Consider the following 72,089-nt stretch of genomic DNA (forward strand, 5'->3'; position numbering starts at 1 on the left):
AAAGAACAGGGTTGGAAAGATGTGCTTAGCCACTGGCATGAAATGGCCAGATGTTTTACCTTTAGTACTGATGACTATTAGATCTACTCCAGATAGAAATACTGGTTTGAGTCCGCACGAGATAATCATGGGACGTGCAATGCGCCATGCATTCGTGCCTGTCAATAAGTTGGTGACAATAACTGATGACATGATTTTGGATTACTGTAAAGGCCTGGCTGACGCAGTTCATTCTGTGTTTCACCAGGTTGGAGAAGAAGCTACCACACTTGAGAAGAAGCAAGCCCATGATCTGAGTCCAGGAGACTGGGTGAGGATAAAAGTTCACAGAAGAAGAAATTGCTTGGTTCCAAGGTGGGGAAGGCCAAGACAAGTTATTCTGACTACGACGACTGCAGTAAAGTGTGCTGGAGTGAGACACTGGGTACATGCAAGTCATACTCTGAGAGTTCCAAACCCAAAAGAAGGGACTGGTAAAGAGTATTTTGAAGAGTCAGATTCCAGTGATGATGAAGATACAGAATCAGTGGGGAATGAAGTAGGAAAAGCTTCGAATGAACCACTGCGAGTATCAGAGAAGAGATCAAATTCTGTAAGAGAGCCTGAAGTTTCAAAAAGCAGTGAAGGAAAAAGAAAAGAAAAGAGAAATTTCACAGAGACTACTCCTGAATCAGAAGAGGAGGAGATTGAAGAACCACTTGAGATTATACTTGAAGAAGTAGGGTCAGAAGAAGATAGAGAGGGACAGATTGCGGAAGACCCCCGAGGAGGTGTAGGGAACATTCTTGATGAGCCAGGTGAAGGGACAAGTAGACAGCAAGAAGATTGCGTGTCGGAGACTCGAGGAGGGACAAAAGTAGGGAGATCTCAAACCTTGGTGAAAAAATCTGTGGAAAAGAAGAAAGCTGCTGGAAAACGGAAACAAGAGGCACTTGAAACAGATGATGAGAATGAACAAACCGAAGGTCGAGTTCTGAGAAAGAGAACTTGGATTGGAGAAAGAAGTAATAAAGAAATAAAGCCGAAAAAGGTGTTAAGAGGAGATCGTTGGCCTAACAACAGAGTTAAGAGGCTGAGATACAAAATAATAAGAGCAAGTACATCGAAAGCTGAACAAGTGAATGAAGTTTCGAGTCAAAGTTCAAAAGCTGAAGGAGAAGAATCAAAGGAGTCAAAAGAACCAGTGGAAATAAAAAGAGTAAGAAGACCCAACCAAAAGTACAGATCACCGGAATGGTCTTATGTGGCACTGTCTGAAGGAGGAAAAGAAGAAACAGTGACTCGAGATAATCCGGAAGAGATCTTGAGAGAAGTGGTTGAGGAAGATACTGGTGAAATTCTGAAAGTACTCTTGACTGACATTGGAGAAGAGTCGAGTACTGAGGATTTTGATGTCGGAGATCTAATACAATTTGATGTTGAAGAAATTGAAGTGAAGAATGACAAGTATCCAAACTGAATAAAGGAGGATTCACTTGGATTAAGTGAACGAAAAGATCATTTGGAAAAACTGAAAGCTGAAGAATTGCTGAAGAATTGAAGAGTTCCAACAGTAGTGGAGTAGTAGAGGCTAAACTAAAGTAGTAAAATGGCTAACATAGAGGATCATAGAAATAGATGTGCCTTCTTTAAAAGGTGGTGTAGAGTGTGCTGCTGCTGTACTGGATTATTAATGCTTCTATGGGGTGTTTTAGTTTTATTAGTTACTTTTAAAGTAGAGTTTGAGATGCATACAGAGAATGTGACAAATGTAGAGAAGAATTTGCAAAAAGTAGTTCCAATTAGAATTAGTAATTCTTACATACACAGATAGGTCAATTAATAACTTTTCTAGTAATGTTTTTTCAAAATTGTTATATGAATATGTGAAAACAATGGAAGTAAGGGATTGCTACGTCTGTATGCAATTACCTGCATCTGTTTCAGAGGGTGTTACTTATCATCATTTACCAGCTACATATGGTATTTCCTGTAGTATTTTAAGTAGTGTTTTTTATTTGTTAGGGAAAGTAGATTATAAGATGTCTAACAGAGATAGTATTTTTGGGCACTTGCCAATGAACAAAGAGCTGAATCCAGCTAAAGAAGCTAACACTTTTGGTGAAATTTTTATTGAAGAAAAAGGATTAACATTAGATTACATTTTTAAGAATAATTTAACTTCCAGTTTGAAAGGAGAGGAGAAAGCTTTCCTGGATATGGTAGAAGAAAGGAGATTGAACATGCAGGAAAAAGCAGGAAAATATAAAGTGAGTGAGACAATTTGGGACATTGAGATGGGAAAAGAGTTGAAGAATGGGGCTAGTCCAACTTTAGCTTTAGATGCACCACAGAAAGGTAAACTTTGCATTACAAGAAGGAAATCCCAATATGATACATATTTTGTTGGGACTAGTGAGTGCCATGATACATACTTCATTGCAACAGGTTGGGGTTTCAGAGGTGGAGAAGATACAATTTTTCCAGGAGTATATTATGTTTGTGGGAACAAGGCTTATTACAAGTTGCCTGACCATTGGTTTGGCACGTGTTATGTGGGCCTGGTTTTTCCAAAGATTTTTCATATAGATAAAATAACAGATGTAGAACATATTAATTTACTAATGCGTTTTAAGAGAGAAACTTGGTCTGAAATAGTGGGTGAAATTTTTTGGGTTTTGATTCCAGCAGTGGGAATTTCTTTGAATGCTTATGGAATTCGGAAACTGTCCACAGTGGTTGATCGCTTATCGACAAATACCGCTGGAGGGTTTCTTTTGGTGAATACGGAATTAAGTGCCGTACGTGCCATGTCTATGCAAAATCGACTTGCCCTTGATATTCTATTGGCCAAGGAGGGTGGAGTCTGTGGAATGCTGAAAGTTCAACATTGTTGCACTTACATTCCAGACGGAAGCAAAGACCTGAAGGTCTATATCAAAAATATTACAGATTTGCATGAAGAATTAGTACCACTTGAAGCAGAAAATTTATGGACTAAAATAGCTAATAAAATGATAGCTGTTAAGGATTTTATTGCAAAAATAGGTAGTACTATTATAGGTAGAATATTGTTTCCTTTAACTTGTATAATTGTTGCTTTATTGATAATAAGATTGGTGTGTGTGTGTTGTAAAAACAGGGGAGGGAGGAAGAAATTGAATAAAGAAAAGAAAAACAAGAGGTTGAAAAGAGAACCTCAAGAAATTGAATTAGAAGAATTGAGGGAGAGTGTTTACTTAGAGACAAAAAGGGATGATGAAAGAGTGACTGGTGTGTAATGTTGTGTAAGGGGAAAAAGACATTTCCGATTTCTCCTAAAATGGGACTAAATTTTCACTATTTTTTTTTTTTGGGTTTATTTGGTGATAAAATCACCAAAGGGGGGATTGCTGGAGCAGAGTTTTCTGTTTGAAAATTCGCTGGTTTTTGAAGCTCTGGCATGTCTATTTGTCATATTAATTTTATTAATTACTAGCAATTAATTATTTGTCTTGTGCAAGTGCGTTTATATTAATCAATCCGTTTGTCCTAACAAGAGAGAGTTACACGTGGGTGCGCATAAATGTGCTGTTTAAAAATAACGTGCGTGTTTTCATGTTTAAACGTTGCTATGTGCTGTTTATTTTTTGAGCACAAAACGCTTTCCGAATTAATGCTTTTCTATGTTGCAAGTGCTAGATAGATGCATACACATAAGGGTATTAGTGGGGTTAACACTGTTTAATCACTATGCTGTGGTAACGTTGTTTTTGTTTCTTTTAATTAAGATGGTCTATTGTGGCCTATGGCGGCCTAGTTAAAGATGGCCGATTTTGTAAGCCTGGCCTCGAGTTGAGAATAGAAAACTGTGATGGAAGAGAGCCCTGCTGAATATGGTCCTGAAGTCAGCTGACCACAGTCCTTGCTTGCCTTATAAAATTTTCCGTGAGGACATCAGCAGCCGGGGTAATCTTCGAGTGAAATGGAACGTCCTTGGCAGCCTTGGGAAAACAAAGGAGCCTTAGAGAAAGACTCTGAGCATTGGTCTCATTGCCGAGGAGAAGTAGAACTAACAGATACATTTGAGATTCTTGGTTCCTGTTCCGTAGTCTTTATTTTGTGATTTTTCCTGAGCGGAGATTTTCGAATGTAGCAATGTTACATCCTTTCCTTCTCGCTCTGCTCAGCGGTCCAGCGGACATTACAACTTTTCTTTGTATCTTTCTTTTGTTTGATTCAGTATAAGAATTATTAGCCTAGAGAGGGCTTTGCCACTTGTCATTTGCCTTTGCCGCGTATCGAATCTGCGTTGCTGAGGATTGATGCTGAAGGGACTTCGTCTTGAGAGACTTTACCAAGAGACTTGTCCTGACCCGTTCTGACATTTAGCTAGAATAGGTAACTATGAGAAAAATGATTTATGCTGCTTGATTTTCATTTGACTAATTTTAGATAAAGCAATATAACTTGAACATGGTGTTGGATATTATTTCTTGTCAATTATTGTGTATTATAGTTTGATTATTCGTATAGGTTGTATAGATTATGTTTATGGACAGTCACAATAACCAGATCTTGTCGACCTGATATAGATGCAGGGTGACTAGGAGTTTTCTTTCCACAGGTTTATTGCTGCTGGTAGAGTATTTGAGCGTATGTTAGTGAAATGGGCCCTAGTGTATGATGAATGTATGTGCGTGTAACTGTGGGATTACTCTATCTGTGGTAGTGGGAATATTATACACACCCTGATCTCTATCATTTGCGCTGACAATCTGCAGCGCCCGGTCGCTGCGAGCTGTAACACAGTTGTGCTGTTAGTACCTCCAGGATTCATCAGGACTCCTCACATTCCCCTTAAGGTTCTGTAATCAATTGTTTCCCCATCTCTACCTTCTCTGCATCATCAGTGTTTGATTGCAGAAGGAGATACACTTTTAAGGGGTCCCAAATGTCTCTTGGGCGAAGCGATGGTGGTAACAGTTCAGCGTATGTATGCAGTTGTTCTTGACAAAATATCAGGCCTTTTAACCAATCTTTAAATTTGGGTGCTCTCCCCCATCTACACGCCACTGCGCGTTTGGCCAGTATAAGCGCCAGTGATATGAACCGTCTGAATCGGGCATCAAGATCCTTAGTGTAACCCAGCAGCGCAATGAGTGGAGAGTCAGGTATGTGAATTCCAGTCATCTGGTTGAGCGCCTCTAGTACCTCTCCCCAGTATCGTTGGACTGGGAGCAAGTCCCAGGCTAAGTGGCAAAAGCCAGCACCCTCCCTACCGCATCTGTCACAACAGTCAGTATCTCTTAAGTGGAAGCGCTTAAGTTTTGCAGGTGTATAGTATACCCGGTGCAAATATTTGTAGTGGATCAGTCGCAGTCTGCTGCTAGCCGACACTTTGTCCGTCTGGTGACAGCAATAAGTCCATTGTTTGTCAGTTAAAGGTAGGTGCAGTTCCTCCTCCCAGTGCATTCGCGCAGGCGGGGTTGTGCATGGACTGTCTATTTGGGTGGTGACGGTATAACATGGATACAACATGTGTGTGAGTATCGAACGAGGTTGTGCAAGGGACCCATGGTGGGGGGTTCATGTGGGTAGTGGATTTGACGTCCTGACGCAGCCTGACATACAGAAAAATTTCAAGAGCGGATATATTTTAATATCCCCCCACTCTTGGCAATGCAGACCCCACGGATGGTGACCTTGAATGCCTCCCATACCTTGGCGTACTGCGGCACTGACTTTATGTTGCGGGGAAATAAGTCCTCTATATCTTCTTCTAATTCTGATTTGAAAACGGGATCCAACAATGCATGTGTGGGAAGGCGCCAGGATTTGTATGGCGAGTCTATATTGGGGGGTGTGAGAGTCAGCAGGATGGGGGAGTGGTCTGAGTGGGTGCGCGACAGGTGTGTGACACAAGTTATCCAGGATTTCAGACCTCTGGATAAAAGCTACCCATCAGTGCGTGACCAGGAGGAGTGCACAGTAGAGTAACAAGTGCCTTCCTTGCTGTTCAGGTGGAGATGTCACCAGGCGTCAATCATCCCGTGGTCTGTAACGATGTTGCGGTGGCGATGGGCGTTAGAATAGTGGTGCGGTATTGGGTGCGAGCAATCCATTGTTGGATCAAGTGTAAGGTTTAAGTCACCTCCCCAGACCACGTGCGTTGAGCCAATGTCTAGGATCTTCCCCCACAGAATATAAAAGAATTCAGAGTCATCTGGGTTGGAGCCATAACAGCTGATAAATGTGATGGATTGGGAAGCTAGTCGTCCCCAAAGGATGCAGTATCGTCCTGTTGGGTCAGAGTAGGAGCCCATGACGGTGTATGGGAGAGTACATTTAACCAGTAAGGTGGTACCTCTTGTGTATGTGGGGAAAGAGGAAAAGCTGCGGTGAGCTGCACATTGGGCCTTGAATGAGGGTACGACTTTTGGACTGAGGTGTGTTTCTTTCAGCATGGCACATTGTATGTTGTGTCTGTCTAGGTATGCCAAAATGTGCCTGGGCTTCCGGGGGTTACCCAGACTGCGCACATTCCATGTCAGGAGATTGTAACTAGGAAGGCGAGGCTGAGTCGTGCCGGCGGTGTAGTCAGTTCAGGACATTGAGTGTCATGGTTATGTCATGTAGTCGGTTTATGTAAATGTGGTTTGTCTTTACAGCGTTGTCGAGCGGTGTTCCTTGAGTAAAATCCCCCCTCCTCCCCTCCCACATCAGCAGCCCAAAGCTGCTGTGGTGTTTGGCCCTCCCACCCTTCCCTGCGTCACCTTAACAGTGCTCCCAACAGGGGAACAAACAATAACATTAGTAACGTCCAAATACCAAATCAGTTTAGGGGTTTCCTATTGGGTGTAGGCTAGAGGGCGACACAGAGCCTCCTTGATGGTATGAGGGTTCTCAGGGACAAATAAAATGTCTCATATAGCTGAGTGTTCCATTTCGTTGGCGTGGAGATGTGTAGCATGACCGCTGGGTTCGCTACAGCAGGACGATGCATTCTGTTTGTTGCTGCGTGGGTGTATAATGCACGGGGCCAGGGCCCTCCGCCACCAAGCGATCTCTACTGTCTATTGTTAAACTTGCTTTGGTTGATCAGTCATTCTATGTCTGAGAGGTCCGCAGCAATGTGAGTTGTTTGGAGACGCTTGGCCGGAGGATGCCTTAGGCAGGGACGTTAAAAAGTCATTGACATGTTGAGGAGTGGTAAAAAAATGCTGCTTATTATGGAAGGTGACTTTTAAACGCACTGGAAACAGCATGGCATATGCTATTTTCGCTTGCTGATGCTTCTTCTTGGCAGGGAGACATGTTCTGCGAGCTTCCTGGACGGCCATCGTGAAGTCTGGGTATATTGATATTGATGTGCCCTCGAAAGATAGTGTCTGCTTCTCCCTTGCCAGTCATAGGGCGGTGTCGCGGTCTCGATAGTTAAGTATCCACTCTATAATTGGTCTTGGGGGGGCTCCTGGCGGAGGTGTGGTGGATAATGACCTGTGGGCTCGCTCTACTATCAGCATCACGGAAAACGCTTCTTTCCGAAACAGCGTGGTGAGGAGGCAGTCAACATATTCCTCCATTTTGCCGGTGATTGTGGACTCCCGCACGACAAGAATGCGCAAGTTGTTTGTGCGTGATCTAGATTCTAAGTCCTCATGACCTTCAGGACTTTTTCCATATTCAGGAGTTTCTCTTTGCTGATGTTGGAAGTGTCCTCTAGGTCCAAGATGCGCTGCTCAGCTTCTTTTATACGCTCCTTGTGCTGGTCAGTCTTGTGCGTGACGTTGTTGAGGCGCGTGCACATGGAGCCCATCTTGGCCTCTATGGAGGTAAGGCTCGATTTCATGGTGAGGTGGTGATCCTTCAGTTCATCTGTTGATGTGGGTGCTCCTGTGGGGGGGGTCCTCCGTAGTGTTTTCCTCAGTCTCGCCTTGTGTTCTGGATGATTTGTGAGCTTCAAACTGAATTTTCGTTCGCTTCCCGTTGTTTTCCCCATGATGGTCCCTGTGCGTCAGGTATGTTCCCTTGGTATGGTGAGGTGAGTAGGAAAGAGAGTGAACGGAAAGGGTGTAGGAGCGTGGCTTCACTTACTCAAGGCTGTAGCTGTAAGCAGGCTGTGGGTAATAATTTGTGGTTCCAGAGGCGGCGATCAGGAGGGAGGTCCCAGATCACCTAGTCTTGGCGAGCGCTGCAGTTGGTGCATCTGTGACTGTGATTGTCGATGACGGCGCCGTGGGGCGTGCTGTGGCTCCAGGCACAGCGGGTCGCAAGAGTGATCTTTAAAAGAGTGGCAATGGCAAAGCTGCAGTCCCCCATGGACAGAAGCGCCTCAGGCAAACTGCGGGGTGGGATGGCTGTTTGGTACTGGTGACGTCGAGTGTCCTGTTGATATTGCAAGTGCTATTTTTTCCCTCACTGGCCAGGCAGGCCCGCAGGCCCCAGGCGCCCGCACAGCAAGTCTAGTGGGAGCGATGGTCGGCAGGGTCCCTCAGGACGTTTTGGTCTGCACTGCGCCCCACAGCTGGTAAGCCCTGGGTCTGCGTAGGAGGTTGAAGCAGGGGGGGGGGGGCCCAGACAGCACCTCTCGCAGTTTGCAGCAGCCGAGCTGGTCTCAGCCCTCCAAGTAGCGTCGACTGGCCCAGAGCAGGTCACCTTCAGCTGAGGTCCAGCGATTCAGGCACAGGATTTGGAGGCGGGAGGGCGGGGGGGCAGGTGAGCACAGCCATCCCCACCGGCGGCTCGCTTCTTTGAGTTGGCTCCCACTCACCGGGTGTGTTCCGCTCCGTCGCCGGTGTCTCTCAGTCAGCCGGCAGCTGAGGGCGATGGCAGACTGCGTCAGCAGAAAGGGGCGCAGACACTTCGCTGGGCCTCAAGGGCGGGAGGGCAGCATCCGTATATGTCAGCAGTCGCGTGCCGCAGGAATCGGTGGGCCACGTCACCCAGCTGGGGGAGGGGTGTGTCACTCAACGCACTGCCTTGGGTCCTCTGCTCCATATCAGTGCCGTACCCGTGAGCCAGCTACAGAGGCATCGGCTCCCTCCGGATCAATGCGGGTAGCTAGCTGGTTTGTGTGGCCGCCATTGTGGGGTCATGGCGCAGAGAACTCGGCAACGAAGCTACCTCCAGAGACGCCACTGCCCGCAAAGCATGGCGGCGAGTTTCCGATCCACTTTCCAGAGCTTTGTGGGTCGATTGCTCGGCTTATGAGGAGGATTATGATGAAATGCATCCCCGAGCAGCAAGAGCCTCACGTAAGTGCGGTTGCTGGAGCGGGTTATGCAAAAATTTTGTACACCCACCCCACTTTGCATGTTTATTAATTAGATGAATTAATTAATTAATCATAATCGAATTAATGGATTGAAGTGGAAATAACTATTCAACCTTATTAATGACTGAAATACACGTGGGATTGCTTTGCATGACTTTATTAAATCGTAAACTAAATTATGTACGCATACTAATGATAGACAAGTAGAATATTGCATGATATATGTCGCTTTTGTGAGGTATTTGTATTTGTGCTTTATTTTGTAAGTATAAACCCGCTTGTGTGTTGCTTAATGCTAGATAAATGCACACACATATGGGTATTAGTGAGGGAATAACATTTATTTAGTTATTTCCATGTATTAATTACATTTTGTGATTCTTTTGCTTAAGTTGACAATTTGGGCCTGTCGTATAATGGCTGCCTTTGGTGCCTAACCCGACTGCCGACGCTGAACAAGGCTTGGGTGAAGTGCGCCTGCGCTGACGCCAGCTACTGTGGCCTCGTCATGACCCTAACCAGACTGTACCCTTCAAGGTTACCCTGGGACACAAGCCAGCTTTTCTGAAAGAACAATAATGTGCTTCTAAAAACCGGAACAATCAAGAATAATGACCTCAGAGACTTTATTTTGGTGGGAATCCTGTCAGACGATTTCAATTGACCAATCAGAACATTTGAAGACCCGTTTTCGATACAATTTGTCAATGATTTTTACTATAAATTATGGTAGAATAGAGAGGTTGGTGCGGGTTCGTTTCTGGCCTTTCTCGATTTCCTGACGTTATGCTGACGGACAGGACGGTGACACTGCAGGACAGCTGTTTGCCTGAATCTTTGACGGACTGAATTAATGCCCAAACTCCTGATCAACTGAATTTACTCAACTTAATGGGCATAGATTTGCGAGACTGCCAGATTTGACATAGAGGACGACACTTAGCCAGAATAGGTAAATATGAATGGCAATTGATTAAATGAACAATTTAATTTGCATTATTTAGATAAAGAATGAAATTGAATAACCACAGAAATTAGTTGGATTGTTTATTTATTGAAATGTGTTAACGAAAAGATTAATTAGAGAATTAGAAATTAAGCTAAACCTGCAACTAACTGATCCATCCCAATTTATAAAAGGAATACTAAAGGTGAAGTTCAGGGCCTAATGAGTATCGGAAGGTTGTGTAGATTTGTCACTCATTAGGGTAAAGTGGTATTTCCTTTCATGCCAGCGTTTGGAAGATAATCGCCTCCCAAGAAACACAGATTAATGGTGAGTGAATGTTGGTGTTATGGGCCCCACCAGTGAACGTATGGATAATGTGTGTATGTGAGATCTTTGGTCTGTGACGGAGGGAGGGATTTTGCACTCCACGCTGGAGCACGGCCATCTTGCTTGTGCGCCCTATAGCGCCCCCGGTGTCATGGTTTTTATTTAAAAATAATTACCTTTGCCCAGTTCACTTCTTTTGAGACAGCTCTGTGGGCCTGTCCCTTAACTCCCAGAATTATAGGGGGATATTCTCAAGAACGTGTGATAACCATCGCAAAAGTTGCTTAACGCAATCTTCAACATCGCAGTCCATCACAGGAAATTTACGGCGTGTTAACCAAGTATTTACAACACGGCGGTACCATGCGATAGTCTCCAGATAATGCGTCAATTGACCGCATTAAAATCAACGCCCCACCGCAAAAATGCAAAACACTAACGCAAAAAAAGCTACGATGAGGCCATGCGCGATACAAAAATCAGCAAAAACCAACTACAGGCCCGCAATTCACACGCGTCAGGCGGGAACAATCACCAGAAAAGTAGAAAAAAAATAGCCAAACAACAGCGAAGCACAATGGACGTTGCCGGAGCAAGTACGGAGGAGAACCAGAAACCCACACGCCCCCAGAGGACCAGCCTGGGACCTCAGGGTCAGGGAAGGGCAAGGAGAAGAAGAGTAAGAAGAAAGGGTTCAGTCCGCAGGAAAACAGGATCCAGATAACGTAGGTGGTAGAACACCATCAACAACTGTTCGTCACCTCCACTGTGTCATTGGCAACAAAAAATGGACTATGGCAGTCCATTGTGGACAAGGTGAATACAGTCAGAGGTGCCGATCACGATCCGGTAAAAACCGGGTACGAACCGTCGGACGGAGCATATTCTCCGTCCGACGCGTACCCGGTCGTCAATTTCTACAAACAAGGAATTACGAATCGCACGGGTACACCATGACCGTACGATTCGTAAAAAAGTCCGACCGAACAAAAAAACACCTACCAATGCGATCCGGGAAAGTGCCGACCTGACGTCGGGACGCTCGCAGCCAGCCATTCACGACCCAGGAATCACGATTCGCACCGACGTCACCCCGCACGGTGAATATTTTGCGGCAGCCAAAAACTGCCGGGAAATCAGGACGACGCGAACAAGGACCACCAGTACGCGACGGACAGACGACGACGCGAACAAGGAGGACCAGTACGTGACGGACACACAGGACGACGCCACCAAGGAGGACCCGTACGCGACAGGACGACGCGATTGGAGTACCAGTAGGCGACGGACAGACATGGACCCGAACCTACGAGTCATCCCTGCCCTCATAGCAGTCCACCTGCTCTACAGGCACCGACGCAGACGCCGCAGAAGGTCAGAATAACTAAGGGAGGGGGGAAAGTGGGGTGGGGTGGGGGTGGCACGACCAGGGCAGACCACAAAACAACCACATAAGTCACACATGGCCTGGACATACCTGACTCCCATGCCCTGGTCACCACGAGGGGGTGGGGGTGTGTCCTGATAAGCCAGCGACCGCCACAACGGAAGTCCGTCACCACGCGAACCGGCAACACAACCAGACAGGTACGTCCCGTACCCACGCCTCAAGAGCGTGGGTACGAGTCGTACCACGCCCACACACACGTCACCCCAACAATGGCGGGACGGATCTTACCCACGTGGCAAAGGCCTCGGTACGGCCCGCACAAGCATCACATAGCGTGGGGACGGATATGTACGGACCCTACCCCCACCCGCGTATGCATGGAGCGTACCCCCACCCCAACAGTGTAAGTACGACTCGAACCCTCACCCGCGGATGTACGGACCGTACCCCCCATGCCAACAGTGGAAGTACGACCCGTACCCCCACCCGCGTATGCATGGAGCGTACCCCCCATGCCAACAGTGTAAGTACGACCCGTACCCCCACCCGCGTATGCATGGAGCGTACCCCCCATGCCAACAGTGTAAGTACGACCCGTACCCCCACCCGCGTATGCATGGAGCGTACCCCCCACCCCAACAGTGTAAGTACGACTCGAACCCTCACCCGCGGATGTACGGACCGTACCCCCACCCCCACCAGTGTAAGTACGACCCGTACCCCCACCCGCGTATGCATGGAGCGTACCCCCCATGCCAACAGTGTAAGTACGACCCGTACCCTCACCCGCGTATGCATGGAGCGTAACCCCCATGCCAACAGTGTAAGTACGACCCGTACCCCCACCCGCGTATGCATGGAGCGTGCCCCCCACCCCAACAGTGTAAGTACGACTCGAACCCTCACCCGCGGACGTACGGACCATACCCCCACCCCCACCAGTGTAAGTACGACCCGTACCCCCACCCGCGTATGCATGGAGCGTACCCCCCATGCCAACAGTGTAAGTACGACCCGTACCCTCACCCGCGTATGCATGGAGCGTAACCCCCATGCCAACAGTGTAAGTACGACCCGTACCCCCACCCGCGTATGCATGGAGCGTGCCCCCCACCCCAACAGTGTAAGTACGACTCGAACCCTCACCCGCGGACGTACGGACCGTACCCCCACCCCCACCAGTGTAAGTACGACCCGTACCCCCACCCGCGTATGCATGGAGCGTACCCCCCATGCCAACAGTGTAAGTACGACACGAACCCTCACCCGCGTATGCATGGAGCGTACCCCCCACCCCAACAGTGTAAGTACGACCCGTACCCTCACCTCGAATGCATGGAGCGCACCCACACCGTGTATGTCCCAAGCGTACATATCCAGAAATTGGAGGTGTGTGTGCAGAGTCCTCCCAGCAGTGCCCAGAGACAGGAGGGTGTGTGCAGAGTCCTCCCAGCAGTGCCCTGAGACAGGAGGGGTGGGTGCAGAGTCCTCCCAGCAGTGTCCAGACCCAGGAGGGGTGTGTGCAGAGTCCCCCCAGCAGTGTCCAGACCCAGGAGGGGTGTGTGCAGAGTCCTCCCAGCAGTGCCCAGAGACAGGAGGGGTGGGTGTGGAGTCCTCCCAGCAGTGCCCTGAGACAGGAGGGGTGGGTGCAGAGTCCTCCCAGCAGTGCCCTGAGACAGGAGGGGTGGGTGTGGAGTCCTCCCAGCAGTGTCCAGACCCAGGAGGGGTGTGTGCAGAGTCCTCCCAGCAGTGCCCTGAGACAGGAGGGGTGGGTGCAGAGTCCTCCCAGCAGTGTCCAGACCCAGGAGGGGTGTGTGCAGAGTCCCCCCAGCAGTGTCCAGACCCAGGAGGGGTGTGTGCAGAGTCCTCCCAGCAGTGCCCAGAGACAGGAGGTGTGTGTGCAGAGCCCTCCCAGCAGTGCCCTGAGACAGGAGGGGTGGGTGTGGAGTCCTCCCAGCAGTGCCCTGAGACAGGAGGGGTGGGTGTGGAGTCCTCCCAGCAGTGCCCTGAGACAGGAGGGGTGGGTGTGGAGTCCTCCCAGCAGTGTCCTGAGACAGGAGGGGTGGGTGTGGAGTCCTCCCAGCAGTGCCCTGAGACAGGAGGGGTGGGTGCCCATCACTCCCAGCAGTGCCCTGATACAGGAGGGGTGTAACACATGTGTGTGAGGCCAGAATTATCCACATGCATACTGGCTACAAGGGAACATGTCCCCATGAACTCATGTCAACAGACTCCACACACAAGTACAGTGATCACCAAGGATGCCACGATTGTCGCAGGTGGAGACATGGCCCTGCATGCATGGCCAAAGTAGAAGGGCTCCGTCACACACACAGCTCATGTAGACACAGCTCTGCGCTAAACATTGGGAACACCCTGCAGGGAAGAAAGCTGGGTACACAGAGGAAGGAATACACCCTGGGACAAGTGCACCATGCAGTAACTGCTTACATGAACAAAGAAAGTTAGCCAACACCTTGTGATGGCACACAGATCACAGGGTCCCACCAATGAGCAGTACACTACTACACATCCCACACACCCAAACCCTTACACACCACCCAAAACCATGTAGCAGCCCCACCAACACCAATACCAGCATAGCAGTAGTGTGATAATGAAAACAAAATTAAGCTTTATTCAGCATGAGCACAATGTCCGTGGATCGCAGGCAGTTCAATCTTCACAAAGCCCATAGGGCAGTCAATGATTCTCAGCTGGATGGGGGACACAGTGGGATGCGTGTCCCCTACATTGCCTGCACAGTCAAATGGCATCGTCTTCCACACTGGTGAGGGCATCAGGGGGGGGAGAAGCAACAGGCACCGCAGGGACATCAGGGCAAAGGGGCGGCGTTGTGGGTGCAGGGATGGAGGACTCCACCACAGGGGGTGGGTCAGTGCCAAAGGCGGAGGCCAGGATGGCACTACACACCTTTGCAAGGTCCTCCAGGGAGTCCCCTGCACCCGAAGGGACCTCAGGCCCCAAGGAGGGGGGGGGGGTCAGAGGGATGGGTCGCAGCGCCACCGGGGGAGGGTGGAGACAGGGGGGGAGACTCAACCACCCTGACCGGGGACCTCCTTGACCGCTTGCGTGGTGGTGTAACTGTGGGGCTCAGGGACAGAGCGGCCATGAAGGTGTCCTTGGGGGAGATGTGGCCAGGAGAGCTGAGGGGAGGGGATTTGGAGGGAGTGGACTGGGTGGAATGCGGACTCCCACTATGGCTGCGTGTCACACGTTTGCCCCCCGACCCAGTGGGTGTGCCTACCTCACCCTGTGTGTGCATGTCAGGAGGAGTGCGGTGGACCTTCCCTGCTGGTGTGGTGCCCGTGTCCGTTGATGTGGGTGCATGCCGACGTCTGGGTGTACGTGTGACAGGCATGGGAGCGGGAAGTGTGGATGGGGCAGGGGTAGGTGGGGGGAGGTCGCGCTGCAGGAGACCCACTGCTGCAGTCAGTGTGGAGTCGATGGACCTCAGCAAGTTGCGTTGGTCAGCCTGCGATGAATGAATGCCCTCCAAGAAAGCCTCGATGTTGGTGAGGGTTTTGCCGTGGGCATGGAGGACATTAAGGATCGCAGCCTGACCAACCTGCAGTTGCCGCTGGATGTCCACAGACTCTGCATTGGCGGCAGCAGTGGAGACAGGGGCAGGGGGTGCGGTGCCTGGCAGGAAGGAAACATGCTGTGACCGGGCACGCTGGGAAGGGACACGAGCAAGTGGGAGGCGGCTGGTGGAAACTGAGGGGGCGGTGCGAGGTGTTGTTCCGCTGTCAGCTGCTGGTGCAGCCTCCGCCCACTCGGAGACATCGTCCCCGGACCTGTCAGCTTCGTAGTCTGATGTGCCAGTCGACAGGTCCTCGGCCACACTCTCCTCCGCCTCTGTACCACTCGATGTGCCAGACCCGATGTCACGGCTGGCACTGGTGCTCGGTCCCTCCGCCTGGTCTGTGTCCATGTCTCCCTCTGTGTCCCCCGACGATGCTGTGGGCAGGGTGGAGAGACAGAAATAATCAGACATCTGTACACATCTGTCACATGAGTCCAATCCACATAGGTAACATTGCATGGCCTGAAAAGGAAGATCCCTAACATCTACTGAACAGGGTACCGATGTAGGGCATGAAACACACAGTTGGTTGAGCCACCATGCCACTGAAATACCATGGAGAGCATGAGACAATAGCTAAACACAGGAAAAGGAGTCTGACATAGCACCCAGGCCCTGGGGACAATCCAGCACTGCATCTGCACCACACAGCGTTGGCGAAAATACCGATGACCAGGGACCATATCCATGAACTTGAGACACATGCTGCATAGGTAATGCTGAAAACATGCACAACATGACTCTGTCACTGCACATTGCGTGTGTGTCCAGACACATCACACACTGCCCAGACCCAGCAAGTGGTAATCAGGATTTAACACATAGGCATTGCCCGCCCCAACAAGACCCTACACGAGGCAAATTGTTGAGACACAGGTGGCACCAACATCTCATAGTCTGGGTGATACACACAGGGGCAGGCAAAAAGCGAGATTGAACGCCAAACAGCCAAGGTGCGCCTGTACAAATAATGTGGTACCAGTGCCCATCCTCAGATGAGTATAGCAAGACACACAGGCACTGGCAACTGTGAGTATGAAGAAGGACAATCAGGTCAGGCTGCACAGTGGACACCTGTACAAAATAGCACGTCTATATACATGGTGACAGGGGACAATGGCAGAGAGCACAACTTACGCTGTAGACACTGACAGTGGCCACGTTTATGATGACACATACACCACTGAGGAAAAGGTGCCCCAGGGGACAGTAGTGGGCACGCAACTACATGCTACTGAATGGTAATGACTGCAACACACGTCACCATCCCTGCACTATGTGTATCGCACACTCATGCACATCATGTCACAGGCCACTACATGGGACATGCGCGCTGTAAGGCATGACACATGAGAGACCAACTCCCATGTCTGGAGTCAGCATCAGTGCCAACTGATATGGAACCCACATGCAGTGAACTTGACAGTGCACAGGCAATGTCCCACAACCTGTTACACACCACCCCCACACATGATGCTACAGACATTGTTCCCGTGGACAAAGCGCCAGCCTACATTACCCTGTGGAGGAGTGACTACACACAGACCAGGGAACACATTGCAAGGAGGGGAAGGGTGGCAGGGGCACAGCGCTATACTGGGGCAAACAGGATCTGCACAGCACCTTTAAACCCTGCCAGTGAATTCATGCTACTGTGCCCTTACAAATGCCGGTGACACACAACAAACACACATGTACCTACCCCCTTCCGGCTGCTGCATCGCCTGTAAGCGCCTCTCCAGGTCTGGAAAGACCACCGGCAGCACACGCCTGTGGAGGTGGCTCAGACGGCGGCGGCCGCGGTTCTTGTGGCTCTCAGGTGAGTCCCCCAGCAGGAGCCGTGCAATCCTCCGCGTCCAGCACCGGATATCCTGCCAGCGTTTCCTCACCTGGGGAAGGCTCCGCCTCCGACCATCCACACGCCTCACGGCACTGACGGCGGTCAGCCAGATCTGCTCCTTGGCAGTGGCGCCTACCTGTGAGGTAGAACAAGTGACACCACATCAATACACCAGCCACATGTCACAGAGAGACATATGGGTACAAATTAGCTGGTTACAACAAGGCATGTCATGCAGCCAACGCATTGCACCTTTGTCATAGGGACATCATCCCCTGTTGAGGGGAAAAAGCACTACGTGCCACAGTGGGTACACAGGTGGAATGATGGCAATGTCACAATCAATGATCAAGGCTCACACTGTGCATCACACCCACCCCTCCTGTCTCAGGGCACTGCTGTTAGTGACAGGCACACACCCCTCCTGTCTCAGGGCACTGCTGGGAGCACACTGTACCCACCCCTCCTGTCTCAGGGCACTGCTGGGAGCACTCTGTACCCACCCCTCCTGTCTCAGGGCACTGCTGGGAGCACTCTGTACCCACCCCTCCTGTCTCAGGGCACTGCTGTTAGTGACAGGCACACACCCCTCCTGTCTCAGGGCACTGCTGGGAGCACACTGTACCCACCCCTCCTGTCTCAGGGCACTGCTGGGAGCACTCTGTACCCACCCCTCCTGTCTCAGGGCACTGCTGGGAGCACTCTGTACCCACCCCTCCTGTCTCAGGGCACTGCTGTTAGTGATAGGCACACACCCCTCCTGTCTCAGGGCACTGCTGGGAGCACACTGTACCCACCCCTCCTGTCTCAGGGCACTGCTGGGAGCACTCTGGACCCACCCCTCCTGTCTCAGGGCACTGCTGTGAGTGATAGGCCCCCACCCCTCCTGTCTCAGGGCACTGCTGGGAGACATCAGGCACCCCCCCCCCTGGGACCCCCCCGACAGTACATGGCATGTGTGTTACACCTGGACGCAATGGCAGAAGTCACAGTCACAACATAGGGACAGTCTGTGGCAGTGGCCTATGCACTCACCTGATACCCTGGTCGCCCATACAGCATGGGGTACTGTGGGAGGATCACATCCAGCAGAGCCATGTTCTCCTCCAGGGTGAATGGCTGTGTCCTCTCCACAGCCCTTGACATGGTTCCAGGGAATCAGTAGCAGCAGCTGGGTCGACGAATGCAAAGATGTGCAGGCAAGTGCTCCCTCATGGGACCTGGCTGCCTTATATGTGCCCTTCTGCCCAGTCTCATGCACAGGAGTACAGAGAGATTGGTCACTCACATTTGCATCCTATGTTTCCACCAATCCCTACAAACCTAGCAGTCTGTGTGTTCTCTATCGGTTTCATTCTCCTGCATGATGTCAGCCCCACAAACACATTGCAACAAAGTAGACAAATTCCAACTGACTTCTGCTGTGCACCTTCCAGAACAATTTCGAATTTTGAACTTGGTCTCCATGACAACCAGCATGCATGTAGGCCTTAATACTTGTCCCCTATGTAATTTGGAGCATCACACACAGGTACGGTGCGTGTGGGGGCCCTAGGGCACCCCAAATGCATGGCAACGGCCCGTACATGCATGCCTACCCTCTCCATCACTATGGGTCTGCACGCGTATGCGTACCCGTAGTGGTACGGACCGTACACTCGCATCTACGCTCACTATCACTATGGGTCTGCACGCATATGCGTACCCGTAGTGGTACGGACCGTACACTCGCATCTACGCTCACTATCACTATGGGTCTGCACGCGTATGCGTACCCGTAGTGGTACGGACCGTACACTCGCATCTACGCTCTCCATCACTATGGGTCTGCACGCGTATGCGTACTCGTAGTGATAGTGAGCGTAGATGCGAGTGTACGGTCCGTACCACTACGGGTACGCATACGCGTGCAGACCCATAGTGATAGTGAGCGTAGATGCGAGTGTACGGTCCGTACCACTACGGGTACGCATACGCGTGCAGACCCATAGTGATAGTGAGCGTAGATGCGAGTGTACGGTCCGTACCACTACGGGTACGCATACGCGTGCAGACCCATAGTGATAGTGAGCGTAGATGCGAGTGTACGGTCCGTACCACTACGGGTACGCATACGCGTGCAGACCCATAGTGATAGTGAGCGTAGATGCGAGTGTACGGTCCGTACCACTACGGGTACGCATACGCGTGCAGACCCATAGTGATAGTGAGCGTAGATGCGAGTGTACGGTCCGTACCACTACGGGTACGCATACGCGTGCAGACCCATAGTGATAGTGAGCGTAGATGCGAGTGTACGGTCCGTACCACTACGGGTACGCATACGCGTGCAGACCCATAGTGATAGTGAGCGTAGATGCGAGTGTACGGTCCGTAACACTACGGGTACGCATACGCGTGCAGACCCATAGTGATAGGGCCGTACACTCGCATCTACGCTCTCCATCACTATGGGTCTGCACGCGTATGCGTACCCGTAGTGACACGGACCGTACACTCGCATCTACGCTCGCCATCACGATGGGTACACATACGGCAGCAATCCCACAGTGATTTGGGAACATGCACAGGCCCTCTCAGCAGCAGTACGGCGGATTTTACACATCACTGTGGTGATAGGCGACACACATGTAGGAATAGGGCGGACATACTTGTCCATGGATGGACATACTTGTCCAGGAATGGACATCAAGGCATCGTCTGTGCATTACCACATGTGTGGGGCACAGGTGTCACAGGCTGTGATGTGGAACATGCCTCCTGAGTGGAGAAGGCACCAGATGTATGATGAGATGTGTACATGTGTACTGTGTGAGGGTGCAATGTGTGCCAGGCATGCCCTTGACTCCTTTGACATGTGTGCATGTGGGACTGCGCACTTGGGGTGAGCGTCACTGGCATGGCACCGGCACCAACACACGGAAGTGTCCCATGATGCCAGGTACAGGGTTCATGACACATGACTTATCACTACCCACAGTGCACAATGTGACTATGCCATATATGTGTCCGGGATTTACATCAGGTTGATGTTGTAGCACCCTCAAAAGCTGCAGCCGTTGCAGCAACCAACATGTGGCTGTGTGTAGATTGTCATTGCACACTGTTCCCAACACCATGCCACATGTGTTCTCGGATGTGAGGTGCACATGTATGCAAGGGACACGGAGTAGCGTGACAAGGCCATGTCAGCAAACTCACAAGGAATGTGTGGTGAGTCATGACATGTGCACCTTCATGGCAAGGTGTGTGGGCTGGACTAGTGTAATGTCATGTGACCTGTGGCTCAAGTGTTCCGCTGCCAGTCTCTGCAATCGGCATCACACTTCTGCTGATGTGTGGGTGTATGTCACTCCTGTCTTGCGTCGGGCAGTGCACTTGCACTGGGACACAGCTATTTCCATGGCGTGGCATGGGGAGGTTCTCAATCACCGTGTGTAGCTGGGTCTTGGAAGGAGTGTCACCTTGCATCCATACGTGTCCTGGGCATGTAGCACATTCCTGACTCCCTATGTGGCATGTGTGTATTGCCAGATTTACATGTGCTCAGTAGACATGAGTTGTTCTCGTAGTGCACTCACTCTTCCTTGTCACTTCCAAATTACTGCAGAGCGCCTCCTGTTGCCCGAAGAATTCCAGACTTGGCCACCATGCAGGAGAATGACAGGATCCGGCTCTACCGCTTCACCCAACCGTTGATTCTGGAGCTGACGGCGAGACTGGCACCACACCTGCAACCGCAGCACAGGTATCCTACGGCACTGACACCCCAGCTGAAGGTAATGGCTGCCCTACATTTCCTTGCCACGGGTACCTTCCAAAATACCATAGCTCATGTTGGTGGCATGTCCCAGAGCATGTTCAGCGGTGTGCTGCATGATTTCTTGGAGGCCATGTTGATTCACCTGGATGACTTCATCAAGTTCCCAACCCCTGAACAGATGACTGAGGTCAAGCGTGGTTTCTATGCCCTGGGAGGGATGCCCCATGTCATTGGGTCCATAGATGGGACACATGTAGGTTTGGTACCACCACACGCACGGGAGGTGGCGTACCGCAATCGGAAGCACTACCACTCCATCAATGCCCTTGTGGTGTGCCTGTCCAACATGGTGATTTCACATGTCTGTGCTCGTTTCCCAGGATCAGCACACGATGCCTACATCATGAGGCGTAGCGGGATGCCTGATATGATGATGCAGCTGCGCAACGAACGAGCATGTGTTGTTGGTGGGTACAGTCTGTCTGTCCTGTATTCTGTTTGGCCGAGCAGCACTACCGCTTCGCCAGTTCTAACGATGTCCATGTGCTTCCCATGTAGGGGATGCTGGCTATCCCAACATGCCTTGGCTGCTGACACCTCTCCGCAACCCCATCACGCCGGCCCAGCTCCGCTACAACACCGCCCATGGCCGGACAAGGCGAGTGATAGAGAGGACGTTTGGCATGCTGAAGAGCCGATTCCGGTGCCTCCACAAGACCGGCGGCGCACTCCCATATGCCCCGGCAAAGGTTTGCAAGATCTTCATGGTCTGCTGCATGCTGCACAACATGGCAGTTGAAAGAGCTGTGCCACTCATCCTGAATCAACATGACGAGGACCATCCACCCGTGGAGGACGAAGGGCTTGGCAATGGGGCTAGTGATGTGGAGGATGTGGAGCCGCAAGAGGACATCCGGACTCGGCTCATACGCGACTTCTTTGCTTAGTGGTGAGTACCAGTGTCTGAGTGTGCACGCCTTGGTCCCCGTGTGGCATGTGTTGTGATGTGTGTGTCCACCTGCATGTATGGCACGTGAGTCAGAGGTGTGTGTGGGTGTGTCACTGGAGTGATGGTGGCAGTGATGGTAGTATTTCCCCAGTCATAATTGTGACCTAGCATGTTGTCATCCATACATGTGTCGAGTCAATGCACATGCAAGTGGCTGTGCTTTTTGTGGCTGACTTCTTGTGTGTCTCTCTTCCCCAGGTACCTGCGCATGCCATCTGCTGGTTGCATTGTTGTGGCACTGCTATTCCTCATGGACATGGCATCGTGGGCTGACTCAGCGTTACAGGCACGGACACGTTTGGAAGTCTCCATGGGGTAAGGGATGCATCTGGGGTGTATTGGGTGTGGCAGTTGTTCACGATGTGTGCACACTGCCCAGGTCGGGGTTTGGTTCCTCTGCAGTCATGTTGCATCCCCATGGGACACGACATGCAGCTGGGTACACCAGAATAGATGGGCTGCCTGGTTGTCAGTCATCAGTGATGGGATGGTGGATTGTGATGATGGCATCAATGTGTGTGACACTGCCCTCGGACACATACGGTTGACATTGGCTTGACATGGCGTGGGACTTCCACATCAGCGGATCTATGGTGTTTTGCAGGCTCTCCGTGTGCAGCTGTGGGTATTTAGCTGTTAGCCGACGCTTGTGTGCCAGTACCATGGCTATCACGCATTTGTGCTGCAGAAGGGGGGTGCCAGTGTTTGAGCCACATGTTACTCCACATGATGTGTTCATGTGTACTTCAAGTTGCCTCTGCAATCCCAAAAACATGACTATTAAAGGTGTCCCTATGCCTCCAAGGTGCCTCTGCTCAGTCAATGCTGGTGTGTTGGCACGGTGCATCCTGCATGTCTGGCATGGTATTCCCAGATTGTGGCTATGTGTCAATGTGTCGAGTGGCAAGATGCAAGCTGTGTGTGTGTGCTGAGACTGTGTATTGGGCATGATGTCCATGACTGTGTGGGTAGTGTGACATGTGCCATCCCCATGCATCCAACGTTGTCCAGGCCCCCATTCTCTGCATCCACCGGACTCAAGCTTGCAGGACATGGTTCTGCCACCTGTCTACACGTACCTGGGTGCCCCCCAGGACACGGGCCAGGTTCCCTGACCTCTGCGCATGACTGTTGCTGTACTCAATGTGTCTGTCAGCACGGTTGTTCGGCCACCCCCTCAGCTGGTTCTGCACATCACGGGTGTGTATGGTGCTCCATGTCTGTCTTGCCTAATAAACTGTGACCCATGTGTCCTGTGCCAGACTCAGGCCCCAGGGTGTGGATGGTTGAAGTGAACAGATGACTCAGGCATGTTTAGACTGTACAAGACACATGTTAGGTAATAATGCTACCAGCAGGCATCTACTCTTAATAGTGTGATTTATTAGGGGGGGGGGACAAAGTGGGGGGCTTTCCGGGATTAGGGAATCCAAAGTTCAGTAGGGGAGTTGGTGTCCTTGCCATTGGAAATCCTCATAGTCCATGCCACAGTCTTTGTCAACATTGGTCAGCCAGTGACCAGCAGGGCCATGTGGCAGAGAATGTCTCTTGATGCTGTGATGCTGTTGCTCCAGTGGGCCAGGTGCCAGGCCAGGTGTCCTGGGAGATGGTGATGTAGCAGCCACCCTCACGGTCCTTTCCGTGGACGACCCGGCTTCCTGCGGGGAACCTCAGCAGCAGGCCGTGACGACGTCTGGGATGCTCCGTCGGATGTTTCCTCCTCCTCCTCATGATCCCTCCCTGTGGGTGGTGATGTTCTCCGCCTTCTGGCACAGGGAGGGTCGGCCATGGTGTCGGCCATCCGACGGAGTTCAGCGTGAATCCCCTGGGACGCCGTCACTTGCTCAGCCTGTCTGTCCTCCATCCTCCGTTGGTGTAGCTGTAGACAGGCTATTAGCTCCGCATGTTGCTGGGCCTGCTGGACCTTGATCCCCTCGAGGACGGACACAACCTGGGCCATGCCCGTGGTGTCCTGCCGGTATGAGTCCAGGATGTTACGGACATGTGAAAATACCGGATCCCCAGCCAACTGGTCAGGCTCGCGCCTCCGCCGTCCTCCACTCCCACCACCCCTGCCCACTTGCGTCTGGCCTGCACTTGTGGGCACATCGGGTCTCCGGGACCCCTGAGGGGTGGCATTGGCGTTGTCGCCTGCCTCCTCCTGGGTGCCCGGGACACCGTGTCCCTCCTGGCGAGCCTGGCTGCATTGTGGTGTTGGGGCAGGGATCCTGGGTGTCTCCTGGGATGTGGCAGGAGTGGGGGTGGTGGTTGGCACGGTTGTACCTGACGCAGGTGCTGCAGGTGGTTGGACACCAGAGGGGCCAGGTCGGTCGGGGTCGTCCGCAGAGTGGTGAGAGTGGTCGCTGCCGGTGGGATCGGTCTCCTGCAGATCCGGGTCCTGTGAGTGTTCCCCCCCAGTGTTGGGGGGTGCAGCACGACGTTGACCTGTGTGTGAGAGAGAAAATGTTAATTTTGATCCATGCAACATCCATGTTTCATCCGTTACAAAGTTGGCACATTTCCTCTTGGAATTAGGATCTGTCTTGCATTCCACTCACAGTGCACTTGTGCATGTGTGTGTCCCTTGGGCACCAATTTGGCCCATTTAACTATGTGTGGCACAGTCTTACTTGCTGCGTCAAGTGTGACTGCAGTCAGCAGTGGAGTGTGCATGTGTGCCGAGCTATGCATTTGCGCCTTCCTTGTAGCACTGTACATGTGCACATGGAGTGGATCCACACACTCATATGATGCAGGTGGCTGTCCTTGTGCTCGTGTACAGGTTGTGACATGGCCCTGCGTTTTGCCATGATGAAGAGGGGGGGTTCTGGCACTGGCCACCCTTGTCTACATGCACGCAGTCCACCTGCTGACGAGCAGACATTCCCACACACCACAGGACTGATTTGCTCTCCCTGTGTCTCCCTCCTTCTCTGTCCCCCTCTCCCTCCCTCTCTGTCCCCCTCTCCCTCCCTCTGTGTCCCCCTCTCCCTCCCTCTGTGTCCCCCTCTCCCTCCCTCTGTGTGTCAGCCTCCTCCCTCTGTCCATCTTCCTGTGTCTCCCTCCCTCTGTGTCCCCCTCTCCCTCCCTCTGTGTGTCAGCCTCCTCCCTCTGTCCATCTTCCTGTGTCTCCCTCCCTCTGTGTCCCCCTCTCCCTCCCTCTGTGTGTCAGCCTCCTCCCTCTGTCCATCTTCCTGTGTCTCCCTCCCTCTCTGTCCCCCTCTCCCTCCCTCTCTGTCCCCCTCTCCCTCCCTCTCTGTCCCCCTCTCCCTCCCTCTGTGTGTCAGCCTCCTCCCTCTGTCCATCTTCCTGTGTCTCCCTCCCTCTCTGTCCCCCTCTCCCTCCCTCTCTGTCCCCCTCTCCCTCCCTCTGTGTGTCAGCCTCCTCCCTGTGTCCATCTTCCTGTGTCTCCCTCCCTCTCTGTCCCCCTCTCCCTCCCTCTCTGTCCCCCTCTCCCTCCCTCTGTGTGTCAGCCTCCTCCCTCTGTCCATCTTCCTGTGTCTCCCTCCCTCTCTGTCCCCCTCTCCCTCCCTCTCTGTCCCCCTCTCCCTCCCTCTGTGTGTCAGCCTCCTCCCTCTGTCCGTCTCCCTCCCTCTCAGTCCCCCTCTCCCTCCCTCTGTGTCCCCCTCTCCCTCCCTCCGTGTGTCACCCTCTGTCACCTTGGCCCAGCTTCCTGGGCACACACTGTTAGCAGATCTTTGAGTGGCCCTTGGCCTGTTGATGTGAGTTTGTTTCTGATCTCCAGGCACCCATTTTGTCTGCTGTGTGTCTGTGCGCTGCTGCTGTGGTGGTGTGTGCTGCCACTCTTTCACACTGTTGGCTGTTCATTAGCTGCTGGCATGTGCAAAACAGTGACTTCACCCCCATGTGTTGATGCAAGGCGTCCGCCATTTGCTGGCAAGTCATTCCTGTGTTGGGACACAGTGTTTGTCTGGCTGTGACCTAGGCCATATGGGCAGAGGGCATTGTTGTCTGCTTTGGAGTCGCACTATGTGATTCTTGGTGCCCAGCCTCCCGCCATCCGGGTTACCGTGTCATGTGTTGTTGTCTTCTGTGGCCTGTGACTTGACATTGTCCAGCTGGGTGCATGGGGCATGGTGGCAGCAGTGGCATGTGCCTGCTCATGGAGTGTGGTTGAGTAATGCGATGGCTTGTGGTGGTTGCGTGCCTGTTATTAATTTTGGTTGTGGTTGCAGTTCCCCCCATGTGAGGTGCGTTGTTTGTGTACTCACCCGGGTCTCGGAGTCCTTCTACTCCTTCAACTGCCTCCACCGGCAGTATGGCCATCACCCTCTCCTCCCAGGGATGGTACTGTACGGGTCTGCGGGAGGGCCCTCCTCCGGTGGCGTTGGCCTGGTCGTGTTCCTCCTGTCTCTTGGCTCTGACCCTCCTCCGCAGATCGTACCACCTGTTCTGGCAATCCTGCTTGGTCCTCCTGGTGTCCGCAACAGCATTCACAGCATCGACGATGGTCTGCCACATGGCTGTTTTGGCTGCCTGGCTGGTGCTTCTGACCAATGTTCCAAAGATCTGTGGCTCGACTCTGAGGATTTGATCAACAAGGACCTCCAACTCTCGGTGACTGAACTTTGGATTCTTGGTAGTGGGCATGGTGATGGGTGTGGGTGGGGATGGTGTGGGTGTGGGGGGTGTGTGGATGTTGGGGGGGGGTGTGGATGGTTGTGTGTGTGTGTGAATGTGATGAGAGGGTGTTTGTGAGGGTGGTCGTGTGAAGGTGTGCAAGTGTAAGATGTGGTGTCGCTTGTAGTCTGGTTCTGTGGTGTCTGGCAGCAGTGGGTCTGTTGCAAAGGCTCATGGTTTGTGTGTGTGGGCCCTTTTTATTGGTCCATGGGTGGGTGTGGCAGTGTTTGAATTTTGGGTGGGTGTGTTATAAGGAGTGGTGGTGTATTGGGCCTCTGTTTGTTTTTGACAGTTGCAGGTCAGTGATTGTGTTATTTTAGTGGTTGTTGGCCATGTTTAGTGGCTGTGTGCCTTTCGAATGGTGTATTGTTGAGTTGTTTTGTTTTGTCCTTGTTGTGTACGTGCGTTTTGAGCGTGTGTACGGTGTGTACATGGGCCATTTGGTTGTACGATTTGGTCCTTGTGTGTGGCTTTGTACGACTCGTACATGCGGTTGTGATGTTGGGGCATGGGGTGCGCTCCGTACTTAGGAGGTTGTGTTGGGGGTGCGCCAGGAACGTACTGGGGTGGGGGTACGACTGGAACGTACTGGGGTGTACATAGACGGTGGTACGACACGTACAGGGGTGGGGGGGTGTACATTGACGGTGGTATGACACGTACAGGGGTGGGGGGTGTACATTGACGGTGGTACGACACGTACTGGGGTGGGGGTACGACTGGAACGTACTGGGGTGTACATAGACGGTGGTACGACACGTACAGGGGTGGGGGGGTGTACATTGACGGTGGTACGACACGTACAGGGGTGGGGGGGTGTACATTGACGGTGGTACGACACGTACAGGGGTGGGGGGGTGTACATTGACGGTGGTACGACACGTACTGGGGTGGGGGTGCGACTGGAACGTACTGGGGTGTACATAGACGGTGGTACGACACGTACAGGGGTGGGGGGGTGTACATTGACGGTGGTACGACACGTACAGGGGTGGGGGGGTGTACATTGACGGTGGTACGACACGTACAGGGGTGGGGGGGTGTACATTGACGGTGGTACGACACGTACAGGGGTGGGGGGTGTACATTGACGGTGGTACGACACGTACAGGGGTGGGGGGGTGTACATTGACGGTGGTACGACACGTACTGGGGTGGGGGTACGACTGGAACGTACTGGGGTGTACATAGACGGTGGTACAACACGTACAGGGGTGGGGGGGTGTACATTGACGGTGGTACGACACGTACAGGGGTGGGGGGGTGTACATTGACGGTGGTACGACACGTACTGGGGTGGGGGTACGACTGGAACGTACTGGGGTGTACATAGACGGTGGTACGACACGTACAGGGGTGGGGGGGTGTACATTGACGGTGGTACGACACGTACAGGGGTGGGGGGGTGTACATTGACGGTGGTGCGACACGTACTGGGGTGGGGGTACGACTGGAACGTACTGGGGTGTAGGTAGACGGGGCTATGACACGTACTGGGGTGGGGGTGTGGCTCGAACGTACTGGGGTGTAGGTACACGGGGGTACGACACGTACTGGGGTGGGGGTACGACTGGAACGTACTGGGGTGTAGGTAGACGGGGCTGTGACACGTACTGGGGTGGGGGTGTGGCTCGAACGTACTGGGGTGTAGGTACACGGGGGGTACGACACGTACTGGGGTGGGGGTACGACTGGAACGTACTGGGGTGTAGGTAGACGGGGCTGTGACACGTACTGGGGTGGGGGTGTGGCTCGAACGTACTGGGGTGTAGGTACACGGGGGGTACGACACGTACTGGGGTGGGGGTGCGACTGGAACGTACTGGGGTGTACATAGACGGTGGTACGACACGTACAGGGGTGGGGGGGTGTACATTGACGGTGGTACGACACGTACTGGGGTGGGGGTACGACTGGAACGTACTGGGGTGTACATAGACGGGTGGGGGTATACATATACGGGGGGTACGTGTCGGACGTACGGGGGCTGGGGGGAGTGTTGGGCGCGTATGCGGGCACATGTCTCCATGGTTGCTATTGGTGTTCGGTGCGGACGGTGTTTTTTCCATACGGTTGTAGGCTCGGACGCACGGGATGGATCGTGATTCCTCGGTCGGACTTGGATTTTTACGTTTGTAAGGTAAATCGTCCGAGGACGTGTCGGACACATTTTCCGACCCGAGGACGTGTGGGGAATGATTCCCGGTGCGGTTCGTATGGACTTTTTACCATGCGAATCGTGATTGCCAGTTCGTACGGCACTTGTACGATTCGTACGGTAAAAAGACCCGATACGAGTCGCACGGGGGAATTTTTTACCGGATCGTGATCGGCACCAGAGTGTTGAAGAGGACAATGGAAGAGGCCAAGAGGCGCTGGAATGATGTCAAGTGCAAACCAAGCTGAAACTCACCAACAACTTGAATGCAGCAATGCAGACTGGAGGTGGGAGCCCAGTGCCACAGGAGGAGCTGGACGACATGGAGGAAATGGTGTCCACAGTCATCAGTGGGGAGACGGTGGCAGGAGTCGGGGGACTGCAACAGGGTGAGTAACGACCAGGGACTGGGGCGACGGGGCTAGATGGACACAATGGCACACATGCACAAATAAGTAGAGCACATCTGCGGACAAACCATGCCCCAGACCATCAACTCCCACCAAGAGACCAATGTACTCAAGTATACAACATGTCAGCACTGTACAAGCACAGAAGTCAAAGGCACACAGCATGAAAGGGATAAGGGGCAGCAAAATCAGAGCTGCAGGGGTGACTCCCCCAAAATGCAGCACACACACATCACATGCAGAGCACATCAACATTGACAAAGATGTGGCACAATCCGCAAAACATCCACAACAGAACACAGGGCACAACTGGTGCCGCTTGGGTGCAGACACTGGCCAATCACATTTAGCATTGCAGAGAAATGTGAGTTGCTAATGTACAAGTACAAACACACACACGTCTTTCGTCGAAATGTCCACTGTCCCCCATCAAATGGGCAGCTCCTCCCAAACAGCCACAATGTACCCAGTCTGTATGAAAACATGTACAATGCGACAACATACATGTGGACACATTGTTAAACTGCATCTCCCCTTCACATTGCAGAGGGAGAATCAACACCTCCTGCAGAGCAGCCCGACCCTCTCTTCTCTGATGATGAAGAGGACCACCACAGCTTCGACTCCGACGCCCTCCAACTGCTCTTGGACAGCCTACGCAGCCCACTTCCAGGAGCTGGGCAGCCCTGCTGCTACAAGGAGAACCCATCCCCTCTAAAGACCACACATCAGGCAGCACCCACCACCACGGTTGCCTCCCAGGACCCCCACGAAGAACACATGGCCTTCCAACGCTGTGTTTTGGGGGTGCCAGGAGAATCTGGCTGAACAGGTGTGGGTGGGCTTTGACCGCATGGCAGACAAACTAGATGCGGGTGTCTAAGTCCCATCAGGGACCACTCACGGTCCCTAACGGACACCCACAGTCTGCTCCATGCTCTCCAATGGACCATGGCTGACATTGCTGGAGTCATGACTCAGAGAATAGAACAACTGTCCAGTCAGAGTGGCTCTAGTGATGTCACACGGGAGTTGGGAAACATGCGGAGGTTAATGGAGACAATGGAGCGGGCGAATGCGGAATGAGCGGCTGCCACAGCTGCACACCAGCGAGAGGTAGCTGGGTACCTTAATGACCTCAGGACCATCCTCATGGCATTGCTGTCACAAGGCCTGGCGCTGATGCATGCTGCTGCTACCACTACATCCAAATCTCCGCCCCTGAAGTGTTAGTGCCACACAGTGCGGCAGACATTCCACCTCCGGCCACTGATGTGTCACTGCCACACAGTGCTGGATACAGAACACCACCACCCACACGTGAGGCACATGAAACAGCAGAGGACGAAGATGCGTATGATTCTGCCCTCGTGGTAAGAAGGGAGCAGTAGCATGCATCTCCGCCATCGGGCCGGCTTCAGCTTGGTTCTGCCCTCTGTGTCATCACCTTCCACTGTCCCCTGATGCACTCTGCGACACTCACCTTGGACCTCGACATGGTCTGCCATATGCTGTTTGATCGCCAATAACACAGCAATCTGACTGCAGACTGAACTCTTCCTCTTCCTATGGACTTGTCATTACCTGGAGGACCCTGCCTGGCCCCCCACGGGCCAACATCGTCATGTGGGGTTTGCATGGCCCTGTATTCCTCCAGATGCAACACTCCTCTGAATGTGCATTAAGCATTCATATTGACACAGATGTGTCATGTCTATGGTCTTTCAAGTGTGGAAGTATGGATGAATGTAGGCTCACTGGACTCCTCTTACGTCCATGTGGCTCATGTCGTAGAACAGGGGTCACAGGGTGACACATTGCCAAATGTGGTCCGGGTGGTGCTGACACAGCAACAGGGACACACGCATGAGTTACTTCTTTGTCCAGCCCAGTACGGAACCACGCCCAGGGCCCCGGGGTCATTTACAATCCCTTACGCTGGACTGGCATACGCCAGGCCAGCCCACTCCGCTTACGCTTACAGGGGGAGACAGCATTGCTACATGTCCCAGGTCCTCCCTGTAGTGATCTGCTGCTCACAGGTCTAGTTGTCAGCATGCCACAGCCACTCCCTCATGGCTGGATTACACCCGCACCACACCCATCCAGCACATGCGTCACAGGACATGTGACCCTGCCAATAAAAAGGGCCGGGCACACGAGCTCAACACCATTTCCACTCTCTATTTGGGTGCATCCGTGTGGTGTTCATGTAGGCACGAGGGCCTTGGGCCCTGCATTATCACATTCCCCAGGACACGAGGTGACATGATGACATCCGCAACACGATACCCAATCATACAGGGTCCATGACTTTGGGGCACAGACTTGGTGGCACTGGAGACATTGCAGCTGGCACAGGCACACTGCCACGGGACGGTGACTTTGGGTGCACTGAGGTAGGGGCACCTTAAGTGCTGAGTGGGTGTGCAGCCTGCGATGATGCCCTGTCCCGGCGGTCTGGACTTTTCAGAATTTGTGTGCCTTGCTGGACCGCAGTGTAGGCCAGAGCCAGCGGGCAGCGCGGGCCTACTGCCACGTGGCATCGCATCTCGGGTCACAGAGTTATTGACACCTCAAGGGCTGAGCGGGTGTGCAGCCTCCGATGATGCAGGGTGCCCTGGTATGCCTTCTGCCATGGCGAAATCAAGACACAGAATCAAATGTGAGACCTGGTGGCCTGTGGAGCGGGGCTGCATGATGTGGAGGGTGCCATGTCAATGGGCCCCGGGCATGTGGCTTGCAGCGGCACGTGGTGGGCCCTCATTGATACACGCCAAGGGCGGAAGTTGACCAATGAGGCCTGGGTGCGCAGGGGCGGGCATGTGCTGCTGGGCAGCAGAAGGGGCTGGGGTGCATCTGCCTGGGTGCGCAGGGGCGGGCATGGACCGCTGGGTGGCCGGAGGGGCTGAGTTGTATCTGCCTGGGTGCGCAGGGGCGGGCATGCACCGCTGGGTGGCGGGAGGGGCCGGGGTGCATCTGCCTGGATGTGCAGGGGCGGGCATGCACCGATGGGTGGCGGGAGGGGCTGGGGTGCATCTGCCTGGGTGCGCAGGGGCGGACAGGCGATGATGTCTGTGCAATTGTATGTACTTCATGTCTCTGGACTTTGTTTAAGATGACGATCTGTTTCACATGTGGGACCTGGTGAACTGCACTACATACCGGCACGTGGTTGGAGACACACCGGTGGCAGCAGTGAGCAGTGTGGCATGGGTGCGCATTGTCAACACTCTCTGTCCATGTCCATCTCTTCTGTTATCTGTGTCTCACTCCCCCTCTCTGTTCATCTTTCTCTCTCTCCCCCTCTCTGCCTGTCTTTCTCTCGCTCCCTCTCTTTTTCTCTCTCTCTCCTTCGCTCTCTCCCTGTCCTTTGATGTGCGCAAGCCACACCTTCTCATCATGATTTTTGTCTTGCAGGCTGTGACCTTCGGATTGTCCCGAAGGGAGTCGCCATGTGTCATCATTTCTGTTCTGTGTTTCTTTGAATACATTTTTATTTGTTGCATCGAAGGTGAATGTATGATGCTCATTTTTGTGACGACACATGCATGTCACCAAATGTGATTGTGAGGCATCAGGCGGATTATTTGGTACATGATTCCGTGTAGTTGATGTGGCATGTCTTTGGCCGGGGAGGGGGGGTGCCTGAGGAGGGGGGGGTCCTGGGGGTGGTGGCGGTGGGTTTTGTGGCCCTGTTGGGGCTCCGAGCTGCGTGATCAGTGGCTCCATGGCATTTGTTGGTCTTCAGGTGTGGCTGTGGGCTGGGATCCGTTTTGTGGTGCAGGCTGCCGTCCGACTTTGCACCAGGTCAGAGCAGGTGTTAACTTCCTGCAGCTAATGCGCCACTTTGCATGTTTTGTGGACTTATTGCCGATCTGGCTGGTCATTGAGAATTTTGCGGTGTGGTGTTGACGCCGCTTTTTGCACGGGAACGCCTACTCTGCATATCATTAGCGATAGTTGCCGGGGTCATCTGTGGTGTTGTTTTTTGCGGCTGCTATCGCATGTAAACTGGTGCTATCGGCTGTTAGCACCAGCTTGTGAATGGGGTGATGAATTTATCGCGACTTTGGCTGCGATAAAGTGCCGATAACTCGGTGATAGCTCCTTGAGAATATGCCCCATAGTGACACATTCAAAGGTAATTGTACTTATAGTTTTGTGTTATACTCCATGAACTATACTATATTGCTCTTGTTTGGGGTCTTTGGGGTGTATGAGATTGGAGGTGAATTTCTGAGACCAGTAGGATTAATTTAAGAACGAAGGCGTGACCACAATGGGAACAATCTAATAATCTAATAGGAGGTGCCACTAGACTAAGATGAGTGATAAGGGTAACCACAGTATCACCTATGGAATGGGAAAAACTTTTACATCTGAAAAAGAAAAAAACAAAAACAAAGACCTTCGCCGCCCTTATTGCTGAATATAGTAAGCTGGGACTTGTCCTGTTTGGAATCCAAGTTGAAAATGAGCCTGACTATTTTTAAGACAATAAGAAGTTCTTAGATACATAGATACTCTTAGCGAACCTTAGCTTGCTTGTCCATAGGCTATCAATTATACTAAAGGGCCAAGAAGTTATATTGGAAACATTAAAAGAAAATTGATGAACCAGAGCTGAGGTTATAACAGCAGACGCTTTAAAGGAAGCTAAGAAGTGCCTTGAGATTGAATGAGAACGGTAATGCTTCAATAAATACTTTATGGCCAAAAAATAAACCAGATAAACCTAAGGTCATAGGATATTTTAAGGCAAAAACTATGTACACATATTTAAGACCTGAGTACTACTCCGCACTTGAGCAATGATATCTGCTAATGGGTAACCATAATAATGGAAATTGGAGACCTTGGATGGTATTGACAGTTTCAGATTCTTACCCTGATTTTGAGATAGAAGCTCCTCCAAGTAGTGATAATTCCTCAGTAAAATATTAGCGCATTAAGGGGAATAGATGCAGTTTTTCTGTCGACGTTGTTCATAGAACAGAGAGGCAGATGGAGGGGTAAATTCCTCAGAAATATATCTCAACCAGTAGAATAAACTATTGCCATCACTGGTTGGAGAAAATACCATGCTAATAATATTTTTCGTCCAGTTGGCATCTTTCAGATCAAGGGCTTAAAATGTCAGGCAGAGACATCTCTTTTGTACCATTTGAAAAACTAAATTTTGGGAATTGTATAGGAAGATGCTTTACCTCTTTTGCATAGTTAGATTGAAGACAGTTTTTATGGATAAACCAGATAGAGATCAAGGAAATATTTATAGTATGAGGCCCCCTACACATCCTCTTTCCGGAGGAGAAGAATGTGAAGAAGTAGAAGTCTTTGAGAGAATAGTCGAAAAAGAAGTAGTGAAGTTGACAAAGAGACAACTGTGTGTAGATTTTAATTTTTCTACTGTAGAGAGAAGTACGCTCACCATATTTAATGCAGCAATATTAAAATTAATCCAGTGGACAAAGGTGTGGTATAACTTTGTATTTGGCTCTATAGATTATAAGCAGAAGATCAGAATCTTATAAGAAGATGGAAAATAATGTGGCAAGTCTAGTGAAAGTTGATTAGAAGCTTGCCGCCTATCTAACTATAAGGAGGAGTCGATCGAGCATTTAATTTGTTTGTGTCCAAGTTCATTAGCTTTGAGGAAGAAATATTTGAAAAATGCATTTGTTTGCATTAATCGTATGTCTGTTAAGGAGGCTGTTGTTTCTCTGCAAAAGATTGTCCATTTATTGGGAATATAGCCACTTTTTTTTCAGATCTTGTCTACTGTTGTCTTAAGAAAGTGTAAATAAATTGTAGATTTTACAGAAGATTCATATCATTTGCGATTTTGTGGTATTTTATTATTGTGATGAAATGTTTTATATTTTATACAATAAAAGACATATCAATTCATTCATTGAGAAAGTAACGTCCATACGGAGGACGACTTTGAGCTAGGATTGACATGTCTACAAAAATTTGATTTTTTAAATGTTGCATATCTGATTATGCTGACAATGTACGGCCTCCTAAAGATCCATAAAGATTTAACTATCCCTCATTGAGATCTATAGTTTTCAGTATAAATTATGTATCAGAATCACTGCCCAAATTTACTGATCACTTCTTGCAACCTCTTGTACAGCAAACCCCATGATATAAAATGCAAGATGGATATATTGGAAGGACTTGAATATAAGAATGAATGTGGATTTCTAGTCACCCTTGCAGTGAGGCATTGAACACCAATATCCCTCACGTCAGATGATAAAAGTGGTTGAAGATCTTTGAACTCTGAAAAGTCTACCTAATAGATTTCTTTAAAATGTATTATTAAGACGCCTCAACGTGTCCTCACCCAGAATATCTTTATTTTTGATGAAAAGTTGCATATGTAACAGAAACGGGAACTACCCGTGCTTCAAGTATAGCAAACATTTATGTTTCTGAATTTGAGATGAAACACAATGAAGCAGCTCCTGCCTTTTGAAATGTGCATTGCTGTTCCTGCTACATAATGAAATTTTTTCAAATGGAGAGGAGAGCAAGAGATATGCTGGAATAATTCTTGTCTTGGGTGAATAAAGGGACTCCTAATATGAAGTATACCTTCCAAGTTAGGGAAGACCAAGTTTCTTCTCTTGGCATCAAAATATTGGATAGAAGTAACTGTTTAGAAGAAGCACTATAGATTAAACCACTGATTGTAATACATTGTTCCGTCTTGAAAGTTACCGACCAAAGAACCAAAAAGAAGGATTACCCTTTAGAGAATTTTGTTAGCCTAAGAAGGAGCTGTCCAAAAGTGTTACTCCCCATCTGGTCCATACCCATGAAGAGAGATAATTTCTATAACTGTGAAGCCCTTTTTGAACCCAGAGAAGAAGGCACAGAAAAAAAAGAATAGCGTGTGTCACTACTTATTTTGGACAAATATGTTGAAAAATAATAACAATAAAAGCTTGCACATTTTTAATATATATCTAGAAAAGAGGATGGATAAACCATGTTTTGCTCTTAAGACAAATAGGAATATTAGAAACCAGATAGTACATACATATAATAAATTAGAAAAGATTTATTTTGATTACTTACAATGATAGGACACTTAGGGGCCCATTAAGATGTTGTGACGTTCGCCACTGCTGAGCCGGCGGTGGCGACCGCCACGACATCATAACGAGTGAAACCCCCGCCATATTTCAATGGTGGGGGGTTTTGCGGCAGACGCAAAGTGGTCCGCCGCTTTTCTGCTGTTCGGCATTCGTTACGATTGCCGGCCGGGCGGACTGGGGCACTAATATGGTGGCGGGGCACTGCCATCCATATTAGCATGGCTTTACACAAAGGCCTTTCCATGGCGGCGATGCCGCCATGGAAAGGCTGGCGGGAATTGCTTTGAGGGCCAGTTGCAGGCCCCCGGGGAGGTGGGGTGCTGCACTTGGGGGGTACCTATGGTACCCCCCTACATTGCCATGCTCAAGGTGGCAGGCACCGCGTGGTGCCTGCCACGTTGTGCATGGCAATGCACAACATGCCTCTTTGGCATTGTGGCGGGTGCTGCTTACAGCAATGTTAAAGATGCGGGATGCGACCGCCAGGGTGGCGGTCGCATCCTAATTGGCAGTGCGGGACCGCCGCACCTCTGGCGGCGGGTTCCACCACCGCTAGGGTGGCGGGCGAACATCCTAATGGGGCACTTAATGTGTGGAAATTGTCAGGTGTGTGCTACAACCTGAACGACTAGGGAAATCGCGTTTGGGACCGTAATATCATGTTGAAGGGGATGATGAACTGTAGATCTAAGACTGCTATATATTTAATTCTATGTCCTTGCAATAAAGAAGGCAGAGGGATTAGATTTAGGATTTAGGAACATAGATCAGCCATTAGGTAGAATATGTGGAAATCACCATTAGTGAAGCACTATACTGAATTGGTCCACAGTGAAGTCAATCTGAAATTGGTTATTCTAAAAATTTAGAAGATCAAGGAGACAAAAAGATCTAAGAAAGAAAAACACCTCACAGAACGGTACAGGATTTACTCTCTTTTAACAGAAAAAGATGGCTTGAAAGAAAAAATGAATTGGGATGAGATGATTCATCTTTTGTTTAAAATCAGGATTCCAATGAGAAGACTTGGTTTCCAGACTATTAGGTGATATCAGTCTTGAGTTTATGCAAAAAGGGACTAATACTAGCCTTTTTAATTGGACTATGTAGCCAACTGTAGAATGTACATTTTGGAAGGATTATAGTTAGTAATGTTCTGTGAACAATAAAGGTTTACCCGCATTTGAGTGGAATTATTTTCACACATACGATAGCGGAAGCTATTATCTTCATAGTGCAATATAATAACACTGGAACCTTGAAGTTTGGTCGAGAGAAGTTGTGTTTAAAAAATACATGCAGGATATGAAACAAAGTGTTTGTAAGTGTGGTAATACGTGCTCTATATTGCATTGGTCATTCTCAAAGTTAAGAATTCTCGCTCAATATGGCACTTGCCAATGTGCAATTGCACAAGAGATGTGTAAAGAGGCAAAGTTAGAGTTTCTCTCCTGGGCTGTGTGATCATACCGTTGAACTTTGGCATATGGGATCCACATTTAAAGCACCAGTGGAGAATAATTTTCTCTTTCTGCCTTTTGACATACAGAGAGGTAAAAGAGGTCATCAGCAGGATTTTCTAACTACCTTTATGAAATGTAGTTACCATAAGGAGTGCTAAGATGTTTTTTCCACTCCCCCTTCTTGTGTTGGATAGGGTTTTGAGAGTTCTCTACAACAAGGATGCTTGACTCATATGATTTGGGACTTTTTTCATATATGGGAAGACAGATTTTTTTTTTTCCAAAAAGGTAAATGGGCCCCAAGAGACTGCAGTTACGTTATTTCGTTTTCATAAGTTTAGCAAAGGTGAGGTATAGTTTGGCTTGTGTTATAACTTTAGGTGAACAATTTGAATGATGACTGGTGCAACTAACATAATGTGTTTTTGTGAAGCGCACGTTCACCCATGGGTATCCTGGCACTGAATAACAGATGCTTATTGTTACCTAATTCAATGGTACTCATTTTATCAACCTCAGAAGGATGAAAGGCTGAGTGGACCCAACAAGATTTGGATCTGTGACTGTAAGGTCGAACACAGGCCCCTATAGTGGATGCATTAGTCCCCTAAGCCACCAGACCTGGCAAATATACATCCATCAAACTATAGAAAATCATGTAGTTGAAAGAATCTGTTAACCCTACCTTTCAATGGGAGCTAGGTTTTTGGGTTTTGGATCATTGACAAAAGTGTGATTGTAGGTAATAGTAGCAGTTTCCTGCATCTTCTATGGAACCTCTGGAAGAAGAAATGGCAAGTATAACAGCGCTTAGTATAACAGCGGTTGGAAGTGATTGAGATAAGTGGAACATTTTGAATGCTAGAAGTCAGTATACAATCACTGGTATTTGGATAACAAGGTGAAATTATTATTATGTAATTTATACTTTTCCTGTTTCAAAATAACCTATTGCATTTTCTTTTCTTTTTTTAAATTATAAATGCATGCTGCATTTAGATTTCACAGATATGCTGTTCTGTGTTTTTATATTCATGTGGTTGGGTTATGTCTGGGAAGAAAAGCTGCCATTTTACATGCTCACATTTTTCAAGGTGCCTTCTTTTCTGCATGATGACTTCTGACACACAGTTGCATATGTGACAGTGCAGGATTCGTTTCTAAATATAAACAATTATGTTTTTTAAAACAATACCTCATATCAATTTCATACCCTCATACATTCAACACCACTCTCTCCTCACACACATACACATTCATTCACTCACTTGTGACAGTCATACCCACACCAACCAATAACTACAATCACCATCCAAGGACAACAGGAAAATGACTATTTTTATAAGCCGTTGCGGTGTTATAGGTTGAGATATTGTACACTCCTAAGGTATCGTTTAAAAAAAAAGTTTATATATAGAGATTTGTTTCCTTGTGTTTTTTTAGTCCAATCTGTATAGTAATGTATATATTGTATGTATTTACTTTATGTCTCATGTAAAATTAAATTGAGTGAGTAAAGAACCGATACCATATATTGGATTAAATTGTTTAGCACTGTATATATTGTATGCACTCACATTACATCTTATGTATAATTCAATTGAGAAATTTAAAATTCATGAAGAAATAACAAGTTAAGAAATGAGAATTATAATAAAGAAACAAGAAAATGAGTCTGACACAAGGACTAAATGGTTTAATTTAACAGTAATTCACATATGGCCATCTTTGGGAGCTCCTTGTAGCCCTTTTGGAAGTAATACAGGTCTAGTGTGACAATGCATTATAATTTATTGTATCTCTCTGAGTATCCACAAGTGACTGAGCGAAAAGGTTCTAGATCTGTTACCGCTATTCCTTGGGGAGTCAAGGTTGTCATGTTCTGAGGTTTCCCAATCCATTTGTTACCCTCTTAGGTTTAGGTGTACTTATGGTGGCACCGTGAGCAAGCAGGAATATAAGTCATATCGTAAGTCTGGCACGCTCCCAACATTTACGATTTCCAACAAATGAACAGTTCCTACTGAGAAAGTGGAAACCATACCACAGTTTACTTTGGTATGATTTGATATCTCAGCAATTACTTGCTGTGTGGCACTGAAGTGTTCTTCATTGCTTCATGTAAATGATGATTTGTGCCACTGTTCATATTTACATTTCAACAGTCGATATTGTATCATAGACCCAATTAGTAGGTTAGAAGTCATGTTGATTGTTGTCCTCAGTATCAGTCAATAAGAGGAAGGTGTTAATTGTTATTCGTAAGACACGTCAATGGAGGAGCTCCAAAAAATATATAAACCCAAAAATAACAAGAGAGAGTGAGAAAGGAACTTTCAGGGGTTGAGAGATTGAGTTTTGATGTAGAAGCTGCAAACATCTTGTTCATTGAAGCCATATTGCCTTATTGGCTTTGCTAGAATGACATAACATCTGAGAGCCGGGGGAGAGACAGTACAATTCATTGAATTATTGGCAGTAAAGTGTGGATTTTGCAATACCAGGAAATCACTTATACTTTAAGAAGGGCTGGCATGTATATCTGTGCCTGCTAATTTCAATGGTAACAAATGAAGGCTCTTTTATGAGTTACCAGTATTTTCCGGTAAGTGCATCCTTCAAACAGGGCCGGCGCATATGGAGTTGAAATAATGCTGTTTTGTGCCATTCCTTGAAGCTTCCCATCGAATTTATGGAGAGTCAGTGTTTTCTCACAGCATTATTCCCTGTGCCCAATTGCCTCTCGCAAACTGACGTCCTGCCGCGTTTCTGAGGCAAGCCCTCTTTCTTTCGAAAATGATGTGCTGCACGTTGAGGATAAATCTTGCTTCAGTGATCTTTACCTTACAGTGGCTTTGCACACAGCGACAGGCAGCCCTTACTGCCTTTAGTGCTTCTTTCCAATCGCAGCGATAGGAACGCCATATATCTACAACGTTTCTGCCTCTTCCTTTGCAGCGAGGGGCAAGCCTTCCTGCAAGCATTCACAATGCCCATCGCGTGTATGCCTCGGTCTGTGGCAGCGATGGACCCACCTGTCAAGTAAGCTCTGAGCATTCTAGTGTTTATTTGCCCCGCTGTTTGTTTCTTTTACGGCAATTGGTACGCCTTTCTAGAGTAAGCCATGTTTCTACTTATTCTTACCTGCGTTTTACTTCAGTATCTCCATAAATCAGGATACTTTATAGCGGTGTCCTACACCTATATTACCTAGCAGAGGATGGGTACCAGGCTGTCGTGTTTGTGGGTTTCAGTGCCTCAAACGGCGAAAGTTCCTGCTTGCAATATTCTCTAAGTGTCAACGTAAATAAGCACAGCTAGGTGCTGTTTGAGCACTGCTACAGGATTATAAACTCCCATTAGGAGTGCAGTTCATATTAGACTTGCATTATCGTGTTACAGTGGGTTTGTTATTGTTCATCCAAAAAAAATGCAGAATGTCATCCCTCCACTATTTTTCCTCGCAACCCCTGGGGAACCAGTGGTTGTGTGGTCGAAATAGAAAAAAAAACGTTTCTATATTATTCCAGAGTGTGCGGGGAAAATCTCTCTAGCAAGAGAAAAACCTCTTTGTTATTACACTGTTTGGGGGTGTGAAGGGCAGGAGGTATTTGAGATTTTCCCAGATTTGGGGAATGAGAATGATGAATTGAGTGAGATTGACACATGTATGAAACAAGTTAGATTTACACTATCTTTCAAAGGTCAGCACTATTCTTGAGAGGCACTATTTTGGTGTGAGGGAGCAGAAGGCTAAAGAGAGTGTGGAGGAGTATGTGACATGTTTTGAAAATGAGCATCTACATGCAAGTTTGGTGCTGCATTAAAAGAGCATATTAGAGATTAATTTATGTTGAGATGTTGCAGTGACAAAATCAGAAGTGAGTTGTGGGTAAAAGATGATCCACCATTGCATGTGGTTGTCTGTGTGGCAAAACGCATAGTGCATACATTGGCTTGTGTAGAGGAATTTGATAGGGGGAATATCATTGCTGTAGGTAAAATAGAAGTGAATGAGGATGAAAGCAAAGGAAAGGGACAGAGCAATAGCAAGGTAGAGGTACGGCAAGGGAAATTCAAAGGGGTTTGTTATCATTGTGGTAAACCTGGACATTTATATTCTGTAAAAATATGTCCTGCATGGAATACCAAATACAGGAATTGCAATAAAAAAGGACATTTTATGAAGTGTTGTTGCTGGTCCAAAAGCACTTCTTCTGAGGATGGGTTGAAGAAGTATCCCAAGGACTGAGGTATAATTGAGGATTTCAATATATAGGCCTTGTTTGTTTGATAAAGAGCGAAGTCACTGTGTGAAGCTGAAGGATCTGGATGTTATTCCAGGAGCATATGGAGGGCAGACGTCTGATCTTACAGGTCATTTTGAATCTGAGATCAACTTCAAGAATAACACATTACAAGAAAAGGTGTATGTTCCTGTGAAAAGAGATACAGTTTTGAGTTGGTTGCATCAGAGAGATCTGGATGTGATCCTCTACTTCTGTTAGACTCAATGTAGATTACATTAAGGAACTGTGATTGTGCTCTGGGCAAGAACTCAAGGTTCAACAAAGTGATGTTGCCACAAAGTTTTGAGTAGAATTGTGAGAGGTCTTCAGTTAGACTGCCTTAATAGGTATGTGCATCAGATAAAGTTAAAACAAGGAGTGGTACCTGCAGTTGCAAAGGTACACATAATACTCATCTCAATGAGATATGCAGTTAAAAATGAAGTCAAGCGGTTGTGTGAGGAAGGAATAGTTGAGTCAACTGAGAGCTCTGAATGGGTTGCACCCATTGTAGTCGGTCAGAAATATTCAGGGGACATCAGGCTGTGTGTGGACTTAAGAGTTCTCATCAGGTGTGCTAATTAGTTTACCATCTTAGATTTATCAGGGGTGTGCCACCAGTTAAGGCTTCATCCTGATTCCAATGACTATGCCACCGTCATAACACTTTACGGTACCTATCGGTTTGTGCGTTGTGGCTTGGTATCAGCTGCCACTGTTTTCCAAAGAGTGATATACCATCGTTTTGAGAACATGCAAGGTGGCAAATGCTTCCAGGATGACATTTTGATTTATGGCAGCACTAAGGAAGCACATGATTCTAGAGTCAGAGAGGTGTTGAGTATTTTGAAGGAGAATGTATTGACACTCAAGTTGAATAAATGTGCATTTGGTAAGACAGAGATTGAATATTTGGGCGAAGTTGAGAATGCAGATAGAGTGTATCCTATAAAGGATTTGTTCACCAACATTGTGAGTTTGCAGACTCTGAGAAATAAGAGGAGCTGCTAACATTTCCAGGTATGGTTGAGTTTCATGCCAAGTTTATTCCGAATTTAACTTCCAAGACTTTGAACATGAGGAAATTATTGAGAAAGGGAGCAGAGTTTGTGTGGGATGTTGAATGAGCGAAGGAAGTTGTGGAGATCAAGGAAGAGCTTATGAATGCAAGTAGTTTGAAATGTTTTGTTCCTACTAAAAAATGTTTCCTAATGACTGATGCTAGCACGAAGGACTTTGGTGCTGTTTTAATGCAGAGTGATGATGAGGAAGGAGAACTTAAGTCCATAGCGTATGTGTCCAGGGAACTGTGTAGAGTGGAGTTGAAGTACTCCAATATTGTAAACGAAGCCTTGGCTGTGTAATGGTCAGTGAAGAAGTTCATGAAGTTTGTGTGGGGTAGGCAATTCATTATTTGTACAGACTGTTAAACCGTTATTTGAGGTACTCACAAAAAAAAAGTTTTACACTTGATTTTCATGCTTATTTGCAAATGGATAGTGGGTCTCCGGGAGTTCTGTTTTGAGGTATATTGTGCTCCAGGACCCAGGAATAAGATTGCTGATTGTCTTTAGAGACTTACCTCTGTCATAGAAGAAGCTGACCAGGAGGAAGATGAACAAGTGAAAGTGAGCAGCATTATAGAGGGTTGGGCGATTCAGGAGAAGTGGATAAGTGCTGTTGCTTGTGACTGTACTGCAACAGGTTGCTGATGCTTTGTGCAATGGGTGGAAGACAGAAATGAGGAAGGATCCAGTGCTAGGCAGTTTTTGGAAAGCGAAGCATGAGATGTCATTTGATAATTGGGTGCTAATATGTGGGCTGAGACTTGTAGTGCCCACGATGTTGAGAGAAAAAATTATGAGCTTGGGATATGAGGAACATCAAGAAAAGAGCAAGACTAACGCAAGAGTGCATCTTGATTACTGGTGGCCGGGGATAGATTCCATGATGAAGAGATTGATCCGAGATTATCCTGATTGTACTAACAGTGATAAGGTGCATAAGGTCAGGACTCCTCCATGAAGTGTAGAGATTTTTCTTTCAAGCCATGGGAAGTTGTGGCAGTGGATATTGTGGGACCATTGCCCTTAAAGCAACCTCTGACTACTTGCTGATTGATCAATTCTCTCATTGGGCAGAGATTGGGAGTGTCAACAGTATTGAAACTAGAAAGATAACAGGATTTTTGAGTGAGATTTTCAATCATGAGGGTTTGCCTGATGCTGCTCTAACTGATAATGGACCTCAGTTTATCTCATCAGAAGTGGAGGAATTTTTACACAAGAGAGGTATTAAGTATAGGAAATGTTCATTGTATCATCCAGAAGGAATGGGACTGTTAAGAAATTGAAGTGATTGAGTGATTAAAGAAAGTATCTAACTTGAGGAAAGTGCTGGAAGATGTTGGAAATAAGGGTTAAAGAAGTTTATACTTGATTAAAGATTCTCACCTTACACCACCACAGGAGAGGTTCCTTTTAAATTATTTAGACGAAGGAAGGAGAACATTGTTTTGTCGCCTGGTTGGTTGCTTAGGGGAAAAAAATGACAGTGTATCTTGGGAGTGGTTTAAAGATGGTGGTGAGAAAAATGGATGTGTGTGGAAAAGCAGAGATTCGATTTTGACACTCGCAAGGGGTTACAAGATTTGGAAGTGTCTTTGGGTGATCTGGTACTGATAAAGAAACCAGTGTCATTGAAGTGTGATTCTAAGTTCTTGGGGCCTCAAAGAATTGTCAAATGTTTCCACTGTGTGCTAGGGTGGGAGATGGGAGGATCTGGAACCTTAACAGAATTGTAAAGTATGAAAAGGAGACCTTTGTGCAATAAACTCATTGCTTTAAGACTTTTGCACTGAGTATGCTTCTATATGTATATTTATTTCTTATCTGGTGTTACCATTTGTTTCTTTTTACTGATTTGTGTAGGAGTTTTCTTTGATTTTTTAATGTTATTTTGGAAAGAATGGAGGTGTGTGGTTTCTAGATGTGTAGTTATCTGGGTAAGCTGTGGTACTAGTAATATAATGTAAAATGCGGGTTGTTCCATGCTATTGATGTCATGCTTTGTGAATTCTATGTCATCAGTTGTACCTGATCTTGGGAGCCGGATGGTCCTGGATGGGCTGCCCTCTTTTAAAGAACCTACTTGAACCGTTTACCAGCATTTGCGCTTCTGTAGAGTCTCAGCTGCATGTCTCTGCCTGCGGCAGCTGCTCCAGCATCAGGAGCACTCAGGCACAGACAGGGCTGCTCTCTGAGTCCACATGGGCCTGTGCCTTACCATGTCCTCTACTGTAGGCCTGGGCTAAAATGTTGTTCCGTTCACGGAAATTGCGATAATTTGACATTTTCGCGTTCCGCGGAAAGCGCGAAAATGTCAAAATTTCCGCATTCCGCAGCTTGGCGATAATTTGATTCTTGCTCGCGCTGTAAAATAATACATTCTTGCACGCGCGCGATCGCCTTACCTGAATTCCTGCGTTCGCCGACAAGTTTTCTTGATCCGGTCTCGTTCTCCATGAGATGTTGTATTGTTTTCAGCCATTTGCGCTGTCTCGCGACGGTTCGCGCCCGCAGTGACGTCATGCGTCGCGCGATCACGTCTTTCTTCTCGCGATCATGCACCGCGAGACAACTGAAAACAAGATGGCCGCGCCAGCCAGCAACCACATGGGTAAGTTGGCGAGCCGCAACCATGCAGAAAATCTCGCGAACATGCTGGAAAAAAACTTCCGCATCTTCGCGATATTTCCGCATGTTTGCGATAATTTTGAACATTTTCGCGATAATTTGCGAAAGTGGATTTCGCAAATTCCGCCCACCCCTACTCTACTGCTGCTCCCCACTGCCTGCGGTGCCTGACTGCTGGGCTGCCTGCACTTGTTAAGGTCATGGATTGCATGGCAAGCAAAGGATATTGGAGCATTCAGGCGCCGGGCCTAGGCGCTTAAGAAGGGATGCTTCCCATTTTAACTTCTTTTTTTTTTTAGTTCAAAAGGAAACTTTATTGGTAAAAGCCAAAGGTGTCAATATATAATTCTCAGTTATTAGTTTAAATCAACTCAATATAACATATTACAATAGAAAAGAACATATGAATTGGATTGACAATTACAATCACGTAAAGCATAGCAAAATACATGAAGCATCAGAATGGGAAAGAAAAGAGAAGAAGAAAAACAAGAAAAAATAGATACGTGATAGCAAATAAACGAGGAACGTAAAAGGGAATCAGGGGGGTTTAGGAACTTCTTGCTGGGATGGTTTCAGGTGGGAATGACGTCTGGCACATTTATCTAAGTACAATGTAACAGGAGACCACAATTCCAGACGCTTCGGTGCCAGATTTAAAGGATAGATAAAAGAGGTATCTAATCTGTGATTATGACAAACAGCATACCACCATGCTTTGCAAGACATTTTTGTGAAGTCTTTCCAGTTAACCGTAATTTGCTGGAAAGCCACCGCAAGCAATAAATCAATAATTTTAACATTAAATGAAACTTTCTCCCAACAGAAGGAAAGACTGCCTAAGAAAACATGGAAATTAGAGAAAGAAATATCAGTTCCAAAAATTAAATTAATTTGGGACCACACTTGCATCCAAAAATCATGTACAGCCGGGCAGAGGAATAACATATGTAATAAATCTGCGTTTGGAGAAGAACATGTCCAACAAGCATCTGGTACATTCGTAAATCGTTTGCCTAAAACACTTGGTGTGAATAACAGTCTATTATAAACAAAAAATAACGTTTGAACTATGTTAGCTGCTCTAGAGGATTTACGTATCTTAACCCATATTTTGTTCCATAAAGATACTGACCAGGACTGTCCTAGGTCTTTTTCCCAAGCTTCCTCTATTTTGGATTTCTGCCTAGGGTTACCTATATTTTGTAAGTGACTGTATATAATAGAGGCCTTAGGAATGGTTTTTAGCATAGTGTGAAGATGTAAGGAGGGCTCAGATGTGATGGAAACAATAGGATTAGCAGAAATCTGGGTGTATTTATCCATCACTGCTTTCTTAAGTAAATTGTATTTATGAATGAATGTGTGCGGCAAGCTAAACAACTGTCTAAGTGAAGGAAATGACAGGAAATCCGAGTCAGAAAATAACTGATGAATCCAAATCAAACCCCTCTGTCGCCAACTTTTCCAGTAGAATGGCCTATTCTGAATAGTCAGAAATTTGTTATGCCAAATTGTTGAATTGAGAAAGGAGTAAATAGTATTAGGTGCGGAAACAAGTGCAGTATCCAGAAATTTGGAGGTCAATTTAATTATGGGAGTGGATACAGCCTGTGGCTTGCGTGAGAAAGAAAGGTATTCGGAAAAGGAGAAGGGGGATAAAAAAAGACGCTCTATAGAGGACAATCATCCGTGGGACTAAACAACCAAAGTGAAGCTTGACGTTAAAGAAATGCTTTATGATACGACTGGAAATCAGGAAAATTGACCCCCCCTTCCGCTTTAGGTCGTACTAATTTGAGTAGTGACATTCGAGATTTCTTTTTATTCTTAAGAACGAAGAGAGGGTTGAGTTAATTTTCTTAAAGAATTTAATGGGGATAGATGCTGGAATATCAGAAATAGTATAAAGTATAATGGGTGCCAACATCATTTTTATAGTGTCTAGACGGCCCCACCACGACAGATAGAGAGGATGCCATTTAGTAGTGAGATCCGAAAGTTTTTGTATGCATTTATTCATACACAAAGCTACTGTATCAGAAATTGAAGCGGTGACGTGTAGACCTAAGTATTTAATATTATTAGGGCTCCAAGTGAAGTTAGAAGCCCTAAAATCCGACTTAAACGTGAATTTATTTAAGGGTAAGATTTCACATTTGTCTTCGTTCAATTTGTATCCAGAAATAAGAGCATAAGCGTGTACCTCCGCCAGAAAGGCAGGAATTGAGTCATTTGGTTTTGATAGGAAAAGCAAAATGTCATCGGCATAAGCCACAAGTTTAACATGAGAATTGGGAGTTACAAAGCCGTGTATATTTGGGTTTTGGCGCAATTCAGAAAGGAAAGGTTCCAATGCCACGTTGAAAAGAAAAGGGGAAAGAGGGCATCCCTGGCTGACACCTCTCTGCAAGTCGAAAAATGTAGAGACCAAACCATTGGCGTAACCCACCGCCCGAGGATTAGAATAGAGGAGAGAGATTAGGGATATAAATTTAGGACCAAAGCCAAACCAATGAAGCGTGTGGAACAAGTAAGTCCACTCAACTCTATCAAACGCCTTTTCGGCGTCTAATGCTATCGCCGCCAGGGAGTAATTTAAACGATGGGATTTAGAAAGAACATTAAAAAGGAGTCTTGTATTATCAGAAATGAATCTACCCTTAACAAATCCAGATTGCTCTTTTCCTAGTAAATCAGGTAAGTCTAATCGGATGGCCAACGCTTTAGCGAGGATTTTATAATCGATATTTACCAAGGATATGGGCCTGTAGTTCTTACAATATTTAGAATCTCTACCTGGTTTAGGGATAAGGCATATATGTGCTTCAGAAAAGGAGCCAGAGGAACTACCCAACGTGGCGAAGGAAGTGAAAAGGGAATATAGTATAGGCATTAAAAGTTTAGAGAAATATTGATAAAATTCTACGGTGAAACCGTCTGGTCCAGGGGCTTTATCCTTTTTAAGATGTTGCAATGCTGTTAGTAATTCTTGAAAGGTTAAATCAAGCTCTAGGGAAGATAGATCAGGTATACTATGCAAGGGTTTCTGTATGTCGGAGAAAAAGTTAGAAAGGGAAGCCAAAGGGGGTTGTGCCTCAGAGGTATATAATGATTTGTAAAACAGGGAGAACTCATTCAAAATCTCTGCATCATTGAATTTTAGAACTGACTGATCATCATAAATAGATTCTATATTTAACTTATTGTGTTTAATTTTTAAATAATTGGCTAGTATTTTCCCAGCTTTATTCTTACCCCCATAATATTTCGCACTAGATTTTAACAAGTATAAAGAAGCATCCTCCGTTGACTTTTTATTAAATTGTAATTTGGCCTGAATGAGGGCTGTAAGGCAATCTTTCGAAGTTGAAGTGTAGTAAGTATGTTCCAAATGCTTGATATCCTGGAGGAGATCTGTTGTGATCTTACAAGAGATTCTCCGTTTGGAGGCAACAAATCTTATTATGAAATCCCTTGCTGAAGCCTTAAAAGCATCCCATATCGTGGCTTGTGGCATAGAAAGAGTTTGATTTAATTAAAAAAACTCATTAGAAAATGCAGTAAAGGAGGTAGTAAATTTCGGATCTAGAAGGAGGGCATTGTTAAAACGCCACCTTCTAGGGCCAGTAACCGGAGGAAGAATATCTAGGCCAATTGAAACTGGGGCGTGGTCTGATAGTAGAATAGGGTCAATTTCAGCATGTGTAAGAGTTTGCGAGATATTGTGTGAGACAAATATATAATCAATTCTTGACTGAGTGTGATGGGAAGGGGAATAAAAAGTGTACTCTCTGGAAGTCGGATTACACAGACGCCAGGCATCTAGAAGTTTATGTTGAGAAATAGCCTGCACAAAAGACTTGTGAGATTTGTTAGGTACAAATGAGATTCTTGAGTTCCTATCAAGAAACGGATCAAAAATTTGATTGCAGTCACCAGCTAAAATAAAATTATCTTGCATGCATTGCGTAATTTGTTTAGCAAAAATGGGCCAAAAAGAGGGAACGCCGCCTGTAGAGGCATAAACATTTAAAAGAGAGACAGGAACCCCCTTCAAGGATAATTTAACATTCACCCATCTACCATCTGTATCAGACTCTTGGGATATAAATGAACACGAAAGCGATTTATGGCACAAATTTTGCTACTCCATTCCGTCTCCCCTCCCCTGGGGAAAAGAAAGTCTCCCCTACCCATCCTCTTTTTACCTTTAATAACTCTGGGGCTGTTAGATGTGTTTCCTGCAAAAAAACAATATCAGCGTTTAATTTAGCCAAGTGAGTCAAAACTCTCTGCCTCTTGATGGGAGAATTTAAACCCTTAACGTTCCATGAAATCAACTTTAATGACATTAACAATATAGAAAATGCACTAAAATTGTCAGATGCAAATCCAATTCATGTAGATTGTTATAACAAATGTGAGAAAAAGATAGGAAAGTGAGAAAAATAGATGCAACAAAGGAGTGAAATAAGGAAATGATGTCAAGAGCGTCATAAAAAGAATAGGAGAGGAAGAAGCATAGATAGGAAGAAAAAACCAAGTAGATAAGCAAGAAAAGATCAAAGAATTAAGAAGAATAACAATTGTGACAACCATAATATCAACAGGAGTTATAAAATAAAAAAGAGAGGAGACACCAAAGACACCAACAAAGGCAGAAACGCAAAGCAATATAGGCAAACAAAAAACATATAAGGCTGCAACCAACAAGTCAACAATACGTCAAAAAGGTAACATACCTACAAGGGGAAGACTCAAAAATACACGAGAGGGGGGATGAAAGCACTTGGAGAGAACACGAGTCCGGGAACAGCCAAACGGAGGATCACGGAGACACCACTATAAGGGAATGCAACATCTGTGAAGGCAACAAATAAAAGAATGTAAGTTAAACGAGAAAGGAGAGGACTTGAACAAACAATTAATCAAATATTTAACAAAGACAGTATCGGGGAGGATAAACAAAGTTAAGCGAATAACAGAATTCCAACAAAGCAACAAGTGTAACGTATGAAATATCTATAAAGAATCTAATCGCAAAGATCAAAATATCAGGAGAAGAACAACGAAGACTGATGGACCTGTGAAAATAAAATTGTTATCATGTGATAGAAGAAGTCGAGGGACCGGAAAGGTCCATATCAGTCCTTCTGCAAGAATTAATGAAGCTCTGTAGCCTTGCCGGATCTTCATATGTCGTAGTTCTATTGTTATAGGTGACCTTAAAAAGGCAAGGGTGAAAGAGGCCATAACGAGCCCCCATTGAACGCAGATCAGCTCTCATGCCTAGGAAGGCTTTGCGCCTATTTGCAGTCACTTTAGCATAGTCCTGCGCAAAGAATATAGCTGAGCCTGACCACGTAAGTCTTGGGGAAGCTTTAGCTGTAGAAAGAACTTTCAGCAAATCAGTGCACTCCAAAAAATATAGAATGGCTCCTCGTGGTCTTTGTGAAGAAGACAAATTGGACGGAGGACGACCCAACCTGTGAGCTCTTTGGATGTTGAGGGCAGTTCCATCAGGCAAATGAAGGAGCTTGGGAAGAAAGGATATGAAGAAGGCGATCGGGTCCGATCCTTCAAGACCCTCTCCCAGGCCGTATATATGCAGGTTGTTCCGTCTATTACGATTTTCAAGATCCTCAACCTGCTTCTGGAGCGCGCATACCTGGGAGTTAAGTTGAGAGACTGTAGTGCAAGATTCTTTTAAGGATGCAACAGTGTTTTCAACTGCGGAAACCCTCAGGTCCATTTGAGACCAATTATCTGTGAGAGTTTGCAACTTGTGGTTAGTTTCTTCCATGAAGGGTCGGAGGGCCCTAATCTCTTCAAGTAAAAGCTCAATAGAAACAGGTGATGTTGATTTAGGCGGTGAGGGAGGGTCTTTTTTGAGGCGTTTAGAAATAGATTTCCCAGGGGCACTGGAAGGAAGATCCATAATTGCCTCAGGACTCTGAAATTTAGATTATGAAGAGTTTTCAAACTTGGCAAATTCTGTGAAAATTTTAGAGTTTTTTATAAAAACGTGCTGCCTGGAAGATGAAGGACGAGTCGGTTTTATTCTGCCCATTAAAAGAAAAGAAGCACAAAAATAAAAGTCCCTCCAATGAACTTCCAAAAGGTGTAAAGAAGTATTCTCTAAGGAGAAATGGTGGAGCCCTCAAAATGGCTGCTCAAACACAAGAGTCACGTAATCCTCAGTAGCAGTGACACCGACGTTGAATTATCCTGAAGTGCCAAAAATTTCAAACAATGCCGCAGTTCTGTGCAGTGACCAATACAAGGAACACTTGGCAGAGGGAGCGAAGGTTTAGTCCACTCTATACCGAATAAGGCAATGTGGTTACTAAGGAATTCGAGTAAACCACTCAAAATGGCTGCCAAACCTCAGCACTTCAGGGCATGCAATAAATATGTAGGATCCTTATGCAGCATAAAACGTAGTTCAATAAAGAATAACTAGGCATAGAATAGGAAAAAAAGAAAAAAAATTGTCCTGAGAACAATAGGAGCCATAAATTGAATCAAGCATGTGCCCTTTGAGGTAAAACGCGATCGCGGTAAATATCCCAAAACGGCGGCCGCGAGAAACGCGACCGACAGGAAACAAAGTTATTAAAGAAAAAAATAATTGCTGCAGTGTTTGAAATGCGGCGAAGATAACATCACGATCCGCCGATGTTCACGTGTACAAGTCCGTCATTGATGTGTCACAAGTCGGGTAGGAAGCATGGTAGCTCCGGAATCCGCCGGAGAGCCTCACCCGCGGCCCGTCGACTCCATTGGGCGTCAAGCCACGCCCCCCCATTTTAACTTCTTAAGCCACACCCCCACACCATTTCCATTTAATGTACCGGAGGTTATGTGTTTACAGTCTACCACGATTTCTGCCTCAGGATCAGCATATTGACTAAGTCTTTGTTACCAAATGGTTTATGGCTTCCCCACCACAGGCTGTATTCTGGACAAATCTAGAAAATGTATCAATTAAAAACAGGTGATATGGCACAAAAGAATACGTGAAATGCTGTCTTAGATTAGGAATTTATGAGGGAAGTTTTGACTGTTTCGTATTAGTTCAAAGGGGTCTTATGCACTGTTAGACAAATAGATATGGTTAGTCGACACACATCTGTTCTTTTGGATAATGGATATTTTAGATTGTTATAGAGGATTTTTGTGTCATAATATATTTGTTGAACATGTAATTATTGGATACATTTTCATTTAAGTTCACTCAAAGCAGCGATTGGACTGTTCTTGAATGATGAGTTCAGTAAAAGTCCTGATGAGGGTGAGTTTGAGAAAAAACACTTCCACTAGAATGCAACATTGATGTTCATTTTACTGTCCCACATGAAGATAAAAAATCCTTGCATTGGGGTGCTGGGCTGCTGGGTCGGTTAACCTGGGGATGTGTGTGTCTGGGATGAATGAGATGTCTGGAAGGTGTTATGTTTTGGAGTGGATGTGTTTTTATAATATATAAAGAGTGTTATGATAAGTTAACAATGCTTGAGCCAATTGATTTATAGCATATTGAAATAAGTGATATGTAAATATTTGAAGACACTGCATGGAATGTATAATGATGAAATAATCTGTGACTAATTAAAATGTATTTAACTTTTGGAACATGTGGTGTCACTATTGCGTTATGTGTATAGCACTAAAAAAAATATTAGAGAGACATTTTACAAAATATGAGTGATTTCTTCATTGAAAATCCGAGAGACATCCATATACATACGGAAACATCCCACATAAAGTGATTTTGATCTAAGTAATTGTATGTATAGTTTTGTGGTGTTCCCCCTGTGCTACATAGGTGGTCACCCCTTGTTCAGTTTTATGTTTTTTATTTATATATTTATTCATTTTTGTTATGCATATCCAAAAGAAATCAAATTCAATAATACCACTGTCTAAATGTGGGTGACATATGTTTGCAATGAAAAATCAGTAAAAAGTGCACTACTCACAGTAAACGTTGGGTAGCGGATGAAGTGAACTGACTCACTGACCCATGAGTGTACTGTGGTCGGAAGAGCAACATTTAAATGACCAATGGATGGAGAAGGTTGACCGAAATCTCCTCTATTTCTTTATTTAATTAGGTATATTTACAAGTAATATTTTTCAAAAACTGACCTGGCTAGATAGCTAAAGTTCAATCTAGGTCAGATCGACATAGAAAGCTGGGCTGCAAAAAACACTTTATTGTCTGCAGTTTCTGCCCCTTGTCCTTCCAGCTAGCCCTTCAGCAGAATATAGGAAGCTATTGAAAGGTAAGAGAGCAGCCCTAATATGTAATTGAGGGTCAATGGTGCATTATTCCATTTTCTCTATCACTAGCATTATGAGGAAATGATCTCTGGGAAAATGTATGTTTGTTTGTATATGGCATTTATCGCAAACCCAGCAAAGGGTAGCAGTACACAGAATATTTTCAATAAAGTCAATAAGTAATAAGGGAAGAAGCTGGATTGTGCATGGTTAATGCACTGTAATGAAGCGTTCTTAAAAGACATGAGCCTTTGACTCTTTCCTAAATTCCTAAATTGATGCATCATTAGGCGGTCTTTGATGAATACCATGATGTTGTTCCAGATAAAAAAGGCCTGCTATCTTGTTTTTTTATTCTTTTACTCTTCTTAGTCTGCCGTCTGATGGTGTCCTGACTGCAGGTGTGCGTAGAACCACCGGAGATGGTGAGCTCAATGCTTAATTTGAGCCGGTGGTTGCTGGTGAGGCACACAGCACTTCCAGTCCAAAAATGCTTAATTCGACAGCTCACATCATAAAAGCAGATCTACAATAAAATTGAATAATTTCCAACCAAAAATACAGAAATTACAAAAAGTGTAAAAACATTTAAAATTATGTGCAAACAAGCATGTACAAAATTAAAACCCATTTGTGAGATTAAAAAGAGGAAATACATGTCGTAGCAAGTAATAAAACAGTGGCGCATAGAAATAGCTACAGGAACTTATTTTAAAAGATATCTCGGATATGTGTAATAATTGAGAAAAAGCACACTCATTTTTGGGGAAGTGAGTAACTCTGACACAAGTAGGGTTTAGGGATTTTTTAAATTGCAGGAAAAGTGTGCAATCTGATTACCCACATCCAGCTCAAGAACTTGGCTACTGCAATTGCAATACAAGGAGATGTGTCAGTGCACAATAATCTCAATGCAACACTAATCATTCTAGTACCCAGATTCCTGCAAATTGGCATAAGCCACACTTTACGAGGGCCAGCGTAAGCAGGGCAAACAACAGTACGTGGGCATAGGATTCATCCAATGCCTCACAAAAGGGGCATTTACTGTTGCCTGATATAACCCATTTTGCTGTATATGTTCTTAATGTCCAGGATCCCACTCTAAATTGGAAGTACAACTTCCGGTCAAAGGGTTTGGATGTAGTATCCCAATACTGCTCCTAGCTTGGCCATTGTTTAACTGCTAAGAAAATCCCCCTTAACGTTGAACTGTCACTTTTTCTATGTCTGTTATGGTACACCAATTCCCAGTATCTTTCCTTTATGATCTCTTTGGAAGGAAATTGGTTGCTTGTTGGGTTTGACATTTGACATGCCAATATTGAGTAGGGAAGCTCTTACCTCTCGTAATCAGCTGATTTTGTGGAAGCGATCTGCCTTAAATATGTCCCTAAGGCAGGCAGCATATGTTGACAGTTCCATTGTACACCAAATTCTGCGCCAGTAGGGTGTAACCTGGCGAGATCAGCCAATGCTTTCCGACCTAGATCTTATAACATTGGTAGTATTTGGGTGCTTTGAGGGAGGCTAGTGATGTTTCGCAGAAATCCATTTTCTGCAATGGATAACTGGGAAAGATTCTCTAATCAACAGAGTTCCTCCCCATATAACACCGAGCTCACTACTTTCATGTTATAAATTTGTAGGACTGGACTGACTGACTTAGTCAAGGACGCGTTAAACTCAGTGTATAAGACACCTTATAACTGCTGATCTTTCAAGGTGGCATTATCAATCTGACAACCCCATCTCATATCTTTTTGCAGGAACACAGCACTTATTTTTGGGGACCAGTTATTATTTTTCCCGTATCAGATATTTTTCGAGTGCAGTGGTGGGGAAAGTATTCAGATCAAAAGGACTAAGTAAGAAAAAGACAGTCAAACCAACACAAACAGAAAGCAAGAACCTGCTAGTGAGAGAAAAAGGGGCAAGGAGTATCTAGTTTTTAAATGCACAGTCCGCAGTCTTCTGAGCAGAGATTCGGGCACTGGCACTGGGTGAGCTTGTCTGCAAGATAAATGGGGTTGCAGGTCTTAATGGCTTTGTACATGATGCCGCTGGTTTTGAAGATGGCATGGGCCAGTAAGGGGAGCCAATAGAGTTCAATCTGGATGGGGGCAATGAGATCATATTTCTTCAGGCCTTGAGGAGACATGCTGTTGCTTTCAAGATGCCCTTAACGAGTGCTAGAGTGGAGACTGGGAGTTATGAGTAGGGCATTACCACCTGATACAGCCTAGACAATTCTCATACATCCCTGAAAATACTGCTGCTGCCCAAAAATGCCACCACACCTGAGAGAGTAATACTGCTGGTGTCGGAGAACATTGCTACTGTCAAGGAAAACTATTACTACTGAGAGCGAAAATCCTGCTGTTGTCAAGAAGATGCTGCTGCTGCTCAGATAATGCTGCCTCAGTCAACAGGTTACTGCTAGTAGAAAACTCTATTGTCAAAATAATACAACTACTGTTAAACTATTACCACTACTGCCTGAAGAGTAATGATGCTCACCAGAGAATATTTCTAATATACAATATGCACTCGGCAATAATCATTGAGTTAAACAATATGGTTCAGAGACTATTGACCAGTGCTCATTCATACTCTACAATCATTGCTAAGTCCTTAATAATGTTGATCTGCTCAAGGCCTCTCACTGAGTAATAAGTGTCCAAGTACGTCTTGGAAAGGACATATCATCAAATTGTATGAGGTTACCCCTGGTAACACATAGATATAATGTTGTTGTTGAAATAATGTCATATAGAGTTGACATTGAGAAACCTTCTTTCTTATTTGGCCCATCACTTTTAGAGGGAAATAAAATGCATAGTGGGAAATAAAATTCAAAGAATAGAGTTGAGGCTCGGCAAACCACAGGGCTTGCTATTTTTAATGTTTGACAGACCAATCAGAGCGGAGCCCTAACCCAAAATACCAATCAGCATACAAGGACACATATTGACTATATGTATGATGACATATCTCCTTTCCAAATGCCATCATCCAGTAAGTGGAGTAGCAAAAGCGCCATGGTGCCTAATGCAAGCAATGGAAATGGCCTCCCACTGGTTAGTAGCAAAAGGCAGTCATAATTGAGGTCCTGAGGGCACCTCACACCGCTGGGCCCTGGTGATACTGTAGCTGCGGATTATTGGGTAGAATCGCATGCACTTGCATCCGCTGCATAATAACATAATGTGTATTTTCTAAACTGCACCTTCACAAGAAGCCGATTTTAGGCATAAAATAACACATGTGTATCAACCTCCAAAGAATCAAAAAATGAATGAACCTGCCAGAATTTGAATACATAATAATGAGGACAAAAACAAGTCCCGGCAGTGGATACATTAGTCCACTGAGTGAAGAGATACTTCAAGATTGTAGAAGAAAGGTTTGTGTTGCTTCCACTCTCCCATCAAGCAAGCCTACAGGAGTACACTGAAAGTCAAAATGCTGCTCATTGTAGAATTTAATCATCACTCTTAACAGAGATAACACTTGAAACATTCACTCATGCGTAGGAGTATGAATAGACATTTCTATAATTCACTGGTCATTTTTTTTTTTTTTTTTAGCAGAGTTTTATATAGCGCGAACTTGACCCGAATCCAATCAGGTATCAGAGCGCTTTACATAGCACCAGTTACGTTACATGAGGACACACATTCATTTTTTTTTTTAGGCACGGGGAGATTAAGTGATTTGCCCAGAATCACAGGAGGTTTAGCGTCGTTAGCGAGACTCAAACCCAGTCCCCCCAGGTCCAAGGTCAAGCGCCCTATATTGGTAGGTTTGGCTGAATCTAAATCTGCATATGTTGCAGATGCTTGTTACTTGTGAAATAATTTCCATGTGCAATGGGACTGCTTCCTTCAAAGGTGTTGCCCCGAAATATCGAAGAAAAAATATCATAACCATAATATCCAAAGATAAGTAGGTATTGTTTTCTATACCAAGCTCCACACATATGTAACTTGACAAAATATATATATATATATATATATATATATATATACAAATGCAACCTGCTATCAGATGTGGATAGAGGATACCACAAGGAATTGGTGGAAAAATATCATATGAAACTATCATCCTGGTATGAGAGTTGTACTCTTGATTGAATATGAAGTATAATAGTTTATGAAAGCAAATATTCCCATAGTTGCCACCTTTCATTTGCTTCCAAAAGTGCACAAGGACAGGGAAAAGCCACCAGGAAGACCTATAGTTTCAGCTATAGGGGGCCTTTTAGTGAGAACATCGATCTATGGTGACCATTTCTTACTCCTGTTTCTGGAAACATTGTCATCCTATCGCTTGGACAGTACTGACTTCCTGAAAATAATTATTCACACTCCATGGGAGGAGATCCATACACTTGTTACACTGGATGTCCAAGCATTGTATACAAGTATTCGCACAGGGAAGCACTGGAATCAGTGAGTAATTATTTTAGAATCAGACATTTGGAACTTTCTGAGCACAATGTAATGTTGTTGGACCTGATCGAATATTGTCTTGAGAATGTTTTTCTAGTTGATGGCAAACTTTATAGACAACTTCAGGGAACAGCCGTGGGCACGCGCTTCCCCCCTGGCTATGCCAATTTGGTGATGGGCTGGTATGAGAAGCATGTGTCCATGGTGAAATGGAGAGGTTCTTCAAATGTGTAATTATTTAGTTGTGCTATATAGGGACCTCTTCCTCATTTGGGATGGAACTGATGAAGACTTAGGAGAGTTCACAAATTGTCTACACAGAAATAATCTCAATTTGACTTTCACTTACTGCCATAGTAGAAAAAAGATCAATTTATGGATATCCATGTTGTGCTAAGGGGAGACAAACTCAAACCTTATTATTCAGGAAAGAGATAGTAGGGAACACAGTCCTACATGCTACCAGTTGTCGCCCAAAACATATGCAGTGGAACATCCCATATGGGGAACTCATAAGGTTAAAGAGAAACTGCAGCATGGAGGCTGATTTCCAATAAGCACAAGAGGAACTGCTCAAAAGTTTTGGAGCTAAAGTTTACTCTATGGAGGTCTTGAGAATAGTCATAACCAAAGCAGAATTGAGAGATAGGAAGAGTCTGCTGTATGAAACCAATGGGAGGCAGGAGCAGGCTTCAAGAACCAAAGAAACCACCTCTAAGATGGTCAGAGCCATCATGACATATAACACGGATTCTAAAAGTTTGAATGAGATTCTCATTAGGAACTGAGTGGTCCTTGGTAATGAATCTACAATCAGGGAATGTGTGGGGCAAGTACCAAACATCACCTACAGATGAAGTAGAAACCTAAAGGACAACTAGAGACATAGGCATTATCAAACAGCAAGCATATGAACATAGCTGGGTAGAGAGCCCCCAGGTTTCTTCCCTTGCAAGACCTGCAAGGCCTGTAGACATAGTATTCCGATAATGATATACAAAGGTCTCTCCCAAGAAAAGCCTTGAGAAATGCGACATTACATTAACTGTAAAACAGAATTCGTAGTTTATTGTATTGAGTGTCCCTGCCCCCTTAGAAACGTGGGTAGAACCATCCTCCCTGTAAAAAAGTGTCTTGGAACAACAATCGTGATTATCAACCAAGATCCGAAATACCCAGTGGTACACCACTTTCAGACTTTCTATGGGAGTGACTAGACACTGATGAGTTTCTTTGGACTTGACAAAATCAGAAAACAACAAAGAGGAGGAGACCACTGTATGGCATTACGTAGGTTAGAGTCCAAATATATAATCAACCTAGAAACAACAGAACTGAATGAGCTCAATATGAGCGAGGACTTAGTCGTATTTCCAGATATATAAGTATGTAAGAATAATGCTTATCTTTGTCCTGCCTTCTTCTTGTCCGCCCTCCTCGATGTTTTAGCCTCTGAATACTTCATTAGTAATTGAAGTCTCCAGCCTTGCAAATTTTAATTACTATATATATTTTCAGTTTTGTCCATTTCCTCACCTTTTATTTTTTCACCTCACATAAATTCTCCCCCCTTCTGTTCCTAGCTAATTTCATCCTTTCCTTTGTAAACAAATATTTACAATGTAGTTTATCGACATAATACTTAGAAATAGTCCCATAAAACAAATGAGGAGATTTTAACAAACACCATAGGTTCAAGAGATACAGCCCATTTGGAACGGATGGGATGAGGATAAATGTAAGACAATTATTTTTGAATATCATATGTTGAGAGTGGATACATACACATGCAGATGATGGTCTTCATCTCTGGAATATCAAGATGGAGCTTATGTTGCATGGTTGTGAAATTACATCTCATTTAAGCTGCAATGATGTGCGATAGATTGAGAGGCTTTCTGGTGAAAGTATAAGCACTTTCTTTCTCTCTCATAAACTGCATACTATGTTCTCATTCTCATGACAAACTTTATTTTGGCACATGTGGCCATAAAAGCACAAATAAAATACAATAAATTACATACAATTCATAAAAGGTAGCCAGTGGTCTACTGGAACTAAGAAGAGGCACATTATTTTGTATATAAAAATAGATCAAGTCAAGATTACTATTCTGAATCGACTCTACCTCTCATCAGCCTTAATGCTAGTAAAAGAGACATGAAAAGCTTATACAATATACCGACAACGTTAAACCTCTACATTGCTCAAACAATGGAGTTCCATAGGATGCGTCTATATGACTAGTGAGATGGCATTTTTAGAGAATCATCTTTGCTCAGTTACATACTACATTAAAAGTACAGGTGCACACAAAACAATATTGATTGAACACATGAGCAAAACCTAAGCAGAACATTGATCATAGTGATCCTCCTGTTTAATTCATCTGGACTGCTGGTCTAATTTTAAAGTGCTGTGGAAAAGAGCCCAAATATAGCTTGCTGCAACAAAATGATTTTTGTTTTGCACTTGGATTCCGCCTTCTAAGATACATATGCAGAGTTCTGGATGAAAGAAGGTTGTTGTATTTGAAGAAACAACATTTTCTCGACCATCATGTTGGCCCCCGCTTGGCAGCACACAAATTAACTAAGAATAAGAACATAGAGAACCAACGAAATATGCAACATTTAGTGTAAACAGGAGACGATCATCAATTACTGCTCGTTCATGTTTAACAAGAGGAAAAAGGAAAACAGTATATGCAACATTTACTGATTAAAGGTGTAAACAGGAGATGATCATCAGTTCTTGCTCATTCATGTAACAAGAGGTAAAAGGGGCAAGACTCAATTTACTAAATGATCCTGTGGAAATGAGCCGAGTAAACCTAAGCGATCTTCTTTAGAAGGGCTCTATGGGTACACCACATGGCAAATAAAAATCGAGAAATGGAGAACACAATGGGCATGTGAGTGTCATATTTAAATAACCTATACAACTCGCTACAGTGTCTGGACCCCAGGTTCCTGCAAAGCTGAAGTAGCCATCGAATCCTTGCCCTCCTGTTAAATGGTAGCTGCAATTTCAGTCGATAACCCTTCAAGTATTGCCCGGCGGTAATCGCCTCTCATACCATTCGATAATTTACCAATGAAAGAGGCAGGCGCCGGAGACTGGAAGGCAGGAAACAAAGTTTTTATTCCGTCGGAGCAGAACACATCAGATCAGACAGCAAGGTATCGTCACGAGGTGCTCTAACTGCATCTTTGAGACCTGGTCTCTTATACACACGTTTATGACTTTATTGCAGGGTTATTGTACATGGCACATTCTTGAGATTACTTTGATGTATAAAAGAACGTCTTCGGAATCCCCACTTCGAACTCGTTCCCACACATATCTACAGTGGAAGTCCCCACCCCATCTACAGTAGGAGATGGCTATCATGCAGCTGGACATTCCGCCAATTCCCGGGGATGTGTGCAACCGGCCGGGTCTCAGGGGGTAGGGGCTTTGATCCACTGTAATCCCTTTGATGTGGGGTGTTTCCCTTACAGTAGGGGCAATAAACTGTATCCGCAGGGCTAGGTGATGGCCTGGGATCGGTTCGGACAATGGGGCGCAGAGGAAGGGGGTTATCAAAGAGAGGCATGACCATGTATGGGATGTCGGTCAGGCGTGGGATGTGGTTTCATGGCAGGGTCGCGCAGAATGAGGGGGTTTATGGCCCGTGTATGAGAGAGCGGGGGTGGCCGGCGCGCGGGGGATGCTCGCAGCGCCAGGGGAACGCGTTGGCGATCGAGAATGAGCGGGGAGAGAGTGGGGTGCCTAAAATGGCGGCCGTGCGGTTGCTGTGCGTGGCGCTGGGGAGAGGCAAGATGGCGCAGATAATGTTCAGTTACAAGCTAAATTTCCACACTCCTATAGCCTTGATAAAAGAATAGCACATAAAGTTCAGTCTCGTCTGCATTGTTACAAGCTGGGCAACCCCAATTTGGAAAGCCCGCCCACTTATTTGTTAATGAACAAAGCGGAAGGACCCAATGTCTAAATTGTAAATAAAGCTTCTTGGCAAGGAGTGGCTGGATATAGTCCAAAACCAATTCTAGGCTGTATTTGTCTTTTACTTCCAGAAACTCAGCGGTCAGTCGGCCCGATGTAGGCCTCCTCTCAAGCTGAGCGAGATTGTGATCTCTGTAGCTCTCCATCAGGGCCTTTCTGGGGGTCATTTGGCAGGTTTCTTCTGCTTTATTCCACACGTTGCCCCTGCCCAAGGCCTCACATATGTTCTTGATGTTCAACAACCATGGTAGCTTCCCCGCACCTTGCATCCCCTTGACTTCAGTCAGCTCTTCCCTATATGGAGCCAGTTCAGGGGTGCTCCACAGACAGCGCCAAAATAATAGGGGTCTAAGAGCGGCTTCATCTGCGATGGGCCTGATCCCAAGGTCCATTCGGAGGGGTGTTAATGGTGAGCTAGAAGGAAGGACCACAAGTTGCCTAGCAAATGAGTTCTCAATACGCACTAGCGAGCCTGATGAACAATGGCCCCAAATTTCAGCACCATACAAAGCAGCACTCCTGGCCTGTACTTTATAAATTCCCACCACTGGGCCAACCAGTTTCTGGGTGCAGCCCCTATATAGTTTTAAGATTCTCCCCTTTGTCTGGGTCAGCTTTAGACTTGCTTTAATAATTTGGGCACCCCAGTCCATTTTCTCTGTAATGTAATCCCCAAATACTCAAATACTCTCTAAGGGTCTTACATCCAAGCGGGGATTTGGGCGGGTGCTGTTGCCCAGATTAAATGCCATATACTTCGTTTTTTGGGGATTGATCTGCAAACCCCGATGTTTGCAGAAGACACTAAGGATGTCAAGATCCCTCTGGATTCCCATGGGGGATTTTGCAAGCAGAAGGGTGTCGTCTGCAAACATCATGGCTGTTATTTCGCGGTTTGCCAACCTGGGAGCGTCAATGTCCTTCCCGGCAATCAACAACCCAATTAAGCAGTTGATAAAGAGGCAAAAAAGGGGCATACCATGTTGTAGGATCGATTTTAATCGGCATGTCATGTATCCTTAGTATAATAATTAATTGTATTTCATTGTTATGAAGCATAAGCCTACTAGGGTCTAATTGCTATCTGAGAAAACAAGCATGTGGTTTAGAGCTATAGGAAAGATTATATCTTGTTTCTAGCCATTTTTAATCTGCCTTTATTTTTAGTCTCAATACAGCCCCTTTATTGATTTTAATTTGTTACCCTCATGAAGGATTCTCCATTCCGAACTTTGTATTTACGTCTGTAATATATTAATAAGTGAAGAGAGAAATCACACAAAGAAAAATTATACGATGTATGATGAGCATGTTGTCTCTATTGCTTGTAAAAAAGCACACATGTTTGCTTGAAATGTGTGGTGAGGATGGCTACGCCTATCCATGAGTAAGGCTCATTTGTTGGAGCCGAAAAGCGTTGGCCCGTGGCAGCCAACCATGCTGAAGAATACTGTTAATAAAGCACTTTATTTTGGCCCTGGTTCAATATTTTGGTCATCAATATTTTGTCCATGACATTCTTGGATCATGATATTCCTATCCTCAATATTCAGTAGTACACTCCCCTGAATCCCTCTATATCCATAGAACAGTGATACTACATCTCTTTATGACATCTGAAATGCACCTTTAGGGAATGACACATAGTTCCACCTATAATCTGTGGTCTGGAAACTACATTCTTCTAAGGCGTGAATGTGCGAAAGGTATTTGGGGTCGAGGAGCAGGTATATGCACTAGGGCGCTTTATGATTTTGCTGGAGTATGTCTGCAATAGTGCCGGGAAAAGGTGCCACCTGTGAACTTGCGTTAATGGTGGTTGTATCCTTCCCCCAATAGAGAAAGTAGTGTGAAGATATTTTATGAGTATTAGCCTCTAAAATAACATTTTTATTGGAAGAATGGATCGTAGAATGGAGGTGATACAATGAGCCTTAGACCGCTGAGCTTCAGATTCTGGAGAAAAACTCACCTGTCTTCTTGAAAGAGGAGAATTTACATCTTCAACAGAGTGGCTAAAGGACCTATTTGGCTGTAAAGCTCAGCATTTTAGGAAGTTAATGAAATTAATGAAGGGATATCAACACCCGAGTGACAAATCAAAAAGTGCAAACAAGAAATGAAGACCAGAAAACAAACCTCATCAAGAGATGTAGCAGGGGTTTGGCATGATATCTTAACACGGGGAAGGCTAACTTTACTTCTCCGATTCAGGAAGAAGCTGAACATTCACCTCTTCAAGGAGCACAACTCATCCACGATTGCAATGCTTAATATGTAAAAACAAATATTTGCAGATGCCTTTTTCCTAATGCCATCAAAGCACTGCAGAATGCAAAGGCAGTCTATACCAAATCTACCTAGACTTGATTCCATCTCATCCCTTTTACTTCCCCCACCTACACTTCCAGTCTCTTCACCTCACTCTTGCAGCTTTTTCATGACTGATTTCTCCATTTGATTTTTTTCCCTTTATTTCTCTTCCTCTTTCTTTCTACCTTTACTGTCTTTCCCCCTCTTACTCTAGGTCAAATTCTGATACTAAAAAGTAAGTCGTGAGGGCTATAAATGACTGCTTGTTATCACCTCCTGAAACCTCAGCCACAAATTAAGCACTTCACTTTTAACAGAGATGCTCGAGTTTCCTGGGGGCTGAGGGTTCCAAAAAAGAGAAGCCGGCCGCCTTCCGCTGCACATGATCATGGAACGTCGCACCTCCATTATTATGTACAGCTCTCTGTTACTTGCCATCGAGGGTCCTATTGTCAAAACTCCGCCCTATACATACACATACAGCAAAGAGCCTATGTTTATTCACCTATACTGACCCACATATTTACCTACAAAGTCACTTACACACCCACTCACTCACCCAATCAGCCTCTCAACACAGCCCATGCAAGCCCTCACACACTCGCTCCCACAACCACTTACATATTCATTCAGACATCCATACATGTGCTGTTTAGTCAGGGATGTGCTGTTCCAGAACCTGAATTCGGCCAGTCTGTGACATGTGCAGACCGAGGGAGTGTGCACTCTTTCTAGCTCATGTTTGTTTGTGGTAATCTCCCATCACTGCCTGACTCTACCACCGTGTACAGCTGCATTCACTCTCTGCCCTTGGATATCAAAAGAAGACTGCAGAGCCCCTCACAGCCGGAGAGCCACAGACTGCAGAGGCCAGGACCACAATACAACGCGATCAAACCCAAGACACTGCGTTCTTTATACATCTAACCTCCTGAATTATTATGTAGCTGTATACCGTGTTTACCATAGCAACGGGAGAACAAAAATAAGTATGATCAGAGTTATTGCATGCTAAGAAAGGCGCGTGAGACACTCAACAGGACCCGCAAGCTGGATCGGTCCGTGCTTGCCAATTCTAAACTTGTTTTATACCTTGCATTTGTTGCAAAAGTTATATAATGCTCATTAGCACAGCAGCTAGAAGTCTCATTTCTAGACACCTCGATGGGCGTGCAGCAGTCTGGGTTTCACCAAGTCTGAGGCGAGCACCTAGGAGCTCAAGGCCTCCGTCCATCAATCCTTGTTTGGCCGGTCTGCAGGGAACTATCGACAGACGCTTCAGCCGTGGCCGGACCAATTTGGGCATTTCTCCAGGACCTGGTGCTGTATCTTGTTTTTTTCTAAACATTCCTTTTCTCAATAGTAATTTTAATCTTTGCTCCTTTTGGTCCTTACTGTTGTGTTTACCACTGTTCTTATTCTCGCGACCTGTCTCGCGCTGTCCCCTTGCCGCGCGCCCCCGCCCACTTTACTATGACGTTCTTCTGTTCCATAATAGAACCCTGGGCGAGGGTGGCAGTTGGGGGACAGTTGGAGGTTTACTGCTGTTATGACAAGACGCCTATTGGTGTCAGGGCACTACTTTGAATAAAGACTACTTCGCTTACCTCATCTTGGTGTTGTGGTCTTTACACTTACTTCTTTATTGTCATTTCAATATTTTTGTCCGTTGTCTCCCTTTTCACTCTCCTATTTTATGATTATTTTTTCAATATTTCTTTATTAAGGCCTTTCAGAATACAGTGTATAAGCATAAGGAAAATAAGAAAAATAAAGACATTATGAAAGGGTCACAGTTTAGGGTACGGATCTTTAGTACATGGCATCGCCCTGTACGTCGTAAGGCCGATGTATCTCAGAGGTAAGGACTAACACACATCACAAAGTTGCCTGATCTTCATTTGAGATGAATATGTAGTAGACAAGGAAAAAAATAGCCGAATCAACTGTTGATGGAGGGGGAGAGAGGAGACTGAATAGTGGTGTAAATTATGAGATGTACAAACAGCTTACACAGTATTTACCAGAGCACATTGCTATGTTTTCAGGTATTAGTTTGTGTCTTATGTGCTCCTGAGGCACCCTTCCCCCTCTGATGTTCACTCTTACTCTGATGTAATCAGCTGGCATTCTGGAATGCCAGATGATCTGAGAGTGACAGTTGACGATTGATTCCGTAGTTGACGCGCTGTGGTTACTGCACTGTCCTCCCACTTGGTGTGTTAGTTACCTACGGCTTCAATAAAAGAAGTACTTTATTTGCTGTGAGGTCATCGTTACACATATTGATATCGATATATCGGAGCTTTGTTGTGCCTAAATGAAATATTGAGATATATTTGATTTTAGTGCACCTTTTGAAGAGGCATGACTGTTGCCACCCATCTCATTGCATAGAATTCACAAATGAATACAAATGAAAATTTACGCCACATTCGAGACCTCGGTATGTCAGACAGAGTTGTACCCAGAACGAAAGAACTGTAAGGTGTCTGGGATCCGAAGTCCAGATAGAAGGTAAGGCGATGACGTAGTATAATGCTGAATGCCGCAATAAGAGGGATTTGTGGGTGATTAAAACCTTGGAAACCTTACCATTTGGTCCTCACTTCATAAATAACGGTTATATGATGGTTTAAATCTCTGCGGCAGTCACATACCTGCCAACTCACATGGTGTCACCGTGTAGCATTAGCCGCCGCTGCTGCAGGTAAGAGCGGTAGGTCGGTGGGGCTGGCTGGGGAGTGGATTTCGAAAGACGACCACACGTGAACGTTAATTATTTATTTAATTTTCCAATGTGGTCGTCTTCCGAAACCCCCACCAGCCGGCCCCACTGCCTCAACGCTCTTACCTGCAGCGGCCGCGGCTGTGTGACAGACGGTTTGGGGTCCTTTCACCTGGTGAGGAGCCAAAATCACACAGTGGCACGGAAAACAAGCTGAAAACCACCCTAAACAGTGGATTTCCAGCTTGTTTTAGGAGGCAGTAAGCAGCCGATGCCCAAACACTGCAGGAAATCGGCAACAGCCTTGATGACCATTTTATTTATTTTGAGGAATGGGTGGGGGTTTGGTCAGGGGCGACTGCCAGGTAGATGCACCGGTGAGGCAGGCAACTAAGCGGTGGGTGGGTGTATGCACGCAGGTGAGGCGGTGGCCAATAATTAAAAATAAAGTCACTTCCCTTGCATGCTGCATGTCCGGCATCCTCCTCCGTCCCTCCTCTTTGGCTCCACGGCCTTGAGCCTCCAGGAAATTCCACTAACCAATCCTGGTGATACTCTCACCAGCATGAGAACATCACCAGAATTGGATGAAGGGTCCTGACTGCTGGAGCTTTAGGCCTGTGCTTAGTCTCGACCCAGCTGTCTAAGAAAGCTGAGTGGAGAGCTGCAAAGTGCACATGTCGCTGTTGCCGCTCAAGAGAGCCGGCCAAACTGACATTTGTACTTTGAAGGGTCCATCTTGCTCCCCCAGTCCCCATTTATCCCGGCTGTAGGCTGCTGCACACTAAGCGTGGAAAATAAAATGGCAGTCAAATCATTTTATTAGCATTATATTTTTCATGTGTAGCGCTGCTGCAATGAGCGAGGGGGCAAAGAAACAGCCGCTGGGTTTGGTGAGGCCAAAGAACCACTTAGGTAGCTTTTGGCATGAGGCCCCATCCCTCCAGGGTCTCCCCACTCCTCAAAAAGTGACAGGGGTAGTAAGCGTCATATAAATGCAATTACAATACAATACAATTCATTTGTAAGTTGGCAGGTATGGGGCTACGTGCCCTCATAACGTTACTTTAAGAGAATAGTGCCATACAGTATATGATTACACCACTGTGGACAGTCATCAGCAAGCTTGCACATCCCATAAGTATATGGTAACAGGGCTGTGCCCCTCATACACTGAACCCATTTATGAGCCCTGTCTTGGGAACCGTTATATTTTCAATTCTCACTGTCTTGTGTAATTGCACGACGAAATGGGCCCAAATATTTTTGTACACAGTTTATCGTTGATCTTGAATATGACACATTAATTGTCTGCAACGTGCACCAAGTCAGTGAGCCACTCTTGCTTTGTTGGCAGTATTGGTGAGATACACATCTTGGCTGCTGCCAAGAATGTCTCCAGCCATCAGTGGGAGTGAGGGTTAATGTTTGGTATGTCAATTGCATTGTGTAGTACTGCATCTTGTGCTGGGGCAGGAGAGCTATATTAAGTGTATGCTGAACAATTCTGTAGATATTGACTGCCAATATTTAGCAACCGCTCTGCAATTTCACAGAATAGAGTGGTATGAAAGTTTGTTAGATTACATCTCCACCATGAACTGTGCTGCTGCAAACCAGCCTGATATAGCTGTTGGGAAGACCAGTACCACAAATGGAGGATCTTAACATTTTGAAATTTAAGCCGCAGTTCTCACAGTACTGTGTCCTGTTTTTTTTGTTGTTGTCTTTTTTGACATTTCTTTTCCTTTTGAGTCTCCTTGACTCCTTCATTTTAGGTCTGGTGTTAGCCAAGCTGTTCTGATTTTACTAAACTCATTTTTATTACATAATTACTTATAAGGGCTTTCACCCACCCTCTTCATTCATTGGGCTGACATTGTGTCATTCACATTTTTCATCCTCCTCTTACAATATAAAACATGGTGTAATGGGTCAGCCCACTTCAGCAATTAGCTAACTTCATTGTAAGTGACAGAATTCTGCTCTTTCAGGAGACCATGCCTGCATGCAAAGTATTTTTCTTCTGGAACAGGGACTATTACTCCAGGAACAAATTTTTGAAAGCCAAAACATATTTTGTCTATTAGACGATTTTTTTTTATATTAGTGAGTTCCTAGCTGCTCCCCAAACAATATATTTTTACATAAAAGCTCAAATAAAACAGGCATTGACATATCCAAAAGGCTGACAGTCAATGCCAGACCCACTGGCTTTACCAATCGTTGCATTTTACCTTCGCTTGCCATATTTTTGCCTTGTTTTCCATTATGCCTTAATTTTTTGTTTTTTTAAATTTTTTCTGTTTGTTTATATTTCTTCAAGTTGAAAAACAATTTGCACCTTTTTATCCCCTTCCTTTGCATCATATTTTATCTCTAGGGTTTCCGGTTTACAGTTAAAACCAATTATAACCAATAAAATACCACCCAAGGGAATATTTGTGTTTAGTAGAAACTGTAAAACACAGTATTTTGCTGCACTTTTACTGCTTTAGTGCTCTGTGGTGGTGAAGCAGTATAAGTGCAGGTCTACCTCTAAGCACTTTTTGTGATTCCTGCTCAGAATATGCCCCGCTCAGGTCATGATAATCCATTAAGTATGCCCTTTGATCATTCTCCCATTAAGTTTGTGAACCCTCTGGACTCCTTGGACCTACTTCCCCTCCAGTTTTCAGAGCATAGTTCACTTCAAAATGAACCAGTGTTTTTGTAAAAAGGGGTGGTTCTGAGAAGAACCTTTGTGTTTATTGTGAGTAGATGATGGCTACACATAAAACAGGATGTAGTTTTTGCGTTGAGGAACACTGTGCTGCCTTTCTCTGTCAAATGAACTCCATCACTTCTATATATACTGTCCATGTCAAAGCGTAAATTGTTGTGGTATACAGAGGCCATGGTATGGTCTCTGAGGAATGCAGAAACAGTTTTATTGACATGTTTCCCAGATTTGTGTATCTGTGGATAGAATTTGTTTGACCACTTCCATTTCTGCCATTGGCAAATGTCAAACAACACCAAGGCAGTATGAAGGGAAAGTGCTAATAATTGACCAAAGGTATACTTTATTAGGACCAGTCCCACCCCAATAAGTGTGCTGAGGTCATTACCACCACAGTGCACATTCATGAGGTTTGGATGTTGGCCATCCGCAACCCTTTCAACCAAGGGCAACAATTATTGCCACTTTACACAATCCAAGTAATGTCCACAGTAGGTAAACCCAAGTCCTTCTCAATGCTACTCTTTCTAGCATACTCTCTAGCTCAAAACACAAAGCTATGACCCACAATCCACATACTAACCATTTTGAAGACAAGGAGAAGTAGCGCACAAGAGAAGGCTGGACCTGAATGAGACATATTTCAGAATGAAAGGCAGTTAAAATGGAGGACAGCATCCAATTTAAAAATAACGTATGTATTGGGTGCTGTTAAAAATCAAGTAGCAAAATGTAAGTAGTGATTTTGAAAAAAGTAATTGCTTGTGTGATTGGCTCTCTGAAATAAAGAAAATGTTGTGCTGTTTGGGAAACGCTTATAATCCTAAACAGTATGCCACACCTGCTACAGTTCAATTTGAAGGTAGTATGGTACTCAAAGAAAGGGCTATAAACGTTTGACCTAGTACTAGCAGCCAGTGTTCTAAACATGATTACCATGGAAATGGTGCCAAAAGTGCTGGCGGAAAGGGAAGAAAAAAAGGTAGATTGTAAATCTCGGAAGCAGAGTGGTATGGAAATATTGCTCATTAGGGAGTGTTTGGGTTGTAATTTGGTATGTTTTACATAGTAAAGTATAAAAGTCATGCTTTAATAGAAGATTGTTTAGGAGGGTTTATGGGCTCCAGTGCATAATCGTGGATCCACCTTGGTGTTACAATTCTCAAAGTCACTACCAAATTGGGCTTCTCAACATGAGTCTTACAAAGGGTTAAAAAACAGTGACCATCCAGAAGTGGTAAAACAAAAGCAAAATATGAATGGAAGGTTGTGATTTGCTATCAACATCAGTAGCACTGATAGAAGAGTGGGAAGAGTTGCCATTAATGGTTCATATGTACTGGGAGAGACATAACATTCCTAGACAACTGTCTTCAGATTATCACTGAAAATAAATTCTTAGTGATACTGAGAAAATAATAGGAGCACAACAAAGACATTTTATAGGTATGTCAATGGGGTGTACCTTTAAAAAGAATATGTATATAAAATGTGATGAGTGTATATAAGGTGAATAACATATAAGGATTCAATTCAACAGTAAAAGGGAAAATGAAAGGGAAGTTAGATGATGATATTAAGAAAAACATAGTGAACAGCAAAGGAGGACTACAAAATTTTTGAAGAGTAAATATAGTTATTTTATTGAAATCTATTGATTGAATGTGTTTGGAAGTAGATGTGG

This window comes from Triturus cristatus, chromosome 7 (assembly GCF_964204655.1).
Source record: "Triturus cristatus chromosome 7, aTriCri1.1, whole genome shotgun sequence".
Classification (NCBI taxonomy): Eukaryota; Metazoa; Chordata; class Amphibia; order Caudata; family Salamandridae; genus Triturus; species Triturus cristatus.